This window comes from Onychomys torridus, chromosome 6 (assembly GCF_903995425.1).
Source record: "Onychomys torridus chromosome 6, mOncTor1.1, whole genome shotgun sequence".
NCBI lineage: Eukaryota > Metazoa > Chordata > Mammalia > Rodentia > Cricetidae > Onychomys > Onychomys torridus.
The window spans coordinates 85,118,021-85,189,498 of NC_050448.1; the positions used below are offsets into that span (position 1 = coordinate 85,118,021).

The following is a 71,478-nucleotide window of genomic DNA, read 5'->3' on the forward strand; positions in this document are numbered from 1 at the left end:
CAAAAGCATGCCTTGGAACCCTGGAACTTCTCAAGGTGCACACCTTCTGAGGTGGCCCTTCAGCCCAGAGTCCTGGAGTGAAGGTATGGCCTTAGAATTTGGGAGGGTGGTCTTATTTCACTGGGGCCTCCAGAAAATGTTAATCCTCTGGGTGAGAATAAGACCACTATCACAATTTTGAGCCATATCTGAAGGAGGCTTTGTTTTATTTGGGTGCACCAGAGAGCTGACAGTGACTGTCTCCTGTCAGGTTAGAGAGAGAAGTGCTGAGTCCGTTTCTTGGGGTCCTTTTAAGGAATAAAATCACAAGTAGTTGCAAAGCACCTTTACAGAAGGGACACAAAAGGGCAGTTAGGAAGGGCAGAAAAATCTCAAAAAGCAAAAAACAGTCATCATGTGGTCACTGGTTAGGGACGGTTAGGGTGTCCTCAAAAACAGGCCAAAGTCATGGGTTAGAGCAGGTCAGCTTCTGGGGAAACAGAAACTTTTTTAAGACAGAAACTCAGCTCTTGCAGTAAATGGGATCATTTGCCCCAATTGGATGTAGGCAGGGGTACATAGGCAGGGAGTATACCAGGATGTATGCTTTCCCCTGATCAGACCTGATGGGAAGTGTGGTGAATTGTGGGTTTTGCCTTTTAAGCACTGCAAACCATGACGAGGGGCCATTTTCTGGAAACCCAGAGATGGGCCTGGTCAGAGTCTATCAACATGGCCAGTATTTAATTAAAGCTTGCTTCAAATTTGACTTTAAATTGTGGTAGTGGTCTTATTCTTAACCAGTGGGATTAACACAACTGAGACCAGAGACCTTGACTCCCCACTCCACGGCCCCCCAAAATGAATGCCTTAGGGACAGAATATAAATAAATGAACCAAGAAAACAATACTCTGTTATCCAACAAGTTTGTGCAAAAAATGCATGGAGATTATCAATATTTTAAAACCCCAAATTATTGCTGAAAGCTGATGAACAGGAATTGATTTGAGCTCAGACTAAGACAACTTAGGCCACAACCCTACTTGAGAACCAGTCTTGGCCCCCAAAAGCAGTCAACCAGCTCGTTCCTGAGGGCCTTGACAACCATTATTTACACTGGCATAAGCTTTCCTACAGGACTTTGCAAAGAGCCAGTAGCTCCAAGATTCAAACTGGCCACACGATGAAATGGTTAGTAAGAACTATGTCTAATCATGTCTAACGTTGACTGAGTGCTTAGTGTACACCATGCACTGGACGAAGTGGATTATCTTCTATCCTCAAGCCGTCCACAGAAACAAGGAAGCCGACTTGATGCTGTTAATTAGCAAGATTCCATGGCATGTGCTGCAGTGGGGAATGAGTCAGCCTTCACAACACAGAGAACCAAGTGGTGGGGAGTGGGAAAATACTATGACAGGAGTGGTTTTTCTGCTTGAGATTTTTGTGGCAATGGAAGCTGGAGTCTTAGCTCCCTTTGAACCTCCTTTAAATTGATTCAGTTGCTCACAGTTTTAAAATATGCACCTTCTTTCCCACTCCTTTTTCAAATTTAAGTCAAGTTCTGCTTAGTATACATAGTAGGGTGGAGCCCAGCCTATAAGAAAAATCTGAATGGAGCAAATCTCCCTGGAGTAGCTTACCCTGGGGGTCAGAGAGGAAGGGGTAAGGTGGGTGAGATACCGCTATGTGGTACCTTCAAAAGACTAGGTGTCAGGAAATGACACAACATGCCCTTCCAAGCTGGAAGGATTGTCACAGGAGCTGTGGTTATGACCTGTGTCCCTAAAGGCCCAAGGATGATGCAGAGGAGGGGAACAAGTCTAGGCCTTTGCTTCACACACACACACACAAGTCCACAACGTGCAAATTCCAGGTCTGATTCTTACTAACAGTGTGGATTCAAACCGGTTGCACTGTCTGTGTGAGATACATTATCTTTCTGTGTTGTGGGGAACATTGTGTAGAAGCAGTGTGTGGGGAGCAGTGTGTAGGAGCATGTGTGGGAGCAGTGTGTGGGAGCATGTGCGGGAACATGTGTGGGAGCATGTGTGTAGGAACATGTATGGGAGCATGTGTAGGAGCATGTGTATAGCAGTGTGTGGGAGCGTGTGTGGGAGTGTGTGTGGGAGCGTGTGTGGGAGCATGTGTGGGAGCGTGTGTGGGAGCGTGTGTGGGAGCGTGTGTGGGAGCGTGTGTGGGAGCATGTGTGGGAGCATGTGTGGGAGCGTGTGTGGGAGCGTGTGTGGGAAGAAGCCAGAGGCCAATGTCAGGTGGCCTCCTCACTTATTTCTCCACCACCTTTGCTTTTTTGAGGTGGGATCTCTCACTAAATCTTGCAAGGAAAAGTATCGACTCATAACCCCCAAGACCAAGTTCTCAGCACAAAGGAGATTTATTTTCCCCAGAGGGACGGAGGGCAGGAATAAGAGACAAAGACAGGGAGCAGAGGAAGAGGGAGGAAGAGAAGGGAACCAGGGAAATGCACAGGGCAGGGACGTTTGCCCTGGAGTGTTTAAGGACTGCCTCTGGGTAGAGAGGAGACAGGAACATGAGGGTTTATAAAGGTACCAGGGCAAAGCCCGTGTTAGAATGAGCTGTTCAGTTTTGATCGGGCATGTTAATTAGGTGAGCCAATGGAGGAGGGGGGCTTTTGATTGCTGGATTTCAGTACTTTGATAGCTGAACCTTCGTAGTCAGCCTCAAGAGGAGGGATTGGCTAAATAAGGGAATAGACCTTGGGGACTGCCTTCAGGAATGTAATCTAATGGTTCTTAGCAAGGCTGAGGGAATTGGGGAGAAGAGCAAGGCCTGCCAGAGCCACATCCCTTCAGACCTGGAGCTCACCTATTTGGAATAGCCAGGCTGGCCAGCAAGCCTCAGTGATCCTCCCCAGGACTGCGATTACAGGCACACAACACTGTGGCCAACTTTTGCCCAGCTTTTGATCCAAACTCAGGTCCCGTGCTTACTCAGCCAATACTTTACCAACCCAGTTATCTCCTCAGCTCCTGGATATATACATCCCAAACCTTGCAAAACCCAGCAAGCTGAAAATCTTTATTGCTGGTTTACAAATGAGAAAAGCGAGGCTGAGGAAGGTTAAGAACAACATGGAAGATCTCAGGATGAGCTAGGATCTGAAGGTATGTGCCTTCAAGATCGCGGGCGCCCTTGTCTGGCTCCCCACGTTTCCTAGCTCTGCATAACCTCCCTGAGCTGTTTCTCCAGGCCTCCTCTACTTGGCTCTCCTACACAGATTAGAGAGTGTGTTTGGATTCCTCGACTATGATGCAGCAGAGTGAAGGCAGAGCACACCAACACTGGCCAGAGATGAAAAGCCACGCAGGTCATAACACAGTCAAACAGATAAAATAGCTTGAATTTCCGGCACTGGAATGAGAGCAGGTTGCCCACCTTTTATCCCATTTTCCTTTATCCAATGCTGGTCTTTTTCTCCAGCAATTGACAATTTTATCATAATAATCTAGCACAAAACTTTCCATAAATAAAACATTGATCTGCAGGTGTAAGCAATTGCGCTCCTGATTGTGACTCACCGCCCCCAACCCCCCAGCCCTGTAGCGTTTGCACTGGTGAGCTGTGTGAAAGTAGGTGAGTGTCTTGATTTTGCTGGGTCTCTTTTCTCCATCTGTGGGAAGAGGATGAGGTTCTTACCTAGCTTGTGGGGTTCTTATGGGAATGAAATGAATATGCAGAAAGCTCTTAGCAGTGTGTGGTCTGTGCATTACACACACTAAGTAAATGAAGTAAACACTCATTTTGTCCCCACGTTGCCTTTTGTGGATTCTGGCCAGCACATCTTAGCCTTAGACACAGCCAAGCGGATATGACGGTTTTCTTGCGCTGATCTTTGAGAACAGAGATCCTGCCCTTCCATTCAGCTTAAGCTGTTGTCTCTTCCAGTCAGCCATAGACCCAATCTGAGGTACCATTCTGAGGTACCTGTTGTCAACTAAGTGTATCGTACAGTCTCACATGGGTGCTAGCCTACACAGTCCAGAACATGCTTCCTCTTCTCTTCCACCAAGGCTTCCCCACCAGGACTTGGACCTTCTCTGAGCACTGGGTCTCACCAGTGTTTCCTCAGAGGCCACAGTTCTCTCTTGTCTCAGCGTCCCATCACTGAAATCTTACTTCAAAAAAGAACTCACCAAGGCAAGCACAGGAAGTTTCCCAAACTTATGCATGTCAGAAGTGCTAGGGTGAGCATAAGACAAACAAACCAACAAATAAACAAACAAACCCAACAGCTATTTCTGGGCCTAGTCCTATATCTAATTAATTCAAGTCTCCAGAATGACAGCTGGGCATCTAGATCAGAGACTGCTTGCTGTTCCTTCACTGGTGTTCAGAAACAAAAGGAGAAAGAGACTCATGGAATGGGACAAGAGAGGATAATGGGGGCTGAACGTGAGCTAAGAATAATAATATACATGTAAATTTTTCATAATGACACGTTCATTAACAAATTAATTCATTAAAATACATGAATAAATTGTTTATTTGTTTTCATTTTGAGACAGGGCTCTCTACATAGCCACGGCTGTCCTGGAACTTATGATGTAGCCCTGGCTGTCCTGGAACTCACAAAGATCCACTTGCTTGTGCCTCCTAAGAGCCAGGATTAAAAGCATACACCACCATGCCCAGCTAAAAACAATTTTTTTTGAGACAGGGCCTAATTATCTAGTTCTTGCTGGCCCAGGACTCCCTATGTGGACCAGCCTAGCCTTAAACTCACAGAGATCCATCTACCTGTTTCCTGAGTGCTAGCATTAAAAATGTACACTCACATGACTGGCAAAAATAAATTTTTTAATGAACAAAACCCAACTCTTCCTATTTGTGCTTTTGAAACATTAAACTCCACCTTTAGGACTGTCTTGACTCGGGAAGATCTCTTTATCAAGGGGCCCCTGGAGCCCCACCTCCCCCTCTGAAGCACTGGCTAACAGTAGATCCTATGAGAGGAGGGATGCTGTCTTTAGTTGTGTGTCCTCTGCTGAGCCCACCACACCCCAACAGATAACTCGAAACCCAGGGTCACACAGATGGCCCTGGCAAATCTTGTGGGTCACTAAACAAAACAGACAGACACGAACACGAGACAGCTCATTGCTTAAGAGCACTTGTTGCTCTTGAGGAGGACCGGGGTTGAGGTCCCAGCACCCACATGGCAGCTCATGACCACCTATAACTCCACTTCCAAGGGATCTGATGCCATCTTCTGGCCTCTACAGGCACACATGTGATGCACAGACATACATTCAGGCAAAACATTCACACACATAAAATAAAAATAAATATTTTAGAAATACATACCATAAAGACCTCTTTATCCGTGACATGTTTTGCATCTCTGATTTATTGAGATATTTCTGTGTGTTTGCCAGGCTGGGCTTGAATTCATGATCCTCCTGCCTCAGACTCCTAAGTTTTGAGATTACCAGCATGTGCCCTCATACATGGCTTTCTGGTTGGTCTTATAGATAACAATAACAACAACAAAATCTGTTGGACTTTGATTGGTTTCCTTGGAAAGGAGATGCAGGAAGGGAAGCCTGCTCTCTCTTCGTTGCTGGCCTCATGTCTAACTTCACGCTCCAGCTCCTCTGGGCAGTGGTTTAGAGTTGCTCCCAAGCACACACATTCTTGACTCCATAGCTATGCTTTCAAAAAAATGATTTCTTTTCTAAGTGTGGGTAACTTTTCTGCACGGGTGTCTGTGCACCACTTGTGTGCCCAACTCTCTCAGAGGCCAGAAGAGGATACAGATCACCACCACCACCATCACCACCCCTGAACAAGAGAAGAGTTACAGGTGGTTGTGAGCTACCAGGTGAGGGCTGGGAATGGAACCCAGGTCCTCTGCAAGAACAGCCTGTCCTCTTAACACCAAGTCATTTCTTCAGGCCCTAGTCCTTCATCTGAGGACTAAGCACCACAGCCTTGCGCACGTGTGAGACAAATCATACTCACATTTCTAAAAACAGGCTCCCGGCATTAGACAAACATTGTTCTAGGTACAACAGATTTATGTTATAAAGTACTGCGTTTTCTCTGCAAACATGGAAAGAAGCCACTACAATGTGAGGGGAGCGTACAGGACAGGCTACAAGACTGAGGAACCCCCGAAAAGCTGTGTGCATGTCAGTCTGCCGCGGTCTCAGACTCTGCCCTTGGCTGCTGCTCCACCCACTGTCTTCGCTCACTCTGAGAGCGTGATCGCAAGCAACCTTTCCAGCCACAGGCCTGCGCTTCTGCTTTCCCAGAGGCTCTGGCAGATGTCTTCTCACGTGCTGCTCTGACTCAGTGAAGTCTGCAGGCAGGCAGCTCAGCTTCCCCGGGAACTTGTGCTGAGGGCGTTTGTTACCCCACGTTGCCCTAGCAACTGCTGCTGACTGACTCCAGCTAAAAAGTTCTGACTGAGACGTGTAGGGTGGATGCTGTCCTCTTGAGGGTGACCTGACTGCTGTGGGGGTACACACCCATCCTTCCTGTAGCTTGCTGTAGGCAAGCTGTTGAGACACTCGTGAACAGGATAGTTAAAGTCTATAATGGAGTGTTGGACAAAAAGGTGCATGCCTGTAATCCTAGCACTCTGGGAGGCTGCGGCAGAAGGATCCAGAATTCAACACCAGCCTGAGCTACATGGGGTTGGGGTGGGGCAACGTGGTGCATCTCGGATGTGAAGCCTCCGAACAAATTTCTGCTAAGCAGAGCTTTAATGCTTGCAGGCGCTGACGATGAGCTGACTCACTCTGGCAGCCTTCCAGGGGCCTTTCTGGATGGTTCCTCCATACTGTTCTCTTCTCTTCACAGCTCCTCTTGACTTCTCGGCAGCTGATGACACACTTGACCTTGCCCTGCCAGTACAGAGTACGAATCACTCCTGTAAAGGCCTTTCCTACCCTACGGGCATTCTGTGCTCTAATAGCTGGTTTCCGTCGCTGCTCGTGGACAGCCCAGGGACTCTGCAGGAGAAATGAGAAGAATTTTTAAAACGGAGGACACATTTTGCCGTGGAGTCATACAGAATCAATTCTCACTGCTCACCTCGCGGAGGGTCTGTTTTTACCTGGGTCCCACTGTGTCGTTCCTCTTCCCTCTGTAAATCACTGAAGGGAGAGAACACGTGTGAGATCGCCGTGCAGACATTTGCTTAAGCGCTCAGAGTTTATTAGTGTTGACCGTCAGATGGCTATTTTTGCAGTACTTCACAGCAAGCATGGAGGAAAGTGCGCTACCAAACTGTTCGGTGACCAGGAGTTTGTGACTAACTAGCATGATTAAACGCCTGTTTCACAAAACCAATCCTCCCAGTGCCTCTGAGCTCACATTACTGACTGGATGAGGAACTTTCCTTTCACGCCCAGGCCAACTTGCTGTGTCCCCGGCAAGCGCCACCATTTCGTTCACCCAGGCATTTGCAGAACATAAACTCTCAACTGCTAAGGATGTTGTGGGGAGGAAGGTCCCCAAAGCTCCCCAGGTTGGCCAGGTGACACAGTGCACAGTGTCCACCTGTTGCTTTCTCCTCCAACCAGGCATCAAGCCTCCAGCAACAAAGGAGCTCTCCTGAATTACAGCCCTGGTCCTCAGACCTGAGGCTCCTTTACTCCGGTGGCCTTGTTAAAGCAAAGTTGCTGGGCTCAGCCTCAGAATTTCCTAGTTACTAGGCCACTGGCCAAATCCCAGAGACAGCATTTTTCCCTTCCTTCCTTCCTTCCTTCCTTCCTTCCTTCCTTCCTTCCTTCTTTCCTTCCTTCCTTCCTCTCTCCCTCCCTCCCTCCTTTCTTTCTTGTTTTTGTTTTTCAAGACAGGGTTTCTCTGTGTAGCCTTGGATATCCTGGAACCTGCTCCATAAACCAGGCTGGCCTCGAACTCACAGAGAATTTGCCTGCCTCTGCCTCCCAAGTGCTGGGATTAAAGGTGTGTGCCAGCACCAGCAACAGGGCATTTCTAAAAGCTTACTAGGAAACACTGGTGATGTTAACCTTGAAAGGGAAAAATCAGTAGCCATCTTGAGAGAGACCCCACCCCACCCCCTACCCCGCCACTTCTCTAAAGGTATTTGCTGACCAGCAGTTTTAGAACTGAGCAAAAGTTGAACTCATGGGAAGATAAGGCTGAAACAATAAATCTATATATCGTGGACTTGGTAAAACAGGATATGGGGAGTAATGGACTCAACTGACCAGAAATTGAACTTAAAAGAAAAATAGGACTGGAACAATAAGTCTGAATGTATATATCCTGGGTTCAGCAAAAGCAGGACATAGGGAGTAAAAATTTATGTCTCTGTAGATACCCTGAATCCTATTAGCCATCTGTAACCTCATGCTTACAGTTCAGCCAGTAACTTCAAAGAACTACCTCACCCCTATCCCCCTCGTCCAATTCCAAGATATGTAACTCTCTGGGTGTAAACCTTTCCTATATAAACCCCTTAAAGGGGACTTACTCAGAGGGGGAGGGCTGATCCTCTCAACGCCGCGCTATTCAAAGCGTGCTCAGCCCTCACCTCATTAGCGGCGTGGAGCCTCTCTGCCCCTGCCAAGTCACAATGTGCCTTTGATGCGGCACTGGGGAGCTGTGCACGCAGTATGGAGAAACCCTGCTTACCCCAGCAGCCCTCAGCCCTCGAGTCCCTTTAAAGTCATCAGAAGAGCTTTTTAAAACCCTGCTGCCCAGCCTTCACCTTAGAACAATGCTGCCAGATGTTCCGGGGCCAGAGCCCCAGCACCAGGAAAATGGAAGGTCTCCAGGGAATTTTAATGTGCAGCAAGGCTGGAATCATCTTCTAAAGTGTGGATGAGGGGAGGAGGGGGAATCAACTGCCCTCTAAAAAAATTTGCATTTTTCTCTGGGACTTTAGCAGACTAAAAAGACTTCAGCATCTAAAGGAATTCATCTCGGTTTGTGCGGTGTGAAGGGAAGCACCCTAATGAGGGAAAGGCGATGGGGGAGCAGGGCACTCTTGCATCAAAGAAACACTTGGCATTCTTTGTAATTATTGAATAAGCTCTGATCATGATTTCATTAAGTAACTACAAAACACAGCATCACAAATTCTCTCCTATCTCTATCCATGGGGGTGGGGGGATGGGGGAGGAGGTGGGGGATAGGGGGTGGGAGGGGGTGGGGAGGGAGGTGTGTGGGGGGATCACTTACCCATCCCGAGTGTACTTCCAGAACAGGTGACTGTAAAAAAAAACAAAACAAGCACTGAAAATACACTCGTTGATGTATTTATTAATGGTGTGTGTGTGTGTGTGTGTGTGTGTGTGTGTATGTGTGTGCGAGCACACGAGTTTGCATGGGTGTGGAGGCCTGCCGCTGATGCCAGGGGTCTTTCTTTGATGCTCTCCACTGTTAGCATTTGAGACAGTGTCTTTTTCTCCCTGAACCTGAGGCTCATTGATTTGGATAGGTTGGCTAATAAGCTTCAGGGATCTGCTCATCAGCCCGCCTCCCCCAACAAGCACTGGGACTACAGTGTGTGCTACCACACCTGGCTTTTTACTTAAGTTCTGGGGATCCAAACTGATGCACGTCAGGTGGAAAAGCTATACATTTGAAAAAGAAGAAAAGGGCTGGGCATGGTGGTGCACACTTGTAATCGGAGCTACTTAGGCAGCTGTGGCAAGCCATTGTTTCAAAAATAAAGTTTTAAGAGAAGGCTAGGGGAAAGCCTGGGGGGGGGGGGGGGGGGATGTTAGCTCTGCAGTATGGTGCTTGCCTAGCATGCACAATGCCCTGAGTCTAATCTCCAGAACGGCTGAAAAACAAAACAAAAAACCAATAAATGGAAAGTAGGCCAAAGATAAAGAGGAAGAAACTCAAACAAGAGAAGGCAATGTTGAGGTAGGTGAGCATAGTGAATAGTGTGGTAGCTTGGGACTCTAGGAGGTTCGGGCTGTACACACAGTCCCCTCTTCTGATGCTGCACTTGGCAGCCTAGCTCCTCTGCATTGCACAGGCACATGTCCCTCCCCAAACAATGCACCTAGCAACCTCAGTCCCACATTTGCACCGAGCTCCATGTCCACCCCTCTCTGACAATGGGACAGAACGGTTTCTCCTCTCCTAAGATGTCCTAAAATGTCCAAACCTGGACAATTTCCATTAAAAAATATTCCAAATGTATCAGGGTGGGAAGAATGAGAAGGATGAGCTGGCCTGAACTGATCTGGGGCTCATGAGTCGTAAGGCAAACTATGTCCTCCAAGTGTGCTATTAGGAGGGGTCCTCTAGTCACCATTCCAAGTCCATGCATAATTGGGCCTGTGTACAATTTAGTGACTTGCAGAGAATTGTGGTAGATACAGACTTGGGAGCTATAGAGTCTCAGTTTCCTTATTTATAAATCGGACATAGCAAGGTCTGCTGAATCTACTTCTCAGCGTTATTTTGAGCATTCAACCAGATATAAATGTGAGGACACTTGCTGAGTTGTAAAATATCCAGCGAGCATGACATGTTGTTATTGAGTGGTGAGCTCATCTTCCAAAGAGCTCATCTGTACCCCAAGAATCCACTTAGAAGGCTGTGCTGTGGGCCAGATTATTTGCAGGGGGACAAGATTTTTAAAAAATCAAAGCATGACATCTAAGGCTCGAGGGAACACCCTTCAGGAAGAGCAGACCATGTGCTGTCACCAAGAGCCATCTTGAACCTCTTGTCACCTACGTTTAATTAGAAAGTGAGACTGCTTATCAGTAAGGGTTCATGACTCATCTTTTCTTCTTCCTGTGTTCACCTGCCAAGTTCCAAGGCCTTACGTTTCTCTTCTTTCTCTTAGAAGTACATGAAAAATATATGATTGTGCCCTGGGTAGGGTAGCAGAGGGTGCTAGAACACAGAACAAGAGAATTGCTAATGTCTCCTGCCATCTCTGCTGAGATGGCCTGGCTGACAACCCTGGTTTGTGATCACAGTCTGTCTACCCACTCCAATTTCCAGCCCTGATTTATGATTTATAAATTCCCTTTTCTTTGATCCTCAAACTTTCCCTCATCCTCATTCTCAATCTGTGCAAATGAAATTTCAAGACTTTTTTTTTCCCCCCTTTTAGTTGGTTTTTTGAGACAGGGTTTCTCTGTTCAACAGAGCTCTGGATGTCCTGGAACTTCCTTTGCAGACCTGGCTGGCCTCGAACTCACAGAGAGCTGCCTGCCTCTGCCTCCCGAGTGCTGGGATAAAAGGTGTGCATCATTGTCCAGCAAGGTCCAACATGACAAGGTATCAAGTGACATCTCTAGACTATGTTTAAAAACCTGTCCCCAGATCTCCAATCACTTTAATTCACTTTCTCTGAAAATACTAAGTATCTGGTCTACATTAAAGAACAAAACACCACAATCCTAAAGCAGTCTGAATGCCTGCACAGTCCACACCCAACAGTTAAGTGGAATGGCCCTGCATCTTAATTCACAGGACTGAGTGAAAGGTTAGTTTTAATATTTTTTGGGTTTATTTATTTTGTGTATGTGAGAGTATGGGTACACGGATGTACACAAACCATTATGTGTGGAGGTCTGAGGACAACTTGCAGGAGTCAGTTCTCTCCCTCTACCGTGTGCTGGCTAGTTTTATGTTAACTTGACACAAGCTGGAGTCATCTGAGAAGGGGAACCTCCATAATGGGCTGTAGGCAAGCCTGTGGGGCATTTTCTTGATTAGTGACTGATGTGGGAAGGTCCAGGTCATTGTGAGTGGTGCCACACCTTAGCTGGGTTCTGTAAGAAAGCTGGCTGAGCAAGCCATGGGAGAACAAGCCAATGAGCAGTATTCCCCTACGGTCTCTGCATCAGCCCCTGCCCTAACTTCCCTTGGTAATGGAAGTGCAAGCAGATAAACTCCTTTTCTCCACAAGTTGCTTTTGGTCATAGTGTTAAATCACAGCAATAGAATCCCTAACGAAGACACACAATGTGGGTTCCAGGGATTGAACTCAGGTCATCGGGCTTGCCCGGCCAGGCAAGTGCTTTTACCCACTGTACTGGTTAGTTTTTATTATCAATGTGACATAAGTTTAAGTCACCTGGGAAGCAGAAGCCTCAGTTGAGGAATTTTCTCCATCAGATCGGCCTGTGGACATGGCTGTGGGAAATTGTCTTTCTTGATGATTGATGTAGGAGGGCCCAGTATACTGTGGACAGTACAATCCATTGGCAGGTGGACCTGGGCTGTTTGAGAAAGGTAGCTCAACCTGAGCCTGAGAGCAAGCCAGTAAGCAGCATTCCTCCATGTTTCCTGCCTCTGACTTCCCTTGATGATGGACGGACTGTGACCGATAAGCCAAACAAACCCTTTTCTCTCCTTAGTTGCTTTTGATTGTGGTGTTTATCACAGTAACCGAAAGCAAACTAGAGTACCCACAGAGCCATCTTACCAGCCCCAGTTTGAATCTTCCTTATGTGTTTTTCTTTTGGGTGCTGGGGCCCGGCGCATGCTATGCCAAGTGCTGTACCATGGAGCTACATTCAGCTCAAAGGTTGGTTTTAAACTTAGGCTCTCAACTTGATTTACCTGAATATATCTTTTTTGGACAGAACGTAAGCTTCAGTCCTGTTTCAGCAACTGGCGAGACCATCACAGTGTATACGTCCCCACAGGGGATGTCGGTGACATCGCAGAAACTTAGGCCAGCCCTCGGGACACACGTGAAGATGCCTTTCGAACCATAGAGGTCAGTACTATAATTGGCAGAGCCCCTGGAGGCTTGCCAGTAGATCCGGATGCCATTAGGGCCCAGCCTATATAATTTGACCCCCAGTGGGCAGCAGGCACCTACAGGAGAAAAACAAGCCCAGGATTGTTTATTTCATCATCACATGAGGACAGCCGTGTTCTCAGTTACTACAGAGGGGAAGCACAGCTAGAGTCCTGTGCAGAGAATGATTAATCTCTGGTGAGAACACCGCAAGGTTTGAAGGGCCATATGAGTTCTTCCCATGCTGAGCTACACGATCAGAAGTCCATGTGTGTGTGTTGCACGCAGGGTGGGGGGGGGGGATGGGACACGACGATGATGATGACGACGACTAATATAGACCACTGGTGAATCAAAGGTCTACAGTTGGCAGAGCGATGCCGCACTGCTCAAGCCTCAAGCAATGAGTCAAATGCCCACGACCCTACCGAGACATAGCACAATGGCCCGATTTCACTTGACTTTAGTGAGACCAAACTGAAAGATATCACTGCGTTCACCTAGCAGCTGTGAGCAGTACACACCTTGGGAGAAGCCACTTCTGCGACGGGCTAGTGAGCAAGCTGCCTGGCCCACGCGTCATCTGTGCTAACTGATTAGATACTCTGTGTATCTCTGGGTAGCCCTGGCTGTCTTGGAGCTCACTGTGTAGATCAGGCTGGCCTCTACGTTATCGATCTGCCTCCTGAGAGCATCACCACCACCCGGCTCTTTGTCAGAGCGAGAAGAAAAGTAGGTAACATACTGTCTTCATTTATTCTTTTTACTTAGTGCAAACAATCGTATTGCTTGGCTCTGTTTGAGATAGGGTCTCATCTAGCACAGGCTGTCCTGTGACGCAGGATGACCTTAATTCCCTGACCCTGTCACCGGTCCTTCCCAAGTCCAGAGATTACAGTCATGAGGCACCTTGCCTGGACTGATTCAACTTATTCTTTAAAAAAAAAAAAAAAATGTTTTCGGGCTGGCAAAGTGGCTCAGCTGGTAGAGGTGCTTGCCACCAAGGCTGACCAACTGAATTCAGTCTCTGGCCCCCACGTGGTGGAAGGAGAGAACCGGTTCACATATAGTGTCCTGTGACTTCCATAAGCGTACCCTGATATGCTCATGGGAGCACACACAAAATTAACTAATTAAAATTTAAAATGTTATGTGGACGAATAAGCGGTACCCCGTCTTCTCAGAACTGGAAATGAAGAGGAAAACGAGACAATAACAGACAGCCGTGGGCTCACACTCGGACAGGACATTATAAATGCTTCCGTGTGGAGGCCATTACCTTCATTTCTTTCTTCTCTAAAAGGAACTAGAATCATGGAAAATAAAGGCAACCAAAGTTGTAAGAAGCCATTTCTAATTTAGGCTCCCAGTGAAGACATTTTCTACTGACTCCAAGAAGCCAAAACTATATTTTTAACCCCACTGCCCTGGGCCCAGCAAAGAGATAACTAATAACCACCATGCAATTCCTCCTCTAGCTTGGAGGCAGTCTCTGGAGTTTTGTCAAAACAGCCTCCCAGCAGCTGCCTCAGCAGGTTAGAATTACATAAGGGGGAAGTCTTTGCTGGCCCTGCTCTGCTTGCTCTTTCTTCTTGTTAAAGAAGGCTTCGCTCCCGCTCTGTCCAGCCTGTTGAAATGAGAAACCCACAGAAGGCTGCAATAGTTCCGGAGAGAGCGAGGAGGAAGGGAAGGAGGGAGGGAGGGAGGGAGGGAGGGAGGAAGAGAGAGAGAGAGAGAGAGAGAGAGAGAGAGAGAGAGAGAGAGAGAGAACACACACCCTAACGCTTCTGCCAGGTTGAGTTATCCTTCACTACAGATCTCTCTGTATGAAAAAACCATCATCCCTTCAGGAAACACAGCCCAGCCTTTTTACCAGGGGAAGCAATGCCCCAACCATCGACAGAAACCTCTGAGCTTTGAAGTTCCATGCCAAAGAGAACTGTAAACACCATAGAAAGTACTCTGCATGAATAGGGCTGAGGAGCTGGCTAGCTGGGTGGAGTGTCTGCCACACATGCAGGAGGAGCTGGCTAGCTGGGTGGAGTGTCTGCCACCCATGCATGAGGAGCTGGCTAGTTGGGTGGAGTGTCTGCCACACATGCATGAGGAGCTGGCTAGCTGGGTGGAGTGTCTGCCACCCATGCATGAGGCGCTGGCTAGTTGGGTGGAGTGTCTGCCACACATGCATGAGGAGCTGGCTAGCTGGGTGGAGTGTCTGCCACCCATGCATGAGGAGCTGGCTAGCTGGGTGGAGTGTCTGCCACACATGCATGAGGAGTTGGCTAGCTGGGTGGAGTGTCTGCCACACATGCATGAGTTTAATCTCCAGCACTCATGTGGAAAATGAGTGTAACAACTCTGGGATAGCACACGCCTATAATCCTAGCACTGGGGAGGCAGAGACAGGACCATCCCTGGTACTTGGTATCCAGCCAATCCAGCCAAATTGGTGAGTTCCAGATTTGGTGAGAGAACTTATCTCAAAAAATAAGGTGATGAGTGATTGAGGATGGTTAGCAACATCAACTGTACCCTACCACACACGCACTAAGAAAGTAATCTGAATTTGAGGAAAGCTGAGTAGAGATGCATCATCTTTTTTTTTTAAATGATTTAAACATATTTTTATTTTGTGCATTGGTGTTTTGCCTGCATTTATGTCTGTATAAGGATATCAAATCACTTTGAGCTGAATTACAGACAGTTGTAAGCTCCCATGTGGGTGTTGGGAATTGAACCTGGGTCCTCTGGGAGAGCAGCTCTTAACCACTGAGCCATTTCTCCAGCCCCATACCATCTTTTTAAAAGGGAAGGACAGACTGGGACTAGACCAGGGATCATGGACTCCTTAGGGATTATGGTGGTTTCAATGAGAATGGCCCCCACAGCCTCATATATTTGAATGTTTGGTCCCCAGTTGATGGAACTGTTTGGGAAGGATTAGGAGGTGTGACCTTGTTGGAGAAGGTGTGTCACTGGGGTGGGCTTTCAGGTTTCAAAAACCCATGCCAGGCCCAGTCTTTCTCTCTCTCTCTCTCTCTCTCTCTCTCTCTCTCTCTCTCTCTCTCTCTCCTTGCTCCAGGTCAGCCAAGGCTACAAAGGGAAACTATATCTTGAAAAACAAAACAAATAAAAAACAAATGGAAAAACATTGCCTTGGTCATGTTGAACAGTAGTTAAGACATCAATATTCAAGAGCTGGAGTTTGGAGTTCACTTACTGGAGGAATAACTTTGGTAGGCACAGTCTGCGGTCAGCCCAGTGGGGCTAATGGCTTTTAGTGCCACCGTGTAGTTGATGCCACACGCAATGCATCCCAGAAGGCAGTGGTTCTGATGGGTGTGACACTTAGACTGTCCCATGTGTGACTCCAGCACTGTCACATAGGTTTGGGCCACTGTCCCAGCAGTCCAGCTCACGTTGATTAGAGACTGGGAGACCTGAGCTGCTGTCAGACCAGCTGGACAGCACGGCACTGAAATGGAAAACGGAACAGAACTGAGTGTTACTCCACAGAGCGCTTGTAGATGATAACCAGTCACCAGCTTTGAGGCTGCACTCTGGCCAAAGCCCTGGAGGAGCAAGCTGACTCCAACCCCTGGGAGTTCACAGCGGAGCGGAGAAAGTGCTCCACAGTCCTCCGACCTCTACACACATGTGATACGTTCACAACACACCCCATCATACGTGTGCACTCACACACAATAGTAAATAGCTAATAAAAAGAACGGGCTTTGCTCACGTTTTACCTAAAATCCTCTTTCCCATGTCTTCTCTTCTTAGTGTGCCACCACTGCCCAGCCAGTAAATGCTCTTAAACCACTGATAGTCTCTCCAGCCCCAGAAACGAAACTCAGAAAGTGTTTTTAGAGAAAAATTTGAAAGGGCTCAACTAGAGACATGAATAATCAGACATTTGGTTTCTCGTTGGCTGTTTTGACAGTGGCTTGGGATAAAATAAATTCTAGAGAAGGTTTCTGCAGGGTCGGCGTATTGCACCTTAGATGGGAATGTTGGGCAAGACAAGAGAATTCTGAAGATACATTTACAAAACATGTAAAATGACAAAAGTTGGGTTTTTTTCCCCCTCTAAGACTGGGACTCTTTGAAAGCCATCAAGTACTGTAGTACCGTATTTCCATCCTCCTTAGGGCAGATTAAATAAAATCCCCGTCCTCAAGCAAGGACTCACCAAGTCGGGGTTGCTCCATACCTGTTTCCAGGGGCACGCTGTAGCTGGGCAGGCTCTTTCCCGCCTGAGTTTCTGCCACGGCTGTGATGAAGAACAGGGAGCCGCAGGGCAGGCCCCCAATCATGCAAGTCTCCCCGGTACTGCTACACCGGAACAGCCCCTTCTTCCCCTGGGCAGTCACCGTGTATGTAGCGCCTTCATTGGTAGATCGCCAGTGCACATTAATCGTGGAGAATGCATCCTTTGAAATATTTTTTATCTCAGGACTGCAAGGAGCTAAGAAGTATTAGATTATTAATTTTAAACACCAGAGTCAAAAATGCCACACATGCCATTTGGTCTAAAATGGATTCCTCTCCCTCCCATTCCCCTAGCAAAAAACAAAACAAAAAAAAAACAAAAACAAACAAACAAACAAACAAAAACAACAACAAAACCAAAAAACCAAAAACAAACAAACAAAAAAAAAATCGGGGCTGGGAATATGGTTCAGTTGGTAGAGGACTTGCCTAGCACGCACTAAGCCCTGGTTGTTATGCCCAGCGCTGTAGTAACTACACTGGGAACCACACCTTGAATCCCAGCATTTGAGAGGCAAAGGCAGGAGCATCAGAAGTTCAAGGTCATCCTAGGCTGTACGGTGAGTCTGGCCAACTTGGGCTACATGAGACCCACTTCAAAAAAGAAAAGCACATTGAAATGGAGCCATGTATGGTGGCTTATGCCTGTAATCCTAGTACTTGGAAGCTGAAGCAGTAGGATTGCCGAGAGTTTAAGGATTGCTCTAAGTTAAAGAGACCTTTTCTACAAATAAATAAAATAAGTTATTTTTTAAAGAAAGATCACCTGGTGGGGGAAGGAATAAAAGGAGAAAATGACAGAGCAGTAAAATACATTATGTATGTATGAAATTGTGGAAAAATATTCTCTCAAAAAACTAAACCTACAATTTTCAATCATACATGCACATAGGTCAGATTCACAGAACCTTTTTGCAGAAAAAATGTTGACATTGGCATAGGGTATTAGGTTCCTGCAGTTTTACACCAATAAAACATTTTAAACTTCAAAATCCAAAATACCCAGGACAAACATCTGCACACCTCATGGAGAGAGCAGGCAAGCAGTCTCCAGCGGCAGCAGGAACCAGATGGCTGAGGTCAGTAATCTCTGCTCCCAACCCCCATCTCTCGGTGACCTCTTCTCTTACTGTCTTCCTTTCTGCTTTCCCTTTTTAACTTTCTTCTCGGCCTCTCCTCAATTCAGTAATCCATGTGTGCCCGAGTGTGGGTTTGGACACACGCATGCAGTGCCCACAGAGCCCAGAAGAGGGCATCAGATCACTGGATCTGGAGCTACATGAGGCTGTGAGCTTCCTGACGTAGGTGCTGGCAACTGACCTTCTATCCTCTGCAGGAGTAGTAAGCACTCTTAACAACTGAGCCACCTCTCCAGCCCCCTTTTATGTGGGTCTTGCTGAACAGCCATCGTGAGACACATAGGGAGGGTGAATGACAGCATGTACCATACCCGTGGTGATGTAGTGGGAAGAGCAGGACAAATTGCTGCCCCGGACCTCGCTGAAGGAATACACTGTGATGTTGTACTTGGTGTCACAGTCCAAGGCAGAGAGGGTGCAAGCAGGAGCAGGGTCGTTACACTCCACCACACTGTACCCTGCTACGGCCTTGGTTTCATAGAGCTCGGCACCACGCACAGGAGACCAGGCGATTTCCACTCTGTCACTGGACACCGACACTGCGCTAATGTCATTAGGACAACAGGGAGCTGAAAGGGGGATCCCAGAGGGAACCGAGGTCAGTGCAGGAGCAACGCCACCAGGCAGGGATATTGAGTCTTGCCACTGCCTTCCTAAAGGGCTGCAAGAGGACTGGGCAGCTCCAACCTCGACCTTATTCCCACCGCACCTGGGGCAAGTCCTCGGTATGACACCCGAGGGTCCATCAGACCTCCCAGGTCTACACCTGACCTTTGCTCTCACTTCTCTGTGTCTTGAAGAATTTTGGTCTCTGCTAGAAAACCTGATCTCTCCTGTCTGATAAAGTCATACTGAGCCTGAGTCCTCAGATGCTGTCTCTCAGTCTGCCTAGACTCTAAACAGATAAAGATGGGGTATGAGTGTTTAGAGATGAGGATTGAACTAGTAACTCTTTTTTTTTTTTTTGAGCTGAGGATCGAACCCAGGGCCTTGCGCTTGCTAGGCGAGCGCTCTACCACTGAGCTAAATCCCCAACCTGAACTAGTAACTCTTAAAAGAGGCCCAAAGAACCCCACTGACAAATATCTAGTTCAGCTTGAGACTTCTCTGGTGTTCTTCCCACCTACATTCCATCCATTCTTGAATTCCGGTTCAAGGCCACTCCTGTGCTCTTGAGACCTTGTTGACAACCTCTTCTGAATTCCCAAAGCATCAGTTATTCAGATCCCTCACCTGGTGGAGTTTATCATAATCCACCCTTAGAAAACTTTGTAATTATAATAACCTATAATTAATTCATTTCAAGGCGCCCACTCAACCATTCTTGAAAGATCTAGTATCTCCATATGCTCGTAGCACTAGGATTAGAAGTGATGACAGAGACCATCCCTGCCCCATGTAAGTCCCAAGCCTAGAGGAGGCAGAGGAAGGCAGTGATGGTAACCAAGGCAACAGATACTGATAATGATGTAATAGTGCTGCCAGTAAAAATGTTTGCCTTCTGCTTTATCACATACAAAGACCTTTTCCCACTTGTGTTGCTATTGTCCCATTTTGCCGTGGAGGGAGGATGTTGAGGGAGTGGGGGCGCACACATCGTTAGCCTACTGTGTGAGTGAGTTAGAGTCAAGGTTGGACTTAATACCAGGTGTCCAACTCAAAAGCCCTCCACACCACGTAGCGTCTGGGCCACTGCATCTGTCATGTCCAGGGAAGGATTGTGATCCTGAAATGGAGGGACTGCATCCCCTTCAGAACCTCAAGCAGGCCTGAGGTTTGAGTGAGAACTTTGTTTTTCAGGGTAGGGTTGAGCGAACGCCTTTCCCCTCCACTCTCATTCCTAATCTTGCATCTTGTTAGACTGGGTCTCCAAAGCCAATTCATCCCTACTCTGGAGAGAATGTAAAACAAGGGAGTTAAGAGCTAGTCCTAGAATGACTCCCAGATGCTGTGGAATGTTCTGTATGTCAAGTGTGTTGCTCTGATTGGTTAATAAATAAAACACTGATTGGCCAGTAGCCAGGCAGGAAGTATAGGCAGGACAAGCAGAGAAGAGAATTCTGGGAACTGGAAGGCTGAGGCAGAGAGACGCTGCCAGCCGCCACCATGACAAGCAACATGTAAAAATACCAGTAAGCCACAAGTCACATGGCAACTTATAGATGAATAGAAATGGGTTGATTTAAGATATAAGAACAGTTAGCAAGAAGCCCGCTGTGGCCATACAGTTTGTAAGCAATATAAGTCTCTGTGTGTTTACTTGGTTGGGTTTGAGCAGCTGCAGGACTTGGGGGTGAGAGAGATTTGTCCTGACCATGGGCCAGGCAAGAAAACAATAGCTACACCCAGATGGTGAATCAGTAAGTACAAGAGGTTGTTCACCCTGCTGCTGAGTTTACTGAACTCAGAACTCTCTTTCCCGGCATCACCCATGACTTACCTGTGGTGTAATTGAACACATCACCCAGGGGGCTCTGCCCTGCTTTGTTATAGGCAAATACGCTTATGAAGTATGTGAAGCCACATTCGGACAGGAAGTTGCACTGAGTGAGGGAGGTGTTGCAGTGGACTTCCAGGCCATCATCACTCTTCACGAAAGCCACATAGTAATCGCCCAGCTCTACATTAGACCAAGCCACGGACAAGTGACCAGGGGGGTCTTCTTGGATTGTCACTCTCCCAGGTGCACAAGCCACTAGGAGGCAATAAAAAAAAAAAAAGAAGAAGAAGAAGAAGAAGAAGAAGAAGAAGAAGAAGAAGAAGAAGAAGCAGTCATATGACTATCGTAGGAGACTTTCTTTGCATCTTGGCAGTTATCTGAGATGTCAAGACAACCCAAATCAGCAACTCGGAGTTTTGTAACAGATTGAATTTGATGCAAAACATGCAGAGCCATGTACCAGAAACATTAGAAGATATTTTTATAGAAACAAAGACTATACTAAACATCAATGAGCTCTCCAAATTCTTTCATTATAACAAATGTTATCTGAAATAATAAGCCATTGGAAGTGTTTATTTGTTTGAAATGGGATCATATGTATCCCAGGCTTCATTAAAACTTACTAGAGATCCAAGGATGACCTTGAACTTGTGATCCTCCAGCCTGCATCTCCTAGGTGCTTGGATTACAGCCACACTAGCTTTTTATGTGCTTCTGGGTTTCAACCCCAGGGCTTTGTGTATGCTAGACAAACACATTAGCAACCAGCCTATATCCCCAGCATAGGCCACGGGAATTTGAGAGTCAACTTAAGATGTGTGGATTTTGTCAAATGTGGTGGTGTATGCTTTTAATCCCAACATTTGGGAGGCAGAGGCAGGAGGATCTCTGGGAGTTTGAGGACAGCTTGGTCTACAGAGTGAGTTCCAGGCAGCTGGGACTACATAGAGAGATCCTGTCTAAGGGGAAAAAAAAAAAAAAAGTGTGGGTTTTCATGTTTGGGATATTTATGGAGAGATTTTGACTTTATTCAGAGATGAAGTCTGTTTGATGTGAGCCAATCAGTAAATACCTGTACATTATCTTTTTCAAGGCAAAAATATACCCATTATGTTTTTTTGCTAATACTTTCTTTTATTCTCACAATAATTACTGTCATTTTATAACTGAGTAAAATGAAGCTCACACAGGATAAATAAGTTGCCCCAGATAATATAGCTAGAAAGGTAAGGTGTGGCAGTTTGAATAAGAATAGCCCTATACGTTCATGTATTTGAATGCTTAGTCATCAGGGAGTGGCACATTTGAGAAGGATTAGGAGGTGTGGCCTTGTTAGAAGACATGTGTCACTGTGGGTGGGCTTTGAGGTTTCAAAAGCCCATGCCAGGCCTAGTTCTCTCTCTTCCTGTGGCCTGTGAATCAGGATGTAGTCTCAGGTACTGCGATAGTGCCATATGTGCCACCAAGTTCCCCGCCATGATGATAATGGACTAAGCCTCTGAAAGTGTAAGGAAGCCCCCAATTAAATGCTTCCCCAGTCAAGCATTGCCATGGTGATGGTGTGTCTTCACAGGAGTAGAGCAGTGACTAGGACACAGGGGTCACTGATTCTTTCTGGGGAATGTGTGAAAACTTTTATAGAGTGGGGAGTTCTAACTGCAGCCTTCTATGTACTCAGTGACCAAACCACGTTCTTGAGCCCATTCCATCTCCAGAGAGCATCCTGAGCAGATAGGTAAAATGCTAGGTGCTCAGACAAGTACCAAATCAAATGATAAGCACAACTCAGTGCAAACCAAGGAGATGTGTTCAGACGCCCTCCATTTGTATTTCACGCAATAGATGCTACACTATCTCTTCCATAGACATGGATCTCCTTGGCTGATGTTGCTTGGGTTTTTGTGTCAAGGCAATAGTTCTTTTTTGTTGTTGTTTGTTTTTTTCAAGGCAGGGTTTCTCTGTGTAGCTTTGGCACCTGTCCTGGATCTCAATCTATAGACTAGGCTGGCCTTGAACTCACAGAGATCCGCCTGGCTCTGCCTCCCAAGTGCTGGGATTAAAGGTGTGCACCACCACTGCCTGGCCATAGTTCTTTTATCTAAGATCAGCATGGAGTGAAGTCTTCTGAAGGAATGATTTCAACTGAAGGGCATCCATTCAAACCATAAGCTTGCAAAAGTTTTGTCATCTCTACTATAAGTTCTCCTGAAATGGAGTTTACATTTCTGGGCCCTTGGGAACTATAATTCTTTCTAAACATAGTTCTTTAATTGACAAATCAATGTTTTCTCATGGTCAGTACTGACTGTGTCATACCCACACTACAGTGGCAATTCCTGGACCAATAAGGGCAGGAATTGAAAGTTGGAAGGACTCTTTTGGTAGCACTTAACACTGACAACATGTTAAAAATCAATTGGGGAGCTTTTAAAAACTATTCTGTTTAGACTCTATTCCCAGAAATCCCAATTTAATTGATCTTGGTGGGACTCGAGTATTTAGATTTTATGAACATTCCCTAGATACTTTTTGATGTGCATCTGAATTTTAAAACACAGGATGGTTCTCTCCTGCATTACACAACTGACTCAGAATGTCTATGTCTTTGAAGTGTTTCTCTCTCCCTTCACTTTCAGCCACTCTGTCTTCAGAATCACTTTTTTCCCCCCAGGATAGGGTTTCTCTGTGTACCTTTGGCACCTGTCCTGTAGACCAGGCTGGCCTCGAACTCACAGAGATCCATCTTCCTCTGCCTCCCAAATGCTGGGATTAAAGGCGTGTGCCACCAACGCCTGGCTCAGAATCACTTTTATTGTACTGGCTACACGAACCTGTAGTTGTCAAAAGCGAGGTCTAATCACCAAGCTTGTGTTGGTGACCTTAATTTAACCATTCTAAGAAGCCGTGGGTCTGAGAGTTTGACTATATTTTTCCCCTTGGAGAAGAGAGGACGTCAGCTTGGTGAGAGCTCTAATCCTCTGTTCAGAGTCCTTTTCACGTTACAAAGACATAGTTCTGACCACTGAATAGAGTGGACATTGTTACATTGTCTTCAGCCCAGAGGATTGCAATCAGGCAAGGGTGAGCACAGGTCTCAGTGGCCTATTATTGGTGTGCACTGAGGAAATGGCCTTCATGGTCTCTGAGCTTCAGTTTTTGTATCTAAAAGGAAGAGATAAGCCAGACCTGGTGGTGCCTGCCTGTGACCGCAGCACTTGGGAGATGGAAGCTGGAGAATCAGGAGCACAGGGCCAGACCCAGCTACAGAAGTGAATTTGAAGCATACCTGAGCCTCATTAGAGCCTGATTCAAACAAGCAAGCAAACAAACAAAACAATAAAAGAGACAACTCACAAAATTATCCTAAGAGTTAAGTCGTGTAATTATGGTGTCCGAGATGTTGTAGATCTCACTAAACGTTCGTTCTAACTCCCTAGACAAATAGACACTTCTAAATAGAGCGGCAAAACTCCACGTATGTGTCTTGACATCTCTAACAAGAGTACAACTGGGGAAATACTGAAACACACTTAGAACTAGAAATCTCCCATCTTTAGTTTTTAAAACAGCTCCTACCAAGCCTCAGTCATGAAACATATCAAGAAGAGACAGTTAGGGGCTGTGGAAACGGCTCAGTGGGTCAGAGCACTCTTCAGTCATGAGGACCCAAGTTTCAATAACTGGAATCACACAAAAAGCTGATGGCTGCACATGTGTGTGATCCCCGCATCTGTGGATGCTGACGGGCAGATCTTCCAGACTCACTGGCCAAACAGGTATCTTCTGGTTCAGTGAGAGATGGTTGAGTTCTTGCCAAGGCAAGAAGGCAGGAGTGACAGGGTGGATACACACATGGCTGCAAGCATCCTCATACTTACATGTGTGCACCACACATATCACACGTGAATAATCAGTTATACTATGAAGAACTATAAATAACAAACTGTATCATAGAATTTTCAAAACTTTAAAAATTGAAACAGCAAGCAGTTCATGTAGGGAGGCTCTCTTGAGCCCTGGAATTCAAGACCAGCTTGGATAACAACATGAGACCTTGTCTCGAAATGTAAAATAAAATAGCATATGAAGAAATAAAAGAAAGATGAAAAAGAGTGAAAGACCAGGAATAGAGGCCAAGCCTGTGAATGAATAGTCAAAGGAGTGCCTTTTTGCAAAACATAATACGTGCTTCTCCATTGGCATTACTCACTCATCAGAACCCCCAGCTCAATACTTTCATTTAGACCAGGGTTAGCTTTCTTTTTTCTTTTCTTTAAAAGAAAGTCTATTATTATTATTATCATTATTATCATTATTATTATTATATTATTATTATTGTTATTATTATTACAGTGTGTGTGTGTAATGTGGTGGGGAGGGTGTGGCATCGTGAATGTGGAAGCAGACACAACTTGGTGGAGTTGGTCTCCTTCTCCCTTTGTGTGGGTTCCTGGATTGAGCTCAGCTGTGCAGTGAGCACCTTTACCCACTAAGCCCTCCTGACAAGCCTCTCTGTTCTTTTTTGCAGACAAGCTCTTGCTACATAGCCCTGGCTGGTTTAGTACTCAGTATGTAGCCCAGGCTGGCCTCAAACTCATGGCAATCCTCCTGCTTCAGCTTCCCAAATGTTGGGATTGCAAATATATGTCCGTCTTAGACCAGGCTTTGTTCTTCACTGCCTCTGGAGTATTCTAGAAGCTGGCTGGGGATTTCTGTTCCCCTTATGGCTGAACACCGGACCTGCAGGGCTTTCTCTCTTTCTCACATACCAGTCTTCAGGGTTACCGCAGAGGACGACCTGCTGGACCCAGCATCGTTACTGGCCGAGACAGAAATCAGGTACTCTGTTCCACACTGCAGGGAACCGATGCTGCAGGAACTCAGAGCTGTGCTGCAACTCCGCTGGGAAGAATCGCTGGACGCCATCACGGTGTAGTTGAATGCTCCTGCTGTTGGTGTCCATGAAACAGAAGCCTTCAGGGCCCCGCTGTCAAAGAGGACTTGAATATTGGCAGGGGCACGAGGACCTACATTTTTGGGAAACAAGAACCCATGTAAGAGTTAGCTTAGTAATGCTGAAGCCATCAGGAGATACGAGACTAGTAGCTGGTTAACGTTAAGTTGTTCAGCTTAAAATTGGGACTTAGTATACCTGGGAATTGATAACGTAATGGCCATTACTGTGCAGACTCATTCTTAACTATGCAACCTGGGTCATATTATTTAATCTTTTTCTTTGTAAAAAATGATATAAGAGCACTATTCAACACATAACTGACATTTAAAAGCATACTTTGAATGCATAAATATACTGACAAGTGGTGAAAAATCACACTGGGGAAGCCTGGGATGGTAGTACAATTCAGCCCTTGGAATGCTGAAGAAGGAACATTGGAAGTTCACGCCAACCTGTGCTACATAGTGAGACCCTGTGTCAAAAGACCAAGCAGACAAGAAGAAAATGTATCTACATGTGAAAGACCGAAAGGGTCATCTGAGTATGTTGTCACACAGTAGGTCAAATGTTTTCTCTATTATTGACCCATGACGCTAACTAAATTCGTCCCTTCTCAGGCTGGAAAAGCGGCTCCACAGTGAAGTGTTTGCCAAGCATGGAGCAGAGAGTGGGGGCAAGGTTCAACACCCAACCCCACCTTGTTGACCTCTGATGACCTTGACCCTTGACAGCTTTTAGTTCACAGTCGCCTCTAGATAAGCAAGCGGCCCATTCTAAAGCAAAGGATAAAAAGACTCAGCTATAAGTTCCCACGTGATGGTAGTCTTTCCCCCATTCTTAAGCGTGCCTCCATGTCTTCATGGTTAAACTGTTTACAAACCTGGAGGACTGAGCCAGCCAGGCGGCTTAGCCGCCAAGCCTGACCCGAGTTCAGAATCCGCACAGTGGAAGGAGAGAACTGACCCCTGCAAGCTGTCCTCTGACCTTCACATGTGTGTCATGGCATGAATCACACACACACACACACACAAACACACACACACACACACACACACACACACACACACACACATTGAAAGTATAGAAAACTACTTGTTAAAACACTGGAGAGCAGGTGCTCGTGAGGAAAGGTTGTTGGCCTCAGTTCTCCTGGGGAATCTGCAGGGGCTGGTTCCATGGAGCACATCCTCCACACATATCTGAGGTACAGGGGAGGCTCTGCCTGAGGAGACAGTTAGACACTGACTCATTCTGTTTGAAGAAGGTACCCTCCCTATTTCCCTTACAGGCCATCTTGACAGGACCTTTTACCCCATGCATGGTCTGCTTATCCCCAAGAACCCTCAGCTTCTCCCTTGAGGTAGTGCTGGATCAAGGCTGGTAAGGGTTGCCTGTAGTGTCTGAAGACAACTAACTTTCCAACCAAAACATAGGTGACGTAGGGAAACAGGTAGGATATTGGGAGACTGTCAAGGGCTGGCCTGGGTGCTCCAGAATGCACAGGCTGCCTCGCTGCCTCCAGCACTTCAGAAAGTGATCTTATTTGGAAATAGGGTCATGGGCATAAGTTAGTTAAATGAGGTCATTAGGATGAGACCTAATCCAACAAGATGATGTCCTTAGAAAGAGAAGAAACCCCGACACTGATGTATGCATAGAGGAAACACAAGGTGAACAGAGAGAGATGGCCACACACAGGCCAAGGGGAATATACCTTTCTGGATACATCCTTCCTTGGTTCTCAGGAGGAACCAACCCTGCCAATGCCTAGATTTTAGGTAAGCTTAGCCTCCACAACTGTGGAACAACACATTTCTATTACTTAAGCCCCCCAGCCTGTGGTACTTTCTGACAGCAGCCCTGGAAAGCTGACAGAGAGACAAAATCCGGACTCTGTAAAACAGGAGGAAACAGTGAGGTGCGCTGGTGCATGACAGCTGGGGCAGGCAGAGCAGGAGTCAAGGCCAGCCTTGCCTGCAGAGTGAGCTCCAGGGAAGCTGGGGAACTCCCCGGTCTCAAATAAAAACCAGCAAAACAAAAGAAAAAAATCACTCGGAACCAAGCAAGCAGGTGGTGACATCTGTTTCTCTTTGGCCCCAGTCTCAGGGACCATCACACAAGAGTAGAAAGAGATCAAGAGAGTGAGGTCGGGAGAAACCTACGTGTGACAGTGTCTCTGGACATGTCAAAACCACTGTGTGAGTGAACCCCGATCGGCTATGGCTGCTCCCCGAGGCTTTCACAGATTGAGCTAGTCAGCATCCCAGCATTGAGAGAGAAGGCATCCAGGAGCCCTTGCCATTAACTGAGGAGCCCTTGACAGGTGATGGCTTCTGGAGGAAGGCGAGGCAATTTATTTAAGGGTGTGGCCCTGGTAGGCTGACTAAGCTCCAATGACCTCACACCCAAGAGTATATGGGCAGCCACAAATTAGTCTTGCTGGATTATATTTTTTAACTTTGTTTTAAATGATTTATTTGTTTTTATTTCATATGCATTGGTGTTTTGCTTGAGTGTATGTCTGCATGAGGGCATTGGATGCCCTGGAACTGGAGTTACAGACAGTTGTGAGCTACCATGTGGCAGCTGGAAATTGAACCTGGGTCCTTTGGAAGATCATCCAGTGCTCTTAACCACTGAGCCATCTCTACAGCCTCTGCTGGATTATTTCTTAAGGCAGTGGCTGTAGAGATGGCTCAGTGATTAAGAGCACTGGCTGCTCTTCCAGAAGATGGGGGTGGGGGTGCAGATCCCCAGCATCTACATGGTGGCTCACAGATGTCTGTAACTTCAGTTTCAGGGGATCTGACACTCTCTTCTAGCTTCCATAGGCAACAGGAATGCACGTGTTATATAGACACACAGGCAGGCAAAATGCTTATATACACTTTTTTAAAAAAGACATGAAGTTGGGGATGAAGGATAAGGTGGGTCTGGGAGGAGTTACGGGGAGCAGTAGGGGTGAATATCAAAGTATATGTATAAAATTCTCAAAAACTAATCCAGCAGAGGTGGTGCATGCCTTTAATCCCAGCACTTGGGAGGCAGATCTTGAGGCCAGCCTGGTCTACAAAGTGAGTTCCTGGACAGCCAAGACTGTTACACAGAAAAACCCTGTCTTAAAAACAACAACAAAACAAGACAAAAATTCTCAAAAACTAATATAAAAATATTATTGAAAAAGAAACCAGGTGGCGCTCTTGTTTCCTCCCTGGTGTAGACGCTCCATCCTGGGCACATGGTATCGTGTACATTCTAGCAGAGTCCTTTGTTACATGTGACCATAACGTCCAAGTTCTGCATCTTTGGACAGGCTCAGTTCTTTGGGTGCAGGAATTGCTTCATTTCATCTTGCATTCCCAGCAGCTAAATGTTTCCAGGAAGATGAGGGGAGGAAAGAGAAAGGAAGGTGGGAAGGAGAGAGGAGGGGAGAGGAAAGAGGAGAGGAGGGGCCAGGGCAGGCAAGCCACCAAAAGGGCCGGGAAGGCTGGTTTGGCACAAATACCCTGAGGCATCAAGCCAACCATGAAATCACCTTGGGGCTGCTCGCCATCCTTTCCCCATATGAGTATTATGTAAGTCAAACTCTCTCTTTTCCCTGAATTTCTGCTTGGCTCATAAGCCATGAGATTCTCATTCCAGACTTAGAGAAAGTTGAAGAGACTATTTCTAGTTTCTTCCCACCTTTCCTGGGTCCTCCCCTAAGAGATCTACTCTGGTTAGGTTGGTGAAGGTCTGGCATTTATTACACACACACACACACACACACACACACACACACAGACAGACACACGCACGCACACACGCACGCACGCACACATTACTCCCTCTGATTCTTCAGATTCTAGCAGCTGAATTTGGACTTCTGGTTTCCGTGCTTAGGAGCACCTCCCCTTCTCTGTGTTCCTGGGGTGGAAGGCTGAGAGAACACATTACACTACCACTGGGCAGTTCACAGCTAGAGAAGGGGCGGTGGGCAGCCCACGTCAGCTTCAGCCTTGTGCCAAAGTGTCGGGGAGCTCTAACATCTGAAACAGACTCTCATGTCAAGCCCAGGAGCAGCAGGAACTCTCTCTGTGCCTGTGTCCCTGGGACAATTCTGGCTTCAGGTTTGCACACACTCACTAAGTGTCTGCTGAATGAATGAATTCCTATTTGCCTCAGTTTCTTTTTGTTTAGGCTGTTGGCTTGAACACAGGAGGGAAAAAAGCAGGGAATGCTTGAGTTGGTCCAACAAGACCAGGAAGGCACAAGGAAGGACTGGTCATCCTAACCAGAGCCCTTTCCTTCTGGGATCTGGAATGTGCCCGCTGCAGTGGACTTGGCTACCAGAGGGAAGCACTGGCCTCCACCTCACTCAGAGAGCATTTGAACTGCTGCCGAGGAATAGTCAAGGCACTATAAATAACTTCGTAGAAATTTAAACAGCTGTTGCCAGCTGCTCTGTACTCATCACTTAGTGTTGCTCTCCACGGCTGCGATACACAGCCCCCTCATTAATCAAGAGTGAGATTGTTCAAGGCTGAGCTGAGGAGTCCTTACCGGTTCTCTGGTTGCAGGTGGAGTCATCCCCAGGGATTCCATTGTCATTCCACGCATAGGCCTTTATAGTGTAGAGAGTCCCAGCATCTAAACTGCTGAAGGTTAAGGAGGTGTTTGTGGTATTCTCCTTCCAAATTCTACCCAAGCCATTGGCTCGCATAACAGACACAGAGAAGCCGATTGCCATATACACGACATCCCACCTCACAAGGATGGAGTCTGGACTTGGAGAGCCAACTTCCAGAACAGGTGCCGCCAACACTGTTAGCAAAAACAAAAGGAAACCGTGAATGCGCGTTATAAAACCCTGTAGAGAATAATTCAAGTTATCGAGGGATAAATAAGTGCAAGTTGACTGTCCATATTATTCATATTATAATGGCAGCATTCCATTCAATAATTGCTACTTGGAACTGAGGATGTAGCCCGGTGGTAGAGTGCTTGTTTGACACCATGGAGGCCCTGGGTTCATTCTACAGTATGATTTTTAGGAAAGCCATTTAAGTGTATATTAATAATAAATGATGTGGCAGGAAATGTGGAAACTCAAGCAGCAGTGGTGGTGCACACTTATAATCCCAGCACTCAGGAAGCTGAGGCAGGAGGACTGCTTGGAGTTTGGGCCCAGGTTAGGCTATCCTGTCTCAAATTTGAGGTAGGAAGACACTAGAAAATACCAGGCAATACTTTCAACTTGCAGTTGGTAAGAAGTTAGATAAAGTATCCATAAAAATGAATAAGAAAAAAATGATTGTTTATACTATTTTAGTGTGCAAATAACTTTTATTTTTCAACCCTGAGAGTGAACTCAGAGCCTTGTAAATGTTAGGCCAGCACTCTACCACTGAACTAGACACCAATCCTTGCACATAGCTTTTCAGAAATATGCCCAGGTGTGGTTTTATGAAGTGAATTGAATGCTAATAGCAAATCCCCAAACTTTTATTTGTTACTGTATCTGCCATATGCTCAGTGTGCTGCAAAATCTGTTCTATGTGTTCCCTATTTGGCATGGGTAAAAACAGAAATTGCTTTTTTGTAGATTTAAAAGCATTCTGCTTTTAAAGTTGTCCAGAAATGGATTTTGAATCCCAAAGCAGAGTACTAGGCACTGAGGTATCACTTCCTCCACAAATTGCTGAGTTGCAATAACAAAAACAAACAAAAACTGACGGCTTTTGCCTCTGGGCCTTGCATTGTGGAACTTATGTGTGCACAAACCACACAACACATTTGCAGTGCTGTTAAAATTGATCTAAGTCACAAACAAACACTCAGCCTGCATTAGCATCCAGTTCTCTACCTGTCTTTGCCTGCTTTGGAGATGACGCCTCGCTTCGTCCAGAGGCACTGATGGATCTGATGGTGATCTGGTACAAGGTCGCAGCCTTCAGGCCTGTCAAAGTGCCTGGGGAACTGGCCACTGTGGTCTCAATGATTGTGTCCCCATCTTCAGCTGTGAGCAAGTAACTTGTGGCCCCTGGCACAGTCGTCCACTCTACAGTGATACTATTGCTGATTTTTGAATATGCCTGATCAATAGTTGGTGTTTCAGGTGCTGGAAGACATTTTGACGTTGTACGTTAGTCAGGATACCCTACAGGGATAACATCTTTCGTCACTTCCTTCCTAAACTACATTATTCTGGTTCTTCCCATGAACATGAGCTTTAGCTTCCTTTCCAGAGAAAGAGGGAAGCAGGGTGTGGTAATGCACACCTGTGGTCCAGCTACATAAGAGGTGGAGGCAGGGGGGGTGAAATTAAGGCCAGTCTGGACAACTTCACAAGACTCTGTCTCAAAATCGTAAAACAATAATGATTACGCTTATAATTGCTATCTGAATGTAGCTCAGTGGTAGAGCACTTGAAAGAAAAGAAGAGAGGGGCTGATGCCAGGGCTCAGAGGGCAGGAGGCTTGTCACCAGACCTGACGATCTGAGTTCGAGCCCTGGGATCCACATGTCAGAAGAAGAGAACTGACATCTGAAGTCCTCTAACCTTGATATAGGCATTGCAACATGTAGGTGCATGCATCACACAGACACACACAGAGGCATGCATGCACACCATGCACACGCATGCTACACACAGGCATGCATGCACACGCCACACACACCCACTCACACCACACACAGAGAGACATGCATGCACCCCATACACACACACACACACACACACACACACCACACACCCACTTACACCACACACAGAGAGACATGCATGCACCCCATACACACACACACAAACACACACACACACACACACACCACACAGAGAGACATGCATGCACACCATACACTCGCATGCTACACACAGGCACACACATACACACAGGCATGCATGTACACACCACACACACCCACTCACACCACACACAGAGAGACATGCATGCACCCCATACACACACACACACACCACACACAGGCACACCACATACATTCACATACACACAGAGGCATGCATGCACACCATACACAAGCATGCTACACACACACACACACACACACACACACATACACACACACACACACACACACGCACACGCATGCACGCACGTGCACGCACACACAAATAAATAAGTAAATGTAATGAAAATACAAATGTTAGAAAAAGAGCTAAAGAAAGAGTGAGGGAAGCCAGAAGGAACAACTGTTTTCCGAGACAGCCAGAGCATAGCGTCACTTCCCAGCTGCCACTTGTACTTCCCAGCTGCCACTTGTACTTCCCATGCTTTTAAGTAAATTAAGTGGGAGTGGGAGGAGACTGGGAAAGAGCTGGGGAGGGGGAGAAGAGAGTGGAGGGGCTTTAATCCGGAGGCTTCTCCTCTGGTTTGGTCTTCTGTGAGTTTCCAAGGCTGCTGTGTCATTGAGGTCCTCCCTGCCCCCACCCAGGCAGCACCGCTTCCAGCTGGGCCCTCCATGCCCACCTCACGGCCTGTGGTCACTTTCTCATGACTCCGCACATTTCCCAAGTGGGCTCTAATCTAACCCAGGAAGGAGGAGAACAGAGTGCTTTGTTACTATCGGAGCAGAACAACTTTCAGGTTCTCCTGTAGACAAGAAACTCATTCTTCCTGTGCCTGCCAAAATATACGCCTCAGTGTGAGGCTTAGATACTGAAGCCCTTCGGGGGCTGACTACAGTTGGTGTGGGAATGTTTGTGTCATGAGCATACCGGAGAGCTCTTGGCTTCCGATATAGGGTGGAACATACAGTGTGAGAATCAGATCTACCACTTGAGAAAATCCACAGACACACACACACAGACACACACTGACACACACGGACACATGGACACACACACACAGACACACACACACAGACACACAGACACACACAGACACACACACACACACACACACACACACACACACACACACACACATCCTGTATCTTGTAGGAGATCCAAGCAGAAGAGATCGATAAACATATGCTGGGTTTTTAATTCTGAAACTGGCTCTCCGCCTTTTAATGTTAATGGACTCCATTTGTTGAGCACAGTCAAGGCATGCCAAAACTGAGGGGCGAGCCAGACACTGGTGCATGCTTGTGACCCAGCACTTGGGAGCTGAGGCAGGAAGATGTCAATCAAGTTTGAGGCCCAGCTGGGCTATATAGATCCTATCTCAAACAAACAAACAACAACAAACCAAAGCCAGGTATAGCATGCATGCCTGTAATCTCTTGGGGGGTGGGGGTTCTGCTCAACTTCATAGAGGGTTGGAAGAGGCCAGACTATTTGCAACCCTATCTCAAAAACGACACCTTGTGGGAGCCCGTTTTCAAGTTCCTCGTGGCTTTACCCAGCAGGTCTGCAGAGAGAGGATGACTGGACTACCGGCCTGAGTGCAGGTGTCTGAGAGGGTCTGCACTTGGCTGTGCTGGGGGAGGTCTTTTGCTCCAACCCTTGGCGTTTCTATAAATACCCTGGGGCAGAGACAGTCAGGGCCCATTGGAACAGGTTCCAGGCCCTCTCGAGGCTATCCGTTATTTTCTATCTGTTTCTCTCCGCACTATAAATCCTTCTATCTAATATTTCCTGCTGCTCACACTCAAGAAAACTCTGGGGAACTGTGGGGTTGGTGGGTAAATGCCCCACAACAACCAAAGAAATTTAAAATCACTCGATCACCCAACCAACCTTCCCAAACCAACAAAATGAAAAGATTACAGGGCAAGAAGACAGAATAAAAGCCGAGAGGTTTGCCAGCATCAACTCTTCCTGGCTTTCCCTTCAACCAAACCCGAGGTACCCAACACAGACAACCTTCTCTTTCAGTCCCAATAGTCAAGAGAGTTCATGTTGGCAGTCATTCAGAAATAATCAGGCAGCCAAAATGAACAAAGTCTTCACTGTCCTTTGGCCAGAAACTTCTGGAACACCATCCAGGAGTATCTCTTTGTCACAGAAAGAAAATCATGCTGGTCATATATGCTGGGGAAAGGTGGGGGCCTGGTGGCCTTTTGCCAGTGAAGCTGATTCTGCAGGAAGAGTGGATGCCTCTTCTGTCCCCTCAGAACAAAGAGCCCCCAGGAGGGCCTCCCTCTCCTGCCCCCTATCTCCCATCTGCAAGCCCTCCCACCCCACCCTCTAGTGTCATTTTCCTGTGGTCTGTGCCTCCTTTCTTCTTATTCTCAGGTGTCTCTCAACGCCTTCTGTTTCCTCTGTCCCACATTTATTTCAGTTCCTGTGCTAGACAGTCCTGCTCATTGGAATGGACAAACTTCTGGGAAAATGACCAGCTGCAGACAGAGAAGGCCTGGGGCTGCCTTCATGGAGAGGAGCTAAAAGGCCACAGTGCACTATCTTCCCACAGGCAGCCATGAGCACTCTCCATGTGCCCATCCAGCTGAGCAGAGAGGGAGCGCACAGGAAGCTGCATCAGCAGAGTGGAAATCAGGGTGGAGACACAGCAAAGCATTTGGATTCAAGGGTTCAGGGTTAAGGCCTGGCTCTGCTTTTTATTTTTGTGTGTGAGTGAATGTGAGACATTTAAGCTATTCTAGGATAAGTTCCCTTTGAGAAAACTGGGTAACTACACTTTAGGAATTACTTTGAAATGTGTAAAGTATCTGGAACTTATGATTATTGTAAAGATTAAACAAAAGTATATGTAAAGGTATCTTGAACGTTTCTCATTCCCCACCGTGTGTGTGTGTGTGTGTGTGTGTGTGTGTGTGTGTGTGTGTGTGTACTAAGGTAAGCAAGTGTGGATGAGTTTTGAAAAGCCAGATCATACAGTATAGCCACTAGGGGTCCAGTGACAGTGAGACTCTAGGGTAAACACAGGCAGGAGACAGACAGAGACACACAGAGAGACACAGAGGAGAGACAGAAATACACAGAGAGAGACAGAGAGAAACACAGAGACACACAGAGAGATAGACAGAGAGAGACACAGAGAAACACAGAAACACACAGAGAGATAGACAAAGACAGAGACACAGACATAGAGACAGAGACATAGAGAGATAGACAGAGACACAGAGAGAGACAGAGACACAGAAAGATAGACAGAGACAGAAAGAGACAAAGACAGAGTCAGAAACAGAGAGAGACAGAGATAGAGACAGAGACAGAGAGGGACAGAGATAGAGACAGAGAGAGAGAGAAAGAGAGAGAGTATGCCTGGTTCACAGTTGGCTTTCAGCAGATTGACTAGTGCCAGCCACAAAAGCAAATTAACTGAGCCCTCTAGAACAGTGGTTCTCAACCTCCTGATGCTGCGACCTTTAATACAGTTCCTCGTGTGGTGGTGACCCCCAACCATAAAATTATTTTTGTTGCTACTTCATAACATTAATTGTGCCACTATTATGAATCATAATGTAAATATCTGTGTTTTCTGAAGGTCTTTAGGCAACCCCTGTGAGTCATTCGACCCCCAAGGGGCTGCAACCTTTAGGTTGAGAACCGCCGCTCTAGGAGACAAGCAGCAGCATCCCAGTGTTCGTGGGGGAATGGCATGGGCAGATGATCTGGATGCGAGCGTTTGAGTGTATCAGAGTCGGTGAGCCTGATGTAAGGCGCAAGTGTGATCATCTGCTGTAGTGCAAAGGAGTCCAAGTGCCCAGTCCTGGTGTGGCAGAACGAGACAAAGTGGGACCAGACTTTGGGGACATTTTTTTCCGTGAGAAGGATGGACTGGGAGACAGATGTGCCATGACAGGTTTCAACAGCCCTTCAAAGAAATGAAGAAGCAAAGCCGCTCTTGAGTGGCTGGGGACATGGCTCAGTTGGTAGAGTGCTTGCCTACCTAGCATGCACGAAGCTTTGATTCCATCCCCAGTACCTCATAAACCCAGTGGAGGCCTATAATCCTAGTAGGGGATCATAAATTATAGGTCATCCTTGACTGCTTCGGGAGTTTTAGGCCAGCCCGAAGGACCTTAGACCTTGTCATAAAATAAGTCAGGGCTTTGGGAAGAAGATAGAGCCTAAGAAAGGATAGCTGAGAGAGACGAGGCTGATTCCAAGGGAGCAGACACATCTATTGGCATCGTTTCTCTTTTGAGAACAGGTAGCATCTATTAATAAGAGGCTTGGAGACTCTGGCTGACAGGGCTAAGCTTTGTCCCCTCCACCCGTGGTGCTAGAGATTGAGTGGAAGTTCTCACACATGCTGAGCAAGCGTCTGTAACTGAGCTTACCACCCCAAGCTAAATGATGATTAAATTATAGTATTATCATTTAGTAATGACATGGGCGTGGTGATATTTTGTTGTACTCTAATAAAATGTGCCTGAAGATCAGAGGACAGAGCCAGCCACTAGATTAAACATAGAGGCCAGGCAGTGGTGGCACACACCTTTAATCCTAGCACTCGGGAGGCAGAGATCTGTCTGGACCTCTGTGAGTTCAAGGCTACACTGGGCTACATGAGATTGATCCAGTCTAGGAGAGAAACAGAGCCAGGCAGTGGCGGCATACACCTTTAATCCCAGTATTTGGGAAGCACACACACCATTAATCCCAGCACTAGGAAGGTTGAGATAGGAAGTAAAATGGTGGAGAAAGGCATATAAGGTGTGAGGAGATGGGAACAAGTGTAGTTGGAGTTCTCCTGTGTCCCATCTGGCCCATGGTCAGGACAAATCTCTCTCACCCACCAGTCCTGCAGCCGCTTGGACCCAAGTAAACACACACAGGCTTATATTAATTAAAACTGTATGTCCTAATGGCTCAGGCTTCTTGCTAGCTAGATCTTACATCTTAAATTAACCCATTTCTATAAATGTATACCTTGCCACATGGCTTGTGGCTTACCAGTATCTTTACATCTTGCTTCTCATGGCAGTGGCTGGCAGCATCTCTTGACTCAGCCTTCCACTTCCCAGAATTCTCCTGTCTGCTTATCCCACCTATACTATACTTCCTGCCTGGCCAATCAGTGATTTATTTATCAATCAATCAGAGCAACACATTCACAGCATACAGAAAGACATCCCCAGCAAACTAGAGAGCCTTTTGGCTGAGGACTCAAGTCAAAAGATTCATGGAGTTGGTGAGGTGAGAAGTGGCTATGGCTTGTTCCTTTGTCTCTCTGATCTGTCAGTATTTACCCCGATATCTGGCTCCAGGTTTTTATAATAAGACCATTTAGGATTCATGCAACACATGGAGTTTTTGTTTTGTTTGTTTTATTTTGCTTTTTGTTTGTTTTCTCTCTTTCTCTTTTCTTTTTTGGTTTTTGAGACAGGGTTTCTCTGTGTAGTCCTGGCTGTCCCTGTCCTGGAACTTGCTCTGTAGACTAGCTGGCCTCCACTCAGGTATCCACCTACCTCTGCCTCCCAAGTGCTGGAATTAAAGTTGTGCACCACCAGGCCCTGCTTTAATATTGTTATTTTATCATTATTAAAATCTTGGGAAGAATAAGAAATTATAAATCCTATCCACCCCACTCTCTCAATCTGAGAGAGAGAGAGAGAGAGAGAGAGAGAGAGAGAGAGAGAGAGAACTGAGAAGTGGGGATGTCAAGTGTCAGGCACTCCTTGGGAAGACTTTATTCCCTAGATGTGCATATAACCACACTGATGCATCCAAAATGAAACCCTTTGATTCTCAGCATCTGTGAGTTTGATCAACTCAGAGAATCTAAATCAGCTCCAAGTCCTCAGAGCCCAGACACAGATCAGTGGCAATGCCAAAGCCCAAAGAGAAGTGCACACATGCACAATGGAGCCTTCTCCACAGCACAAATTAGACACCGTCCATCTATTGAAAAACCAAGACGAATTTGTTAGCAGCATCACTGGCATCGAATCTAGCCCTCCTGATTTCTCTCCAATGGGATGGATCATGTTGGGACTAAAAGAAGTCCATCTGAAGGTCTCAATGAGTCCTGGGTTTACCGGGATTTTGTAAGACACAATGAAGTCTGATTTTGCTACACAAAGGGCAGCTCTTTATTTTTTTAATCACTTATCAACCAAGCAGAGTAGTATATGCATGTGGTACCGGCTCCTCAGGTGACTGAGGCAGGATTATGTACGCCTGGTCAAAGCCAGGCTGGTCAACATAGGGACTCACCTCAAATGAAATAAATAAAACCAATAGTAAAAAATTAAAAAAAAAAAAAAAAACATTAGGAATGTGGTTAATCAGTCTTTCTCATAGCTTCCTGGACAATCATGAAGGTCTCTCAAGAGTAATATAATGATGATGGACTGGAGAGGTGGCTCAGTGGTTAAGAGCACTGGCTGCTCTTCCAGAGAACCCAGGTTCAATCCCCAGCAACCACATGGTGGTTCACAAACATCTGTAACTCCAGTCCCAGAGGATCCAATATCCTCTTCTGGCTTCTTCAGGCACTATGTATGTGTGTAGTACATGGACATACATGCAGACAACACACCCATATGCATAAAACAAATTTTAAAAATTTTCAAAGAATAATATAATAAGTAAGAATAAAGCAGAAAGTTAGTTTTAAAAGCCAAAGGAATAGCTGGATGTGGTGGGGCACACCTTTAATCACAGCACTAGGGAGGCAGAGGGAAGCAGATCTCTGAGTTTGAGGCCAGCCTGGGCTACAGAGTGAGTTCCAGGACAGCCAAGACTACACAAAGAAACCCTGTCTGGAAAACAAAGCAAAACAAAAACTACACTGTATATGTATGAATTTTATGAAATATTAAAATGTAGCCATATATTCAATGTAAAATTTCCTAATTCTACATTGTTTTTTGTGATGTTAGCAAAACAATAGAAGTTGTTCCAGTGTGGGTTGAATCACTGTGAGAGCTTATCTCTAAGAGAGCTGATTTTTATGGTTTTTGCCGATAATTTAAAACCAATTCAACATAAATTGCTATCCTGTGGACTTAGCTGATAGATGTATGAAGCAGAAAGTATTTCTAGAAAAAATTACTGTGGCCTCCAGTCATTTATTCAAGAAGAAAAATGTTGATTGAAATCTTTTTTAAATAAGGAAACTTTTCAGTTCTGAATCATTATATTACTGGATTGATCTCAAGATAAGGCTAGATGTACAAAGCGCTCTCTCTCTCTCTCTCTCTCTCTCTCTCTCTCTCTCTCCCACTCTCACTCTCCCTCCCTCCCTCCCTCCCTCCCTCCCTTTCCCCGCCTCCCCCTCTCTCTGGTTTGCTTTTAGTTTGCTTTTTTGAGACAGGATCTCCTGCACTCCAGGCTTGCCCCACAATTTTTATGTAGCCAAAGGCAACCTTTACCCTCCCACCTCCACCTTCCAAGTTCTGGGACTATGGGTGTGCACCACCACACCTGAAACAGAGTTTTTTGTTTGTGTTTTTTCTTGGTCGAGGATCTTGAAAGTGTAATTAAATACAGCATTTCTGATTTTGTTTGTTTGTTTGTTTGTTTTTCTAATGCCCCAGAAGACAATAGGAACATTATATAGGTGACCGTTGTGGAGCGATTTTACTTTTTGACTGGACTGATGATCACTGTGGTAGTTTGTCCACAGCTAACTGGATGGAAAATGTGGTGCTGTATTATAGTTCTCACTAGCAAGACCTTACCAATTGTGTTCTCTCCAGCACCTTTTACAGTGGTGTTAGCACCCAGTGTGCATGCTCAGCAAATGTTGATACCCGCCCTCTACGACAGTCTTTATAGATAAGACTAGAGCAATCATCAGTGGGAGGTAAAATCAAATATAAGAAGGGAAGAGTTGCATGTCAGAAATTGTTACCTGTTTTGGATGAAATAACCTGAAAAGGAAAATTTAGAAGGTTAGAAGAATAAGGAAAAACAGCATTTGGGGAAACAAAACAAACACATCAGCCAGAAAGAACGCAATCATCACGATGTTTCTGTGCACAGTGAGTAGCTTTCCATTCACGGACTGCTTTTCTGTTCAACTCATTTATTTCTCATAAAGCAACACTGTTGTGACTGCGAGGCTGGGCACTATTAGTTTGTGTTACTGTTCCGTTTCCCTTGAATCTGCCTGGTGAGCTAAGTCAGAAGCTGTTGACAGATTTTTTTTTTCAGAAGTCTTTGTTCTTGAAACACGATGATATTCTTGTCTCCTCTCCTTAGTACATCTCAGACACAAAAACATACCATCTTAGTATGATTTTAAGGTATTTCTAGTTACATTTCCCTACTCCTCAGCCCTTCAAAAAGAGAGAAAGATGGGTATCTTTTCCCCCAAACTAGTTGTAGTTGATTGAAAAGGCAGACTCACCGTGTTCAGACAGAGGAGAGTGAATCCTGTCACAGACAAAGACTTCTTGGGTCTTCCAGCCATCCTGTTAGCACGAACCAGTGATCTGGGTCCTCTGGCTCCCAGAAGCGCAGCACTGAAGGTGAAGGTCTCAGAGCGCTGTGCCACAGTGCTGGGGACAGCCTCTGGAAGTCGCCTCCTTTGGTGCAGCGCTTACCTGGAATGAGGGACACTGGGGACTGGCAGGAACAGGTACTGCAAAGGTTTAAAAGAGAGTCAGAGAAAGTCATGCCAGGCAGGCCAAAGAAGCTCCTGCAACCTTGGATTCAAGGAACTATGTTCAGTGCTCTCCCTTATAATAAATTTTACTCCTGGTATAGTAGGCCTTTAGTCCCAGCACTCGGGAGACACAGGTAGGCAGATCTCTGTGAGTTCAAGGCCGGCCTGGTCTACATTGTGAGTTCTAGGACAGTCAGAACCCTGTCTCAAAAACAAAACAAAACAAAACAAAACAAAAACAAAAAACAAAAACAAAACAACCAAATTTACAAAGCTGTAGAGAAAACTATTGATAAGGTAGAGTGATTTTAAACTCGGGGATTCCTGTCTTATTTTTGCCTTTGGTTGATGCTTATGTATTAGCTAGACTTCGTATATTTTAGTCAGCTTTTTGCTGTTGTGGCCAAAGACCTGAATAACCAATTTGAGAGAGAGAAGGTTGGTTCTGGCTTGTGGTCTCAGAGGGATCAGTTTAGCTCCACCTGCTAGGAAAGAACATTCTGACATCCTCAGTGACATGGTGAGCATGAGGACAGCCTGGACTATGTGAGACACTGTCTTTAAACAAAGAAGACTTGGGTCTGGAGAGATGGGTCAGCAGTTAAGAGCACTGGCTGCAGCCGGGCAGTGGTGGTGCACGCCTTTAATCCCAACACTTGGGAGGAGCCAGGTGGATCTCTGAGTTCGAGGCCAGCATGGGCTACGGGGTAAGAGCCAGGAAAGGCACCAAAACTACACAGAGAAACCCTGTCTTGAAAAATAAACAAACAAACAAACAAACAGAGAACTGGATGCTCTTGCTGAGGATCCAGGTCCAATTACCAGTAACTACATGGTAGCTCACAATCACCTCTAACTCCGATTTCAGGGCATTGCATTCCCTTTTCTAGTCTCTGTGGGCACCAGGTACACATGTGGAACAAGGACACACATGCAGGCAAAGCATCCATGTGCATAATACAAATTAAAACTACAAATTGTAAAGACTTAAAAATGCATAAATAAATGGACTCAAGCCAGTTATTGGGGGGGGAGGGGGAAGCATACATTTTTAGTCTCAGCTACTCAGAAGGCAGAAGATCTATTGAGACCATGAGTTTGAGATAAGCCTGGGAAACATAGTAGGATTGACTGACTTCTCCTCAAATTATTAATCTATTAGTAAAAGTAGACTCAAACCCTATAAATATATCAGCAATGAGAAACTGTGTAGAAGAAAATAATGACCTTGAGTTAGGTAAAGATTTTCTTTTCTAAAAAAGTGTGTGTTTGTGTGTGTGTGTGTGTGTGTGTGTGTGTGAATTATTCTCAAAACTCAGTAAGAGAACAATTGAGGGCTGGTGAGATGGCTCACCAGTTAGAGGTACTTGCCACTAAGCCTGACAGCCAGAGTTGGATCTCTAGAACCCATGTAAAGGTGAAAGAAGAAAATCAATTCCCCAACATTGTTCTCTGATCTCCACACATAGGCCATAGCGAGCATGGTGTCTGATTGGATTTCTGTTGCTATAATAAACACCATGATCAAAAGTAACTCGGGCAGGCAAGGGTTTATTTGGCTTATAGTCCCACGTTACAGTGTCTCATATGCAGGAGGCAAAGACAGAACCCAAGACAGGAACCTGGAGGCAGGAACTGAAGCAGGGACCATGGGGAAGCAATGCTCACTGGCTTGCTCCTCATGCTGGCTCAACCTGATTATTTTGTTTTGTTTAGGTTTTTATTTTTATTTATTTTTTATTTTTTTAAGAAAGGGTAGCCTTGGGTGTCCAGTAGACCAAGGTGGCCTCAAACTCACAGAGACCCACCTGCTTCTGCCTCCCAAGTGCTGGGATTAAAGGCATGTGCCACCACCACCTGGCTCAAACTGCTTTCTTATACCATTACAACACCTAACCATTGGTGGCATTGTCCACAGTGGGCTGGGCCCTCCCACATCAGTAATTAATCAAGAAAATACCCCATAGGTTTGCTTACAGGCCAATCTCAGTTAAGGTTTCCTAGTTGACAAAAAAACAACCAGCATACATGCCCATACACTACATCATATCTATCTATCTATCTATCTATCTATCTGTCTGTCTGTCTGTCTGTCTATCTATCTATCTATCTATCTCTCTATCTCTATCTCTATAGTAAGAACATAATTTAAATAAAAAATAGTGATGGATGTGATAGCACCTGTAATTCCAGACAGGGGGATTATGAAATCAAAACCAGCTTGGGCCACACAGCAACACTATGTCTCAAATAAATCAAGAGCTGCACGTATCTGTCATCCTAGTGTTGAGGAGGTCGAGGCAGGAAAATTGAAATTCAAGGCCAGCCTACACTACATAATGAATTGCAGATCAGCCTGGGCTACATAATGAAACCCTGAAAACACAAACAAGGGCTGGGGTATAGCTCACTGTTAGAGCAGCTGCCTAACTTGGTTTGAGTCCCAGCCCACCCAGGAGATGCTGAGCATCATTAATGATCATCATCATCATCACCATGAGATACTGCTGTATACTCATTCAATGTCTGAAATTAGAAAGATGGAGTGGTGGAGGTTGCTCAATAAAAGAGCATATGTCTGGAGGACCTGGGTTTGATCTCCAGCACCAACAAGTACTCACAAAGCAAAATTAATAATAAGACTCTAACTAGTATTGGTTCAAGTGTAGAGCAACCAGCAATCTCATTGTTGGGGACTCTGTCCTCCGCATGGCATGACTGCCTCCATCTGGACATCAGAGCAGCTGTGAATACTTACAAGGAGACTCTCAGAAGACTGAGTCCATTAATGTTCCTTTGTAGGGGGAGGGCAGGGTACACAAGGTTCATAAGGTGGTACACGGGACACTACCCCTCTTTGAGGATACATAAGGAGTTCACAGTTGCTTGGTGGAGACTCTTCATTGTGTGGCTGCCATAAATTGCCTGTGTTCCTTTAAGGAGTCCTTAACCCACGGTTTTGTAAGTAACCCCAATTAAAACCATTGCTTCATCAAGCTAGACTTGGGTGGAATTGTTTATCTACTTCACCTGGGGTGAATTGTGTTTGTAATGTCTGTTCATCTCCCCAGGAAAAGTCACGGCAACACTTACATTGGTAGGCATGGGAAATAGTTTGCTACCTTGGGAAATAATTTGGCCTTTCTTAAAAAGTTGAGCAATATCAGTTGCATGTGGTGGTTCATGCCTGTAATCCTAATATTCAGGAAGCTGAGGCAGGAGGATTATGAGTTTGAGGCCAACCTGGACTACCTGGACTAGCATTTCAGTCCTAGATATTTACTGCTCCAAAAAGAAAGCATATCTTCATACAAAACATACATAAATATTCAGAATAGTATTGTTTTATTTATCTTTAAAATGTATGTTAACATTTGTTTTATGTGTGTGGGTGTTTTGGCTGCATGCATGTCTATGTGTGTGTGCAGTGATGGTAGAGCCCCAAAGAGGTGGACAAATCTCCTGGGACTGAAGTTACAGACAACTTTGAGCTGCCCTGTTGGGAATCAAACCCAGGTCCTTTAGGAGAGCAGCCAGTGCCCTTAACCACGGAGCATCTCTCTAGCCCCTATAGTATTGTTCTCAGTAATCCTTAAGCTATAAGCAAATCAAATGTTCACCAACCAAGATTAATTATGAGCACGTGGAATATTTCAGGAAGAAAAGAACCAGGGGCTGGAGAGACAGCTTGCACTCCCAGGTCAGCTCCCAATCACCTGCAACTCCAGTTCCAGGGGCTCAAATCTCTTCTGGCCTCCAAAAGCGACAGGTATGCACACGGTACACAGACATACATGGAGGCAAACACTTATACACATAAAATAAAGAGTGGGATCAGTTGCTGTGGTGCACATCTGTAATCCCAGCACTCAGGAGGTACAGGCAGGGGGCTGGCAGGATGGTTCAGTGGGTAAAGCCTGTGTAAACCTAGAGACCTGAGATGTCTTCTTACACACACATACACAACAACAACAACTACTACTACTACCACTAAATACATAAATAAAGTAAAAGAAGGGCAGGCAAGAGGATTATGTATGAATGGAAGGCCATCTGCAGCTACATGGTTAGCTGGAGGCCAGCCTGGGCTACATGAGACCCTGACTTAAAAGAGGAAAGTACTTTATAAGCAACAGAATGAAAGAAACCAAGAAAAAGGAATGGAGAGAGAGAGAGAGAGAGAGAGAGAGAGAGAGAGAGAGAGAGAGAGAGAGAAGGGAGACAAAGAAAGAAAGGAGAAGAAGGTAGCTGGCTGGCTTTAAACACTTAGGTAAATTTCTTTAAAACATGCAAACTATTCTAAAAACAGAAAGCAAATTAATGGTTGCCTAGAAACAGGAAGGGTAGGAAGAAGGAAGGGCGAAGTAGAGGAGGCACCTCAGGGGTGGAGGGTTTGCTCATCATCTGAAAGGTGCTGATGGTTCATAGGTTATGCACACATGTCAATCATTGTTTCTGCTTCAAGGATAACTTTCAAACAGAAATTTACTGCATTCATTACTTTTCCTGTTGCTGTAATTAAACACACACACCCACAACAACAAAGTGGACTAAAGCAACTTAAGGGAGAAAGTGCTTGTTCTGGCTCACAGTTCAGGGTACAGTCCATCATGGTGGGGGCGTCCTGGGGACAGGGGGACAGAGCTTGAAGCAGCTTTTCACATGTCCACAGTCAGGGAGCTGAGAATAATGGAGGCTGGTGTTAGTCTCACAGTCTTTTTATTCAGTCCAGGACTCCTGGGATGGTGTTGCTCACAGTTAGGTGGGCCTTCTGGTCTCAATGAAGCTAATCAGGAAAACCCCTCAGGTATCAGGGAGCTTGTGTTCCAGGTGATTCTAGATCCAGTCAAGCCGGCAATCAATATTAACTGTTATACCTAAATAAAGTAAGTTTGGGGCTAGCAAGATGCCTGAGTAGGGTAAAGGCTCTTCTCAAGCCTGAGGACCTGAGTTCAATCTCAGAATCTACATAGTAGAAGGACTGATGCCTCCAGGTTGTCCTCTGACCTCCACATGCACGCCATGGGACTTACACACACACACACACACACACACACACACACACACACACACACACACACTTTTTTAAAAAAAGACATCTAAAAAGATCAGTCTAGCTAGGCATGGTGGTATACCCTGTACTCCCAGTACTTGGGAAATGAAGGTAGGAAGATCAACTAACTACTCAAGATCACCTTTGGCTACATAGTGAATTTTTTTTTTTTTTTTTGAGCTGAGGATCGAACCCAGGGCTCAACTACATGAGACCTGTCTCAAAGCAAAGACTGTCCAACTGCAACATCCCAAGCTTCCGCTGCCAACCCTGCCATGAGCTGACTACTAGGAATCTAGGTAGTTTCCACTGTGTGGTCAATAAATACATGTGGAGGAACCACTCCACACCAGGAACTCTTCTGGATTCCAGGCTGGAGACCTAAGGGAATGGCAGCCCTGCTCTCAGTGAGCACAAACTTTAACAGAGGAAGATAAAGTCAATAGCTATGCTGATAAAATAAATATACCCTGAGATGCTAACCGTTAAAAGGAAAAACAGACCAGGGTAGCGGGCCAGGACTGAAGGGTATAGTGCTAGTTTATACAAATTCAGGAGGAATTCTGGGAGGACAAGGGCTTGGTTAGGACAATGTGGGCATTCAGTGACTGGGAGTATTAGTGGCTATGAGCTTTGGCAGTCTTTCTCTGACCTGCTGTTGGTTGATTTCTTTATTCAAAGACACATGCACACCCACAAACACATTCAGTGACCGATGGATGAAAGATAAGCCGTGCCAGGAGGCGGCCCACACCTTTAATCCCAGCACTCAGGAGGTAGAGCCTCGCTGGTTTCCGAGTTTGAGGCCAGCCTGGTCTACAGAGTGAGATCCAGTACAGGCACCAAAACCACACATAGAAACTTTGTTTCAAAAAACAAAAATAAGTTGGGGATCTAGCTCAGTGGTAGAGCGCTTGCCTAGCAAGTGCAAGGCCCTGGGTTCCATATCCTCGGCTCTGGCAAAACAAACAAACAAACAAATAAATAAATAACAAAAAGAAAGAGAGAGAGAGAGGAAGGAAGGAAGGAAGGAAGGAAGGAAGGAAGGAAGGAAGGAAGGAAGGAAGGAAGATAGCAGTGTCCCTTGCCTGACTCCAGGACCGTTCCGGTGAGGGATTCTAGGTAACGCATCATGGCATCCACTAGGGCTGGGGGTACTGCAGGAGATGCAGCCTAAGTGCATGCATGTCCAGAATTCCAGAGGTGGGACGCTCAAATTCTGGGAGTGCTGGTCAAAAAGGCCAGTTCTACATCCATCCTTGGTTCAAGGCCCATTTGCTTTACTATTTGGGATACAGCACCAAATTGTACTCACTGCCTTAGGGTTACACACTGCATCCTGAAGGATTAAACCCTATTCTCCCATCATATTCTCTGTCCAGATGTACGTTTCCTGCCTCTTTGACAGGTTACGACTGGTTTGATCCTTACCACCAGTCCGCATTATTGTCTTGTCTTCGGTCAATTGTATACAGCCTCAGAGCAGCCTGAGAGCTGTATTTAATTTGCCTCTGGGTATCACTAAGTAACTAGGAAGAGACATCAGCGGGGAGTCAAAGATGTTTGCCAGGAAGTGATTTATGAGAGTGGGCAGCGGAGACTAAGGGAGATAAACAAGGAAATGAGGCTTGCACTCATTCACTGCGCTGAAGGCTGGGGAGGGGCTACCACAGAGAATAAAAAGCTGGCAGGGCAATAGACTGGGAGACCCAGGCAATCAGGTAAGTGTTAGAAGGGATATTCGAGAAAATAAGTAGGAAATACAGAAGTTGGTGGTCAGCCAAAGGACTCCAAGTCAACATGTCAGAGAGAACCCACACATCAGTGTTTAGTGGCGTTTGTTTCGCACTAGCTAAATTGTAGAACCAACCTGGGTGTCCAAAAAATGGAGGAACGGATGAAGAAAGCGTGGTCTATGTGGACAATGGGATTTTTTCAGCCATAAAGAAAAATGGAGTTATGGGTTTTGCAGGTTGTGAATCAATTGGATATAACCACAGTAAGTGAATTTTAAGCCGGCCTCAGAAAGGCAGATATCCTGTTTTTCCCCTCACTTACGGTTCCTGCATTTTGTATCAAAAACTCAAGCCTGTGTGTCTATCTGATGTGAAAGGAGAAGTAGAACTGTCTAGCGGAACAAAGAAGACCCACAGGAGATGGGGGTGGGGGAGAGAAGCAAGGGCATGGGAGTGTGGGAGGAAGATGAACACACATATGTACCTATTTGAATCTCCCACAAAGACGCTGGCAGTTAGGGGATAGGTCCAAATGGGAGTGGCGGGACAAGTTTTAGCTGGTGATAATGGACAGTTAGTTCTGGGATGGTACCGCAGTGCACTGAGATTAGGTGGAGGGGAAGATAGCACTGGAGAGCAAGGAGTGTAAGAAAAATTGAGTGGCCTCAGTATTGGAAAGATTGTTCGATGACATTGAAATCACTGCCAGTTATAGCAGCAGGATGGGGTGTAATTCGGTAGCAGGGTGCTTGCAGCATAAAAATCAACAGGCAAGTGAATTAACATATGAAAGAGTTATGTGAAGGTATGCTAGTGTATGCCTGAAATCCTAGCATGGAGAAGGTAGAGAATCACCTCCAAGTTCAGGGGTTAGCCTTGTCCACATAGTGAGTTCTAGGACAATTAGGGCTACACTGTAAGATTCTAGTCCAAACAAATAAATAAACAAAACAAAAAGCCAAAGGCAGACAGATGTTGTAGTTAGGACCTGGATATCAGGACTCAGAAAACAGACACAAGAAGATCTTGAGTTTTGGATAGCCTGGACTAGACATTGTCTCCCTCCCCCTCTCCCCTACACATAAAAAAAGACCTATGACAAGGAAAGGGAGGAAGAGGCATGGAGCCACATGCCCGCCAGCTATCTATGACTGTGATATAATTTCTGATATGATAAACTTTAAAAGTGGAAGGATCTATTTTGGCTGGTGCTCTCAGAGGATTGAGTCCATAGTCTCTGTCCCATTGCCTTTGGGTGAGCCTCTAGAGACAGAACAGTATGGTAGACAGGGCAAGTGGAGTAAAACCCTCCCTTCGGAGCAGACAAGCAGCAAAGAAACCGTTGAGAAAAGATAGAAGTTCTGATGCTCCCTTCATGGGCACACCCTTGATGACTTAACATCCATCTACAAGTTTCATCACTTCCTAGAAGACCACAAGTTGGGGACAAAACCCCAGGGTTCTCTGGAAAGTTTTATAAGATCTAAATGATACATGCTGGGTGTGATGGTACAGGGCTGTAATTCCAGCACTTGAGATGAGGACGGAGGAGGATCAGGAGTTCAAAGCCAGCCTCAACTACACAGCAAGTTTTAGGCCAGCCTAAGCTACATGAGACCCTGTCTCAAAAATCAAACTAAAATAGGACAAAAGAGACCCACGCCCTAGAAAGAGGCCTAGAAAGACATCTGTTGAAATTTCTAAGCACTGTTAAAACCCTGGGGGGCGGGGTACTCCCAAGGACAATGAATGATAAGAATAATTGAGAAACACTAGTTTTAAAGAAAGTAAAGCAGGAGGTTTAGGACAGAGGGAGAAAATGTGGCTTAGAAAACTTTCACTTCCTTGGGGGGGACATGCAGCTCCCATCCACACAGGGCTCAAAGGGAATCCACGGAGTCAGCATGTACTCTCTGAGGGGGTGAAAAGACAAAGACACACATTCTCTTGATGGTTTCCTTCTTTATTCTTCTGCATTCTTCATCCTGTGTTCTATATTCTCTTTTTTATCTCTATCCAGAAATGTCCCTTCTAACTCTCTTGATGTTCTCCTCCCAGTTCTCTCATTCTTGATGTTTTCTTTCTAGCCCATTTTAACTATATCTTTATTCTTTTCCTTACAGCTCATATACCCCAGCAAAAGCTTTCAGGTAATATAGAAATTACACTGTGGTTACATTCTGTTTTTCAAGGGAATGATTACAATGAATACAAAACAAACAGTAAAAAACAGCATGTTTTCCACGTCCCTTACATGATCAAACATTTTCCGAATTACAGTTCAAAAACAAATTATCCCGAGATAATTTACATACATTCATACGCAAGCAACTTGTTTATAGACTAACTGAATGGGCAAGCAAGGTGTTCTTCTCAGTCAGGTCTTTTACTGGTAGGCTTAATTTTGCAGTTATAAAGAAAGGGCTAATTACTTTATTAGTTATCTTGAAAGGTAATCTTATAAGGAACCTTAAAGGAATCACAAACCTAAACCTTTATATATAAAAAAGAATCAGTCAGCTCTACTTTAAACCTTAAGGGTGCATACCCACTCATCAGTAGTTTCTTATATCAGGAGATTGAGGGCAGAAATGGGTATAAGGAATTAATCATCACCTTTGGTCATCAAACAATTCTATCAAGAAAGGTGTGTCAGCTAATGATAACTGGGCTGCTTTGTTCTGGTTCCCTGACCTTAAAGAGTTCAACATTCAACTATATGCCTTTCTAAAACTTTAGATTATCTTCTTGGGTTTTCTTTTTTCTTTCTTTCTTTTTGTTTGTTTTTTGTTTTTTGTTTGTTTGTTTGAGACAAGGTTTCTCTGTGTAGCTTTGCGCCTTTCCTGGAACTCACTCTGTAGCCTAGGCTGGGCTTGAACTCAGAAATCCACCTGCCTCTGCCTCCCAAGTGCTGGGATTAAAGGGGTGTGCCACCAACACCCGGCTTCTTCTTGGGTTTTTCACCTCAAAGTTATTTGACAAAAACATCTTAGTCTAACTTTGTTATTTTCAAAGCTTTGTTTAAGCTGTGATGCACTCTGAAACCTGTGAACACATCTTTCAACATTAAGGTTAAAAGAATTTAAGTGAGCTGGACTAACTGGGACTCATTTTTTTTTTTCTTAATCATTAACTTAAGCCACAGTCTATACAGTTCCTCAATAGAAACTCATGTGTTGTAGCAGTGTGACACTTCTTTGTTTATATTTTTATCATCAAAACTCTATTTAAACTCCATTATTATTATCATTTAGATAGTACAGCTTAGGAAGAAACCATGTTTATAGTAATTCACAGGAAAAATGCCCAGTAGAATGGGATGTTTCTATGAGATAAACATACTACATTACAGGCAGTGGGGATCTCCCCACACCCATTCACACCATGCAAAATACCAGAGAAAGCAGCAGCAAACATGTAAAGGCACAGCAGAAGCAAAAAAACATTCTGGGGTCTGGGATCTCTGGGCCTTGCCTATCCAAGATTGACTCATCAGAGAGTTTCCTCCTGGTGGGCTGACACCTTGAACTTCAATTGCCACCTGCTGCTCCTCTGACATGGCCACCAGCAAAAAACAAAGACTTTTAAAGAAATGAATTATATAGTATATGTATAGTATATAGCTTTGAATTACCAAAATTATCAGTTGTTTGAATCCTATTTTCAGAAATGGGATAATGCAAAGTAGAAAGTACATTAATTTAGACAGTAAGGGAACAGGGTCAGCTACAAGAGTGAGCCTATTGGGCTGGGGATATGGCTAAGTTAATAGAGTGCTTGCCCAGCATGTTCAATCCCTAGCACTGCATAAAACCTGGAGGAAGGGGTCAGAAGATAAAAGGATGAAGATCAGAAATTCAAGGTCATCTCCAACTATTTAGTGAGTTCAAGGCCAAACTGAGCTACAGGGATATTGTCTCAAACAACAAAACCAACAGCAACAGTAGGAAAACAACAATAACAACAAAAAACGGGCTGACTAAGCATCAGTGTGCAATAGGGTAACTCTTGGAACATTGAAAGTAACCAGTTGAAGATTTGACCCGGTGGTGCTTAACACAGCAAGGGTGAGTGCTTAACACAGCAAGGGTGAGGTCCTGAGTTTGATAACCAACACATACATACACCCAGCAGCGGTACCAAGATCTGGAGGGTATCTGAATATTAAAAGAGAGTGACAAGCATCTGAAATGAAAGATTAAAATTTAGGATGCTGTATACTAACTTTGGCTTTTTCTGCCCCTTCTCTCTACCCATAGATTAATGCAGTTTTCAGACCTCATCACAGAAGACTCTTTCCAGTGAGTGCTGGTTAACGCAGAAACTAGAAATAATCAAAGTGAAGAGAATCGGGGTATGAAAAGCACTCTGCACACATGGGACGCCTCACATCCCCACCCAAGGCTCAGAGAGTGTCATGTGGTGGGCAGGGGCAGAGAGAGTATAAGAACCAGAGGCTGGAGAAGACTGGAATAACGGTGCCTTCTGGACATGGCAGGACCACAGCCTCATGAACTCACAACAGCTGTGCTTGCTGGCACACGACCAGAACAAGATCAAACCGGTCAACATTCCAGCATGGAGATGGGAGCCACATGAGCCTCACCCCTAACTGAGAAGCTGTGGACAACTGATGGCTTCTGGGAGTGGGAGAGTCAGTGTTCTTTAAGGGTGTGGCACCTGGCAAATGGACCATGGTCTACTGAACAGTCACATATCCAGGGGGTATAGTGAGCAGCATAAGTTGGAATTGATAGATTGTTTAAAAGGAAAAAAAAGGAGCCAGGTGGCGGTAGAGAAGGCAGGTGTGCCTGCAGCTAATCTTGCAGCCTGGAGAAAAGGGAGCAAGTTGAGGGACTCCATTTAATAGTGTGCTTGAAAACGAGTGTGGAGGCAGAGTCAAAATTTGAAATAGCCATTGGAGGATTGAAGGGGATATATAAGAATTGTTAAGGGGGCGGGGCGTGGTGGTGTATGCCTTTAATCCCAGCACTCTGGAGGTAGAGGCAGGTAAATCTTTGTGAGTTCAAGGCCAGCCTTTTCTACATATCTAATTCTAGAACAGTCAGGACAACATAGAAAGACCCTATTTAAATTAAAAAAAAAAAAAAAAAAAAAAAAGGATTCAGTAGCCTGGTGCAGTAGCACATGCCTTTAATCCCAGCACTCTGTAGGCAGAGGCAGATGGATCTCTTTGAGTTCAAGAGTAGCCTAATCTATGTGGCAAGCTCCAAGCCTGGGCTACATAGTGAGACCTTGTCTTAAAATCAAGTAAACAAACAAAACACAAAATCCAACCAAACAAAATAGAATTATTTGGGGGCCAGGAATATAGCTCAGTGACAGAGCACCTGCTTAGAATACACAAGGACCTGGGTGTGGTGATATTGTATTCCCCAATATATCGTGCACCCTAATAAATTTATCTGGGTTCAGAGAACAGAACAGTCACTAGACAGACATAGAGGCCAGAAAATGGTGGCACACACACCCTTAATCCTAGCCTTCTGGAGGCAGAGATCCATGTGGATCTCTGTGAGTTCAAAGCCACACTGGAAACAGCAAGGCTTGGTGATTCACGCCTTTAATCCCAGGAAGTAATGGCAGAAAGCAGAAAGGTATATAAGGTGTGAAAACCAGGAACTAGAGCTGGTTAAGCTTTTAGGCTTTTGAGCAGGAGTTCAGCTGAGATCCATTTGGATGAGGACACAGAAGCTTCCAGTCTGAGGAAACAGGATCAGCTGAGAAGTTGGCGAGGTGAGGTTAGTTGTGGCTTGTTCTGTTCCTCTGATCTTCCAGCATTCACCCTAAGACCTACTCTGGGTTTGTTTTTATTAATAAGACCTGTTAAGATTCGTGTTACACCCGGGGCTGCTCCCCAGGACACACTTACACCAGTTGTTTACAAGGATGAAAGGTGAAGCAGGCTTGACCGCTCAGCAAACAGAAGGAACACATTTCAGTGTCCCCAAGTCACACTCCTGCCTTCCACCAACCCTCTTCTACCTGTGGGCAGGCAATTTCTACCAAGGAAAAGGAACTGCACCTAAAACATTTTTGGTTGGCTGGTCAAATCAAGTATGACTTTTTCTTTCCGGACTGGTGCTAAGGCTAGGTAGAATTTCTAAGTAAGGCAATGCTAGGCAGAGCCTCCGGATCAAGGTTCAATGCTGATAGGAGTAAAAGAAACCAGACTTGGCTCCTGGTTCCAAGGGGCAGAAACAGACTTTTCCAAGGAAAGCAGAGAAATTACAAGGATAGTCATTGCCCAAATTCAAAGAAAACAAAATAAAAATCAGCCTGGAGAGCTAGCGGGAAACCAGGTGGATTCAAGGTCCAGTGACTTAGGTACTGGGATCTCTTTCATGTGCCCATCCTTGTGTGTGTGAGTCTGGTCGGCTCTGTTCTTGTCATTGAGGGTTCCACCCAGGGCCTTGCACATGCCAGGCCAGCACTCATCACTGAGGGCCACCTGCCACACCTTATGTTGTTGTTAGTCAAAAACTGCTTGCAGGGAGCCAGTCTGACTCACTTGCGGAATTATTAGTAACCTTGCTCAGCTGAGCCCTTCCTTATACTAGAGTGTACCAGAGGTCACAAGCAGTGTGAAGAGGTGGCATCAATATGGCCAGTATCATCATAATACCCCGATCCAGTCAGGACACAGAAACCACACTTCAATGAGGAAGGTTTGATGCAAAGAATGATTAACCAATAAGGAGAGTATGAATTCCTAAGGATAAAGATATCTACAAAGTAGAGAAATGGTGCATGTATAGAAAAAAAAATGCTACCTTTAGGGATAAGGCAGAGATCCCAAGGAAGAAAAAAACTGGTACCCGCGCAAGTCTGCGAATCACTGTTGGAAAGGATATAACTGTGGCCCTGTTTGCTGAGATGTTAAAGGCTGGAGCAGGAGAACTGGAGTGTCAAAGATAGCTAGACCATGGGGTCCTAGTGCTGAGGGGATATGGACACAAGCTCTCACCCCCAACCAAGAAACTATCTCAACTCAACAACTGTTTGCAAAGGAAAGATCAGTTTTCTTCAATGGAGTCTCCCTGGGTATATAAACCACACTGAAGGGCGGACCCCGTGCCCAGCAGCAGATGGCCGACACAACACAAACTCAATGGAGTTTATTGTCTCCCATTGCTTTGTTTGTGCTTTTTTTTTTTTTTTTTTTTTTTTTAATCTTACTGGTCTTTTGCTTGTATATTATGGCTTCCAATTCTGTGTTTTTATGTTTTGTTCTGTGTGTGTGTGTGTGTATGTGTGTGTGTGTGTGTGTGTGTGTGTTTTCATGCCTGTTTAAGAGAGAAAGAAGGCATGGGTTGGATGGGTGGGGAGAATATGGAAGATGAGGGAGAGGAAACCATGATCAGAATGGATCTTATGAATTTTCAATTAAAAACATGCATGTTACAAAATAGCTAAGATTTTAGGTGTCTTAGGAACAAAGAAATTGAAAACTCGATCCTTGCATGATGTACTAAAATGTCACATTGGATTGCCCCTCTCCCACAAAAGTTAGGCCACCCTCCACTGGAGTACTGCTGAAAGTGGTCTGGTGGAGCAAGGCTTGCTGGGGTTCCTAAGGAATTGCTGGAGACTCTGCTCACTTCCTTGAGAAGCCACTGCAATTTGATGGCCAAGAGCCTCGGAGTGTCCTAAGGCTAAGCTCCTACACAGTGCAGTTACTGCTAGGAACCTCACTTCTGCAGTATCCCTCCAGCATTCTGGTGACAGCTGGAAGAGAACAATGTGTGGAATGGCCAGCTCCAGATAGATCACAAGGAAGGGCTGGGAAGGGTGGGTTTGGAGCCAACACAGAGAACGAGATATACATAAACCAGTAGTGGTGCCCACACACAGCTTGACAAAACTTGGCATGGAAGGGGATGGGGGTGGCCGGATAAGAGTGTCTGGGGAAAATGTTCAGAACAGGAGTAAGACTGACTGCCTTACTGGGAATGCTGGATTATCTAGGACACTGGGGATGCCAAGGTCTCCAAGAGGGGATCAGAGGATATAGGACTGCTCTTTCATTCACCTAACTAGCATCATTCACTTTTATGTACTGTTTAGGATGTTAGTGTGACCATGAAGAGGCTAGAGATGGCTCAGCGGCTGAGTGGATCTGTGCTTCTAGTCTGCTTTGTAGCACCATGCCAGCTCTAACCCCAGCTCCAGGGGGTCAGACCTCTCTGGTCTCAAAGGGCACCTGCAGTTACTACCCCCCTCTCCCCATGCACCACAGTAAATAAATCTTTAAAAAAAAAAAAAAAAAAAAAAAAAAAAAAGAGGACTGGTAGCCTATACTTGAACATCAGAACTACCAGTTTCCTTAGGAATTTTAATCAAGACCGTGGCAGCTGTTTGCCTTGAACAAGCCTAACTGGAAACGGCTCACTCAGCACATTTCACTTGTGCACCACACTGTGTACCAGGAGGCACTCTCTCCTCAGTAGACCGGATTTGAAGTTAGCTGTAACAAACATTGTTCTATTCATGTTGTTCCTTCTAGTAACAAATAATGTCACTTCAGAGGTATTTGAAAATCCTATAGGATCTTACAGGAAGGAATGACAAGATGCTTTCAAAGAGAGCCAAGACTGTTTATAAAACGTGTTTCCTCTTGAATAGCTATAGTTAAAAGGTTCAGCCACTAAAGCCAAGGATGCAGCAGTAATAGAATCTTTGCTTAGTGTGTGCTAGGCATTGCACTGGATCCCCAGAATGGGGGTGGGCAGGACAAAAACACCATAAAGCAACGGAGAGCCTCAATCATAAAGATTATTGAGCACATAAATACTAATGCTTTACACTAAAATTTAAGAACAAGAATATACTGAGTCATCTACAGGACCTAACACAGACATAAAGCAGATGCAAAGAGAACATGTAAGATTTCTAAGTTCACAGAAAATGACAAAGGGTGCTTATATTAAGCTATTTTTTTCTTTGTTTTTTCAAGACATCGCTGTGTCGCTCTGGCTGTTCTGAAACTTGCTCTATAGAGTAGGCTGGCCTCCTTTGCCTCCCCGTGCTGGGATTACACATAGGCGCTCTTTATGCCCAGCTCTATTATTAGGCTCTATTAAAGCACTATTCTAACTTCCTCAGGTCCCAAGAAATGATTAATGAATCTTCTAGAGCCAACTTATCTCCCCAGTCATAGGAAGCAACTGTCCAAGTAAAGCAGGCATCCATGTGACAATGGTATTACATGTTCTCAACCTACCAAAGGCATCCTTTGAAAACTGATGCCTTTCCTGAGACTCAGCTGTTGAGTACTTTCACCTCATCTTAAGGTGCTCTAAAAGCTTTCCCCATTCTGTCTACAATATACCACCACACACTTCAAATATAGTAGTACCCAATTAAGGTATGCCCAAAGGCTGGGACACAGCTCAGCAAGAGAGCACTTGCCTACCAAGTAACCCAGGGTTAGACTCCCCATCACTGCAAAATAAAAAAAAAAATTTTCCTTCAAAATATTTTTTTTGGGCAGTAACAGCTTACATGTGGTCAGAGGACTTGCAGGTTTCTGAAGGTTACTCAGGTTGTCAAGGCTTGGCAGGGTCCACGGAACTATCTTGCTGACCCTTTAATTTCCAGTTGCTCAATTTGAAACAGTACTAGATTTTTTGTAGTAGAGCATTTTAACACGAGCGTTTACTTCCTTTAAAAGTAGTTGGTACAAATACCTCCTGCTCCACTGAACACTTACTTTTGTAAGGTAACTGAGTGCTCTCCAATTGGCCACTATTAGCCAGAGGGTTAAGACAATCCCTAACGGGTCACTATGCTGCAACCAACATTCTTTTGATTTTCTGTTCTAAAAAGATCTTAGAAATTTTCAAAACATACTTGGTGTCAACAATCACCTTTGACGTGGACAAAGTGAAAAAGCCACTGAAACATGACCCCCCTCCCTGCCCCAATAAACCCTGCCATTAAGAATTCTAGTAAGCATTGGCATAGTACATGCAATTCCAATCTGCAAGGATTAAAAAAGCGTACAGGGACACATGTGCACACGACGAGATGGTGTTGAAGTCAGAGGGCTTGCCTTCCTTCCCAGGATGAACTCAGGTCTGGCTTGGTGGCAAGCACCTTTTCAGGCTGAGCAAGGCACGGTTTTAAGTCACTTTTGCTCAAGATACCCTCTACACAAAACTGCAGACATTTTACCAGTTTCCAAAATATTTTTTTTTCTTAAATGTTAACAAATGGGGGGGAAGCCAACACCCAGGATAAAGGATTTAATCCAGTATTTATTCCATACTCATGATGGTTTTCTGAAATCAGAATACAAGTCATAAGAACAATCTATCAAATAATTTGCTGATAGTCTTAAATAACGCAGCACTGCATTAGTTAATACTTCTGTCCTAGATGAAGTTTAAAAACTCAAACAGCAGTCTTCATTATCAATAAAAAAAGTTTTGAATTTTTAAAAAAGGATACTCTATCAAGCTGTTTCATAATTTAAGTATTCTCCATTTATAAAAATGCTTTGGAAGCTTGAGGCTTGAATGCTTCTTTACTCATGTGCCCGCCCTCTCCCAATCACTTGTCAGTATAGGGTTGCTGCAATGCCAGGCTTTACACATTTTTTTTTAATATAGTACTTTTAAAATCAAAGAATTCAAGGAGGGAAAAAGCACGTCAATGTAGTTTAAAAAAAAAAAAAAAAAAAGAAACTAAGTGAATAAATTTTAGGCATACTAACAGTGTCCCTTTGAGGTAGAATGCTAAAAGGACTTTTGATCAAATCACAGCCTAATTTAAACCTCTCATAAATTTTCTCTACCATTAACTGTGGAGAATATTAAGTATAACATATTAACAAGAGCTTCCAAGGTAATGTACAGTGGACAAGAATGTTAACCCTACAACTGTTGCCTTCATGTATATTGAAAGCACATAATTCTCCTAAAACAAACATCCAAGATCCATTCCCAAAGTCTTTAGCATTCTATTATGAAAAGCACAGCCATGCTAACTTCAGTACACAACCATAATCCCACACCTACCAAACAAAAATAGAATTAGTGGCAGTTTATTGCCTTATACAAATTTAACCAACATGGCAACTGTGCCAAAGGAATTAAAACATTTTCAGGACATATGTACAGACTGTACATTTTAAAAACAAACACAAATGCAAGAACAATCTGTGCATCAGGTGGCAACTCAACTGGGTGAAAACATCAATGCAATAAATGGGATTACAAAGGCACTTCCCTACACAAAAGAAACGAAAACAGCCTACAGGGAGCTCAAGGAGTGCATAACTACTGCACAGTTTCAACTTGGGGGAGAAAAGCAGAATTTAATCAACATTTATAGGATTCAATGTGATCCAATTTTACAAAATCTTCACACAGTCTCATCTTTGTTTTTGTGTTCTTTCTCTTGGCTCTCTGGCTCTCCACTCTGGCTCCTCTGGTGATCCTGTCTGTCTGACTGGTCCTTGCCGTCCCCATGCTCTCTCTTGTGGGAGCGGTCTTGGCTTCTGCTACGCTTTCCAGACTTCTCTTTGCTAGGGCTGTGCTCTCGTTTTCTCAGCTTTTCCACACTGCCAGTTCTTCCCTGACTGCCACTTCTACTTCTCTTGTTGGACTTCTCTTTGCTCTCGTTTTTATGTTTGCTCGACTTGTCTTTGCTCCTGCTCCTGCTCCGCTTCCCTGCATTTCTGCTTCTGCTTCTACTTCTGTGTTTCCTCTCCCTGCTTCGACTTCGGCTGTGTTTCTTCTTGGAATCCTTCTTGTTGTCTCTGTGTCGCCTGTCCTCCTTGTCTTCTTTGTGCTTCTTCTCCTCCCCCTCCGCCCTACTCCTCTGCTCCTTGGACCGCTCTCTTGACCTCTCCCTGTCCCTTTCTCGATCACCTCTCTCCTTATCGTACTCGCGATCTCGCCGCCGACCCCTCTCGTTTTCTTTCTCTCTTTCCCGATCCCTGTCTCTTCTATCCCCTTTCCTATCACGACTCCGACTGCGAGTTCTGTGCCTTTCCCTGCTCCGGCTGTGCCTGCGTTCTAACCCTCGGTCGATACTTCGCGATCTTCGCCTTTCCTTCTCTCTCTCTTTGGCTTCCCGTTCTAGTCGCTGGCGTTCTTTCTCTCTCTCTAATTCTCTGTCGAAACTAGAAGATCCATGGCCCTCCCGGTGATGACTTCTACTTCTTGATCTTCTTGGAGACCTCCGTGGACTCAGTGATCTCCTTGGAGACCTGAGAAGGGGAAAGGAAGAAACTGGGATAAATAAAACACTAGAAGGGCCAGGGTACTTGTAGCTCAGTAGGACACTAGAAGGGCCAGGGTACTTGTAACTCAGTAGGACACTAGAAGGGCCAGGGTACTTGTAGCTCAGTAGAACACTTGCCTGGCACACACTAAGGCCATCGGGACTGACAGTCAATAACAAATACTCCCTAGTACTCTGCACACGAACCAGCCAAATGTACTCTAAAAATTTCATCACCTTACACGCACACCAAATATCATTCAACTTTGGCTAGGTGCAGCTTGTGGCAGAGTGCTTGCTTAGCATGTATGTGTATGTCAATGCTCAGCAACAAAGGGGCACAAAAAAATAACTGCTCTCATTATAAATGCACAATTTTACTAAAAATGTGGTGGTGGAAGAAAAAAAAAAAACAACCCACAATTTTTTGAAGGGGAATAACTAAAACAAACATCTATCCTAAGAACTTATCACTCCCCAAGAATCACCAACTTTGCACAGGCCCATTTTAAAAATAGCCGCTACATTACCTGGACCGCCTTCGCTCAATATGTCTGTCTATTTCTTCAACACCTTCCTTGCCATCTTTCTTTATTTTTCTAGGCCGAGTTTTAATCTGCTGATCAATATTCTTCTGAACTGGAACTGGAATTCTTGGAAACAAAGTAGAAAACCATTCCAGTTTTGTGAGAAAGGAGCGAAGCATCTCTCCAATGGTCATTACACAGCCTCCGCCAGCTTTCACATCTAGGTCCTATGAAACATAAAAGATACCCTACTGGTTAAACAAAAAAACAATTATTTCAACATATACGTGAACATTAAAAAAATAAATAAATAATTTTTTTTTTTTTTTACCATCTTTGGAATCAAGTATTAAAAACTAACAGAAAAATTTCAATTTTTGTATCCTAATCTGGTAATGAATGAAGACTATTTGGGCTAATTGTATACATGCAGGTGAGAACAAACCCTGCAGCCTCTTGGGCATAAAGGGAACTGACTCTCTCATTAACAAAAATATGAAAAAGCCCCTTACATTGTTAAACTATGTGGAACAAGCGATTTAAATTTGCATTCCACATACCTACACTTGAGGACAATTTGCACACATTGTACCTAGCACTGAAACCTGGCTCTGTAGGAACTACTTTCAGATAAGTCCTGTCTAAGGCTATCTTTTAACAGCTGTGATCTAAAATGGAGCCCTGCTAAAACTGGAAGCAATAGCAAACCAACTGCCATGAAGCAGTGAGGTTTCTAAGTTATGTACAAAAGAAATAAATGAACAAAGAATTGGAAACGCATAATCCATGATGACCATTGTCTCTGAAAAGGGTCATTACCGCATGAAGGCCTTCTTGCTATGCCCTCTCACAGCTCAGGACATGTTAGTCAGCTATTGTCAGTCCCAAACCTATAGTGCAAGCACACAAGGAAAGTGAGATTTGTTATCTAAACAGGAAAACAAGAGCTAAAGGTAAAACTGCTTGCACTCACACACATTTAAGTGTTCAGATATACAGTATTTCCAAATATAATCGCTGCAGATATCTAAAGAAGAAAACATATGTTAGCTCAAATAGAGGACCTCAGGCTTGTAAATACAATAAAGAGCAGATAAACCAGAAGCATTCAGAAACCGAACACAACAATTATAAAAAGTGCTTTAATCTTTCCTTTAAAAAACTCATGTAAATAGGAGAAAAAGTTGACAATCATGATTTTCACCTAACTTTCTGGATCTTTTGAATTAAATAAACAGCTCGGTAAATAGGCCCAGAACAGGAAAGGAAAATAACCACTGCTAGGCTTGACAGGCATGCCTATAACCCCAGCATTAGGGAATGAGACAGGATCTGCAGTAGTGGATAGAGGCCTTCCTTTCTTAGCTCGTCTGAGGCTAACCCGAGTTACATAAGACCTTGTCTCAAAAGTTTTTCCTCTATGTCTCCATCAGTGAGATTTTTTTTTTAAGGTAGGCATCTAACAAAAATGAAATTTCCATTAGAAGCATGAATTCATCAAACAACAACAAAATCCTTTTAAGACAAGACCTCACCCTGGGTGGCCTGGAATTTACTATACAGACCAGTCTGGTCTGAACTCAGCAATCCACCTGCCTCTGCCTAAGTGCTGGGATTAAAGGTGTGCTACACTAAGCATCAAACAAATTTTTGTTTGAACTCAGGAAGTAGCTATTAACTATACCATATAAACTTTGAAATATAAACAGTAATAAAAAGTATGTATACCAATAACCATTGCTCACAGCTGGATATAGGTTGATACCCTAGTCTTCAATATGTAAGTAAATTGATACAGGTATGATTTTGACCTAACTCTAGCCTTGCTCATCATGTCCCAGGGCTTCAGATGGTGATCAGATTTAGACGTTTAAAAAAACAAAACTGAAGTGCTAATCTAATTTAAGGAAAAGAAATGTTTGGGTTTTTTGGGGGGGGGGGTGGGGATGGCAGTGTTGGGGATCAAGCACAGAGCCATGCACATATGAGATGAGTTTTTTAAAATTTAAGCCTGGTCTCTAAAAGTATACTGTGTGGTATACTGTGTGAGAAAACTAGACTTAGGCAGGCATGGGGGTAAATGCCTGCTCGTATTCCTAGCTAATCAGGAGGCTGAAGCAGGGAGATTACAGGTTTATGGTTGTCCTGAGTATCTGGCTCAAAAGGAAAATGGGAAAGCAGGATCACTATTTCCTCACTAACTGTCAGGCATTTACGCCAACCCTAACTCTTTCTAAGTCTGTACTCCTAAGCAAACATGAACGGTGCTGTCTGGGAAAAGTCACAGTAAACAGCCAGAGGTCCAGGGGTTGAACACGCCTATAGGTAGAGCAGCACATGTCTTCTACCACCTTAGGAAGTCACTATCAGCTGTCCAAGTTAGGGTCAACACAAGACAGTCTAACTGGGAAGAGAAAAGGTTATTATTCAAGTTATTAAAACATTCAAATAACTTAAAAGTTTAACCTAACATGGAAACGTCATCGAGTCTTAGCAAGAGGACAATAATCCCAAAAGTAGGACTGAAATAAATTTACAAAAATTCTGAGGACAGTAAACTTCAACAAATAAAAGATCAAGAGCAGAGTAGCCCGAAGAAAGCCGATTCCCCTTTCTGACATACCTCCTCATCATCAAGGAAGGGCTCAAACCAGTCCCACAGGTCTGTAGGGGGTTGTGTATACCTAAGATCATGAAAAATCTGTTAGTTTATGAGAATTAAAATAAAGTGTTTATTTAAAAACGAAGATAAATGCACACATACCTTATATACATAAATCCAAGGGCTCTGATATATGTAGAGTCTGTATGTGTTATGAGACCCATCACTTGTTTTCGAGTTAACTTCAGAGTAAATAATTTGTATAACAGGCAAAAAGCTGTAGAAACAATGCCTCCTGTTCCAACACCTCGAACCTTTAAAGGAAAACAGAGTTAATAAATAATAAACAGACCCTTAATGCCTACTGATTGGTGCTATTTTAGGTATCAATAACCATGATCTAGAATTAAAATAGAGCATAAAACTAATACCTCTCCTAACCTAATTCAATAGAAACTTGTATTTTGCATTTTCGAAAAAAACTGGAAAAAAATGCACGTACTTCTACTTACCCCTCCGCACATCCCCGTCTGCCCAGCTGTTTTCCTGCTTCCTTTCTCCCATGGCTCAACATGTGTGACCTGAAAATAAAAAAGAGGAAGACAACAAACATTCGTACTCTGACTCTTCAGAGTCTGAGTAAAGCAAGCTCAGTTGACAAGAGCAATTCTCCCCAAGTGCTGTGCCGCTGTAATGTGCCATCCACACCACCTGCACTCACATTAAGTACAGAAATCACCTTGGGGAAACTGCTCAGACAGACTACTACCAAATGACGAGGTTTAACAAACCCCTGGCGTGCTTCAGAGCTGACAGCTCTTTAAACTAGCTTTATAGACAGGTCATAGCTATGTGGAGGTCAGGAAATCCTACAATTTCCTACATTTGCAAAAATTATTTGGTACTATTGTATCTTTTATATAATTAAAAAAGTTCTCACTCTAAGGAAAAAAGCTTTTGCAGTCTTATGGTGAATTCAAATCCACATAATAAAGTGAAGTTTTCTAGGGCTTCTGATGTTGCTCAGTAGCAGGTAAGGTGCTTGCTTAAGGCCTGGGGTTAGGGGGTAGGGGAGTGGGTGTGAGATGGGGTCTCACTCTGTAGCCTTGGCAGGCCTGGATCTCACTACTTAGATCAGACTGGCTCAGAACTTTAGAGAACCTCCTGCCTCTGCCTTTCAAGTGTTTGGATTGCTACCACACTTAGCTTGGGACATTTTATTTCTAGTTTTTTATCTGGATCAAGTTCATTCTTAATTAAAGATTAAAATTACAAAGCCACAAGATCATTCAGCCTAAATACAAACCCAGAGTATAAACTGTCAAAAGCTAAGTGTGACATTATTAATATATACCAAATATAACCAATAATACAGCACCATCTTTGCTAAAGGGAACACTCTACAAAAACAGCTTTTACCTAAAAACTAGCAAAAAGTGCCAGACAGCACTGGGGAGAGGCAGGCCCATCTCTGTAAGTTCGAGGCCAGCCTGGTGGTCTACAGAGCGAGTTCCAGGATGACCAGAACACAGAGAAACCTTGTCTTGAAAAACCAAAAGAAGTGCAAAAAGCTAAGGCTGAAAGAGACAAGCCAAAAATATTAGATCTGTTTTTGTTCTTAAAACAAATAAACTCTGCTCTTTATTTCTCAAAAATTTTTCTGCCCATACATTCATTTCAGTGGTTTTATACAAAACAAAAAACAAACCAACCCCCCCACCCCACATTAAATTGAAGCTGTTCTGCCCAGCTCCTGCAGTTCTTTCCTGTTCCCAACATACAGTGTAAGTCATGCCCCACACAGCCCCCAGTGCTTTGCCCATGTAAGTGCAGTACCAGTTTGAATTGAACCACAATCCGTTTCTATTCCTCAGAGTATCCAAAGGAGAGGATACAATGCAAAACTGAAAACCTATAAATTCCAAAGATTATTTGATCCAAAGAAATTCATAATAAGTTTAGGTCATGTTTTATGATTTTATTTTTAATTACGTGTATGTGTGAGTCTGATCTCTGAAATGGAGGTTACAGGAGGTTGTGACCTGCCCAATGTGGATGGTGGGAACTGAACTTAGGTCCTCTGCAAAGGCAGGCAATAATATACTCTTAATCCATGGGGCATCTCTCCAACACTTGAAACTTTCGTTGTAAAAATAAATTTAAACATCCTTTCTGGTGGAAAAAGTGGCTTCAAAATACAACATTTGAAATGAACTTGAAATATTAGTCTATATTTTAAAGCAACCTGTCACAAAAGTGCAGGGACCCAGTTTTCAAAGTTAACTGCATAAACTTGTTTATCATACTATATCCACATTGAAAAGGTCTTACCTTTTAAAAGCTAGTTTTAAAAACATATACTCCATAGTATCAGTTACACCTACTTAACAAGCTTTTGTAAAAGAATACCAAGAGTACTCGTGCACTCTATCTAGTTAAAAGATTTTTTATAAAAAGCAATTAGTATCTCAAAAATCTCTCATTTACCTAAGCATGTAACTGGGAGAAAAGCAGGTAAATAAAATACATAGAGAATTTCTTTTTGTCAACATCTCTACATGTATATTTAGACGACAGAAAATATTTGGTCTGTCTCAAATTTCTAAGTGTCCAGACAAGAAAATTAGATGCATTTTATTTTACATGCTCTAGCGAAAATGCTTAAAAGACATTAAGACTATTAATACTCATTAAAATATAAATTAACTTCGGAGGCCTGGAAGGTATTTTTTGAACTACCTAATTTGCAAGAAGTGGAGAATCTAGTTAGCGAGACCAAAATCAATGGCCCAAAAACAAACAAAAAACTAATTAGCCATTCATTTAACCAGGGAAATGCATTTATGGCGATTGAGCATGATTAATAGTGCATACCTCTACCTGCGACCCTGGGCTGCTCCGAGCCTCGCTGCAAGACTGAGTCAATCCTGCTAACGAAACAAGAACTGAGACAAGAGTGCAGTGAGGAGGCGCCAGGTGAGCTCCCCAGCACAGCCAAGCCAGCACCGACCCTGCCGCAGAAGCCCAGGGCCCAGATAATTCTAATTATGCCCAACGCACAGGTGGCTGAGACCTCCGACTCCTGACTTCCTGTTGGGAAAATTTCCAGGCCTTCTGTACACCTCTTTGCACTGGCACACCACGCCACCCGCAACCCTCCCGGCCCGCCCGATCCACTCACACTAACCAACTTCTGTCTGGATTGGAGAGTTAACGAAGAACACGAGGCCGACATTCAAGTAATTACTTCAGTAGTTCCGCTGGCCCCGGGGGGTGGGGGGCAGCGGAAGCACTACCAAGTGAGTGCTTTAGTCGACACAGGTAAAAAGGAGTCATTTTTAAAATGGTCAACTCGGACGGGCTTCTGGAATTACTTTCCTCCTCCTCCTCCTCCTCGCCCTGAGCCCTCTTGCCCAACAGCTCCCCGGGGAGGTTGGGGTAGGTTAAAGATCGATTGTGGCGGGCTCGCCCGGCTCTTACAAACACACACAACCTGGAAAGGAAGAAGAGGGCGGCCCTACCCCGACCCGTCCCAAACCGGCCGTGAGCCGCACTTCCCCCTCCCCCAGATCCTCAGGTCTCGGCGGGGAGGGGGCGCTCCCACCGATTCCCGACAACCCGCTCTGGCGAACTTACCCCCGTGCCGAGGCCTAGAGGATGCGTACCTTAAAGAAGATCTCGTCCACCACCGCGTGGTAGGTCTTGAGCTCGTAGAGCTGCACTTTGAAGTAAGGCGACGACAGGATGTTGGTAAGGATCATGGGGTTGAGGTTCATGGTCTTCTCATTGCCCCACAGCGGCAGCACGTTGCCCTGCTTGCCCGACACCGCCGGCCGGGTGGCGCCGCCGCCGCCACATTGCTGCTGCTGCTGGGCCACGGCCGCGGCCGCCTGGTGCTGCGGTTGCGAGTTGCCTGTCAGCGCGGGGCTGTTGTTAGCCATGTTGCCGCGGCAGGAAGGAGGGCGGGAGGAGGGGGCCAAGCTCGATCGCGCTCTTCGGGACAACGGTCCCGGACCTACTCCATGGAAGGCCGTCGGGGCAGGGAGCCCGCCGCGTTGTGCCCCCGCCGAGCGAGGGACTGCAACTGAGACGCCGACACACGGACCCCGGGCCCGGGGCGGACACCAGACGCAAGCGGCGAGAACTCCAGGCGCAAGGCAGAGCGGGCAGCCAAGGAGCGCGATCTCTTCCGCCAACTGCCCCTGGGAACAAGATGGCGGGCCCAGCGGAAGTGACGCCACACGCCCGGGCGTTCGAGCTAAGCCCGCGGCCAATCAGCGCCGCCCGTGTGGGCAGGCGGTTCCTTTTCCTGGTTGCGCGAGGTCGCTGCGTGCTGGATCCGCTGCGGCGGTCGGTGGGCTACGCTGGTCGGTGGCTCCTGCGGGTGGCTCCTGGGAGTGTGGCCCTCGGGGGAGGGTGCTTAGACCCAATCGCTGTGTTTTAGAGTTTGTATCGGTGGTTTGATCTTTCTAGAGGCAGGGAGGGGGTCTCGTGACCCTTACGTACTTGGCGAACGCGTGACTCCTGACTCCTAGGGAGCACCCGAGGTCTCAAGAGTTAATTTTGTTAAGGTTCTCCAGAAAGAACGAGGGTCAGAGAGTCCCACTTCTCTGGATGACTCCAGTAAAGAGTCATTGACGCTTTCTTAGAGATGTGTCCAGCTGGAAGTCATAGACAGCCTCAATTTATTCACCTAAGATTGGGATAACATTTTAACTGGGCTGTGATCATTAAAGAAAGTTCGATCGATCGGGCCCGCCGGCGGTGGCGCACACCTTTAATCCCAACACTCGGGAGGCAGAGCCAGGTGAATCTCTGTGAGTTCGAGGCCAGCCTGGGCTCCCAAGTGAGTTCCAGGAAAGGCACCAAAACTACACAGAGAAACCCTGCCTCGGAAAACCAAAGGGAAAAACCAAAAAAAAAAAAAAACGTACTCTCAGCTGGGCGTGCTGGGGCCCTCATTAATCCCAGCGCTGGGGAGGGCAGGGGATCTCTGAGTCTGAAGCCACCTGATCTACATAGTGAGTTCTAGACCAGCCAAGGCTTCATAGAGATACCCAGTCTTAAAAGAACAAAAACCAGAAAAAGCACACACCTTTAATCCCAGCAGAGGAAGGTAGATCTGTTTGTGAGTTCAAGACCAGCCTGGCCTACATATCAAGTTCTGGGACAACTGGACTACATAGGAAAACCTTGTCTCAAAATATATAATGATAATAATGAATCAACATAGAAGCCAGCTGGTGCCAGGTGGTGGTGCCACATGCCTTTAAATCAAGCACTCAGGAGGCAGTGGCAGGCAGATCTTGTGAGTTTGAGGCCAGCATGGACTACAGAATGAGTTCCAGGACGGCCAGAGCTACACAGAGAAACCCTGTCTTGAAAAACCAAAAGAGGAAGAGGAAGCTACCAGCTGGCAAAAAAAAAAAAAAAAAAAAAGACTGGAAACCCTTCCCTTCCTTCACTGGCAAAGGGAGTATGTTCAACAACAAAAACCTGCCATATACAAACCAGAGAGGGGCAGGTAGTACGTAAATGTCCCATCAAGTGTCATGCTGGCTCACAGCCCAGCAATTCGGGAGCCTTTCTCTCAGCTCACTAGTCACTCTAATATTCTCTCTCTATTCTAGCCACGTGTCCCTAATCAGATTCTTTGCTGTAGGACACAGGAACCTGGACACTTCCGCAAGGAGCCCTGAGACACACAAGAACTTTTAACTGCTGAGTCATTTCACAAGCCCCCTCATAGGCTCCCTTCTAAGGTCGTCTTGATGTCACGTTCTGAAGTCTATTCTTCTGCAACCTGAGGCACAACATGATCAGGGAGCCTGTCACAGAGGTGCTTATTCTCCTGAAGTCATGTAGAAAGCAAAGAGACAGGAAAGGGTAAAGACAAGAGAAAGTTCTCAAAAACATGGCTTTGGGACCTCACTATTTCAACCAGCCCACCTCTGAACATTTCTGTTTCTAATAGTCCATTCAAATTATGAATCCATCAGGTATGTCCAAACTGCAGCCCACAGGCAACCTGTGGCCCAACACTAATTAATAAACTTATTTAAAATATTATACAATTATTTCTCAGTTCTAAAAAGAGATCATTTGCTTGGATCTACAGCATGAACTTCGTGTCAGTAGTTGGGGGAAAGAGACACAGCTGTGCACTCTCACCCTGCTTGAGCAGTTCCCCTGATGCTTTTTATGGACTTTGACGAATTAGGCCAAACATCATGACCTTGATGCTGGAAAGACTTTCAGGGATAGCTGGTGTAGTGAAGCCAAGTTGGGAGTTTTACTAAAGATATTTTAATGTAGGTTTAAGCATGAGAGTTAAAAGAAAGAGGCACTCCAAAGGAAGCAAAACACATCAGAGAGTACATGTTTGGGCCTCTCAAAACAGTCATAGAAAGCAAGACACATCTAAATGCAGCATGGGCTTCTCAGAGAGTGAGCAGTTCGTACTACCCATAGATGCCATTTCGATGGCTTTCAAACCCAAAGGTTACTTAAATCTTTTTTCCTCCTCTCTCTTTTTTGATAAAAGATATACATGAAGTGGCTCTGGGCATACCTCGGATGAAATTATAATCTGATAAAGTAAAACCAACCAAGAGCTACTAGGATTGCACAACGGTTTAAGGCATATCATTTACCTGTAAATAGGGTTTCTGGTGGGAGTCCTAGAAAACTGCAGGCTTGTGAATGGGAAAGCAGATGGCCATAAGCAATTGTTAATTGTGCAGGAATTCTTGTTAAGCTGCTAATAAGATGTGTCAATCAGATGCTCAAGTTTAGGGGCTTTTTCCCTTCTTATCCTCTCCCCATTTTGTCTGCCTAAAGCGAGAAATCAGTGGAGTCGCCTTTCTAGGCTGCCTTATTTGTAGATTTCAATGTTGTGTTCTGGTCAAAAGGCTGGACATGCCTGGATCCATTAATAACCTCCAAATCCTCCTGGTGATTGAATGCACCATCTAAGGAACATGACTTCTAATGCATGAACTTCTTATAGCAAGGTTCTTGAACCTTCCCCCTCACCACTCCTTTGCTTCCTCAGAAATTTTGATGTGTCCTGGGTTTATATATGGATAAAATACAGACAATGGGGACGTAGCTCAGTTCAATATTTTCCTTTCTTTCTTTCTTTTTTTTTTTTAGCTGAGGATCAAACCCAGGGCCCTGTACTTGCTAGGCAAGCGCTCTACCACTGAGCTAAATCCCCAACCCAATGCTTTCTAAGAGGGGCCATCATGTCTCCTCACAGCATTAGAGCCCTCACTAAGACACATGTTAAGGAATTGTGGTAGGAAAACAATTAAGCTTTTGCTGTCTGCTCTTTGTAATTAAACCATTATGTTTCTCATATTTTGGGTGGGGTGGGGCGGGGCAGGGTCTCCATATATAGCACAGGTTGGTCTCAAAATTGTTATGCAGCCACGAATGACCCTGAACCCCCGATCTTCCTGCCTCTACCTCCGGGTGCCTGGCTAGTTAATTTTTTCCTCCCTCTCTCCTTCTTTCCCTCCTTTTCTCTCCTTTTTTTCTCTGTTGTTGTTGGCTGCTGTTGCTGATGGTGGTGGTGGTGGTGGTGGTGGTGGTGGGTGTGTAAAATTTGAGGAGCATTTTATTAGAGTTGGGGAGAAAAGCACTGGGAAGGCAAACTGAAAATCCCCCAGCTGCTGGGAGGAGGGAGACAGGGGGAAAGAGTCATGCCCTTTGTGTTAGACACAGGCCAGCAAGCAGCTGCAAAAAGAGGGTGTGGGGAGAGGGCGGGGGTAATAGGGATGAGGGGAGTCTTCAGAGAAACAGTGAGAAAGTACACAGTGTCAAGGAAAGCATGCTTAGGCTTTAGCTGGTATCTGGAAAAAGAACAAAAAAAAGCTATGTTGCTTTTTAAGTTAGAACTCAGAAAAAGCAGGCAACTTCCCGTTTCTTTTTTCTCAATAACATGTCACCTTTTAATTATTCTAAATTCAGCCTTGTTTATTTTGGGGGTTCTTATTTTGTGGTAGACAGGATCTTATTGTATAGCTTTCTGGCCTCAAACTTGCCTTGCAGACCAGGCTGCTCAAGAACTCAGAGACCCTCTTGCCTCTGCCTCTTGAGTGCTGGGATCAAAGGCATGAGCCATCATCCCCATCAAACATATAGTTTTTACTTTATTTTCTTATTTTTTTGAGACAAGGTCTCTCTGTGTATCCCTTGCTGGCCTGGAACTCACAGAAATCTGCCTAGCCCTGCCTTCAGAGGCATGTGCCACCAACCCTGGCTCTTATTTTTTTTTTCTAAGATAACTTTAATTACCATG

General features: G+C 45.0%; 2 protein-coding genes across 3 annotated transcripts; both read right to left on the reverse strand.

Moving 5' to 3' along the window:
* Positions 1–6,786: 6,786 nt before the first annotated feature.
* Positions 6,787–40,808, reverse strand: Fndc7 (fibronectin type III domain containing 7). Its single transcript, XM_036191172.1, has 13 exons — positions 40,746–40,808; positions 40,248–40,266; positions 31,379–31,633; positions 30,076–30,336; positions 25,346–25,603; positions 20,574–20,828; positions 18,445–18,702; positions 16,936–17,190; positions 15,943–16,197; positions 12,539–12,799; positions 9,179–9,208; positions 7,061–7,122; positions 6,787–6,978 (listed from the first exon to the last, which is right to left on the reverse strand). The coding sequence occupies exons 1-12, from the start codon at positions 40,806–40,808 to the stop codon at positions 7,079–7,081; spliced, it is 2,214 nt and encodes a 737-aa protein (XP_036047065.1). The 3' UTR covers positions 6,787–6,978; positions 7,061–7,078.
* A 17,244-nt stretch (positions 40,809–58,052) lies between these two features.
* Prpf38b (pre-mRNA processing factor 38B) lies at positions 58,053–67,387 on the reverse strand. Of its 2 annotated transcripts, XM_036190471.1 has the most exons (7): positions 66,839–67,387; positions 63,686–63,754; positions 63,336–63,487; positions 63,195–63,255; positions 61,391–61,461; positions 60,575–60,798; positions 58,053–60,030 (listed from the first exon to the last, which is right to left on the reverse strand). In XM_036190471.1, exons 6-7 carry the CDS (start codon positions 60,763–60,765, stop codon positions 59,181–59,183), a joined length of 1,041 nt encoding a protein of 346 aa, XP_036046364.1. In that variant the 5' UTR covers positions 60,766–60,798; positions 61,391–61,461; positions 63,195–63,255; positions 63,336–63,487; positions 63,686–63,754; positions 66,839–67,387; the 3' UTR covers positions 58,053–59,180. The 2 variants fall into 2 exon arrangements, with proteins under 2 accessions (XP_036046364.1, XP_036046363.1); XM_036190470.1 differs by lacking the exon at positions 61,391–61,461.
* Positions 67,388–71,478: the final 4,091 nt, after the last annotated feature.

Coding starts and splice junctions, on each gene's coding strand:
- Prpf38b (XM_036190470.1), bottom strand. CDS start 67,114: ATGGCTAACAACAGCCCCGCGCTGACAGGCAACTCGCAACCGCAGCAC. Junction 63,755..66,838: donor TGGACGAGATCTTCTTTAAG/GTACGCATCCTC, acceptor TTTTATTTTCAG/GTCACACATGTTGAGCCATG. Junction 60,031..60,574: donor ATTGAGCGAAGGCGGTCCAG/GTAATGTAGCGG, acceptor TCCCCTTCTCAG/GTCTCCAAGGAGATCACTGA.
- Fndc7 (XM_036191172.1), bottom strand. CDS start 40,808: ATGGCTGGAAGACCCAAGAAGTCTTTGTCTGTGACAGGATTCACTCTC. Junction 20,829..25,345: donor TGCGGTAACCCTGAAGACTG/GTATGTGAGAAA, acceptor ATTGCCTCCTAG/TGGCTTGTGCACCTGGGAGA. Junction 12,800..15,942: donor CTACCAAAGTTATTCCTCCA/GTAAGTGAACTC, acceptor TTTCTCCTGTAG/GTGCCTGCTGCCCACTGGGG.